General features: G+C 45.6%; 1 long non-coding RNA gene and 1 pseudogene across 1 annotated transcript; both read right to left on the reverse strand.

The window, feature by feature from the left end:
- Nucleotides 1-6470: 6470 nt before the first annotated feature.
- On the reverse strand, nucleotides 6471-6914 carry LOC114492024 (annotated as a pseudogene).
- Nucleotides 6915-27920: 21006 nt separating this feature from the next.
- Nucleotides 27921-31121, reverse strand: LOC118501039. The gene is made up of 3 exons (XR_004903606.1): nucleotides 31040-31121; nucleotides 30078-30178; nucleotides 27921-28936 (listed from the first exon to the last, which is right to left on the reverse strand). It is a non-coding gene; the product is annotated as an uncharacterized LOC118501039 (long non-coding RNA).
- Nucleotides 31122-72089: the final 40968 nt, after the last annotated feature.

Genomic DNA, 72089 nt, shown 5'->3' on the forward strand with positions numbered 1-72089 from the left:
TGAGGGCTGAGCCGTACCAGAGGCCAGCAGTGTGGACTCAGAGCATGTGGGTTGGATCAGACCAGGGGTGGGTCAGGGTCATGGGATCTGATCGGAGTGAGGTGAGCCACTTCCAAAGGTGTGCTGGCAAATCACACCTTCCTTCTGGAGGGAAGGCTGGGACACAGTAACCTGTTGCCTTGCTATAGTGAGCAGAGAGTAGAGTGCAGAGACCCCCACCTTACCTCCAGAGGAAATCAGTCTCTCAGAGGGGGTCCCAAAGGCAGAGAGAGGGAGATGAGCCTCCCTGGTGGATGGTGCCTGCCAGCCTACTGGCTACAGAAAAAAAGAACAAAAACAACAACAACAACAACAACAACAACAAAAAACCCTATGCAATAATTTGGGGACCTAACTACAAGGAAGGGGGGAGCTCTTTAATAAATTAACAGCCAGTATGGATTGCCTGCCCTTCCCATCTTTCTTCCCACCAAATATTGAGGACCCCCAGGCTTTATGCTGACAGTGAGTGGTCCCCAGCTGCTGTTTCCCAGCACAGTAAGAGAGGCAGATGGGACAGCCCAGGGCACTCTAGGGTGATATGTGCCTGTATGGGAATAGGGCTGCCACAGAAGTCTGAGGAATAGGGGCTGGGCCTTGAGTCAAGAGAGGGTCCCCATTCTGCCTGTGCCAAGAGCCCAGCCACTGAGAGGTAGGGCTTGGTTGGTACTAGAGGCAGTGGGAAACATTCCCTCCCTATTTCCAGGAGGTCTTTCCAATGTTCGTATGTGACCCTGTCACCCCACCCCCGGCTTGGAGCCTCCCAGGGCTCCTCAGTGCCCCACTGTGGCTTCTGCTTCTCTCCCTATTGCCACTGCTGTCCCCAGAGCCAGCCAAAGCTGGGTTGCACCTCTATGCTTTGGAATATGTTTGTCCAGCTCTTTCTTTGCTAACTTCCTTTGACCTTCAAGATTCAGCTTAGGCCCCTCCCTCCAGAAAGTCTTCCAGAGCTCCAGAATGCATTTAGTCATCTCTTCTGAGGCCTCATAGCATTGCGAACTCATCTCCATACTAAAATTACCTGACTAGAAGCCTAGCTCCCTACTCGGCTGTGGAGGGACCTCCTCCAAGGCAGAACCTGGGTCTGTCTGAGCGCTGAGACCCCAGTGTCCAGCCCAAGGCTGAGTCAGGCCGTGGTTATGGAGTGCAGGGTTCATGGCGAAGGATGAATCTGCACAATGGAAAGAAAAGAAAGCCAGGAAACCCTCCCCAGACCCAGTGATGAGTACCTGAAAGGAACCTCTGCTTCCCAAAGCTCACAACAGCCCCTGCACTCACCCTTTCAGTCTCTCAGGACCCACAGCACCAAAACTCAGAGCAGCAACAGCCTGCTGCCAGCCCCCATTTCAACATGGGAAAACTGAGGCCTAGACGGGGCAGCCGTGGTCTCCTGAAGGCCTGTCCAGCCTGTATACAAGTTTCCTTCTTGTTCTGATACTGCCTCTCCCTCCCCATCTCCTCCCTCCCCCCCAGCCTAGGATAGAAAAACACCTGGCTAAGCTCCACCTGCATGCCTCATGCTGCCTGCAAACCCATTCTTGGGGGTCCCCAGTCTGGGGCTGGGCTTGTGAGGAGAAGAGGAGAAGCCCCTATGGAAAGGGGAGAGGCTGATACATTTTCCCCTCAGTGTTGCCACAGGCTGCTCCCTCTACCCCAAGCCTGGACTTAGGTCAGCCTCCCTCATCATCTCTTTTCCTTTCCCATCCAGGGCCTCTCTCCGGGGCCTCCTCCCCCAGCCTCTGTGCCCTGGGCCAGCAGCCCAGCTATTCCCAGGATGGGAGTTTGGGCCTGAACAGCCTGTACCCGCAATCCTGACTCCTGCCTTGTATCTGTCTCGCTTTGGTTGGCCTTTGGCCTCCATTAGGAATTACCTTCCCCCAGTTTCCCAGTTCAAATGTTTTCGGGGAGCTGCAAATCCAGCTCCTCCTGGCCCTGTCCCAGCCTCTTCCACCAATTCTGGAGCACTCTGTCCTCCTCCCGTGGGTAGATGGGGTAGACTGTCCATGGAAGCCTTCCTAAGGCCAGTTGGATAGTGGGGTCTGGGCCAGGGGGTTGCTGCTGTCCCCTCAGAAGCAGCCCACTGCGGTTTCCAACACTTAGAGCTGATTACTGAGGACAGAATCAGAGGGCTCAGCTCTGACATGGGGCTGGCACAGCAGCTGCTGATGAGGGGGAGGTGTGCAGCCAGGCCAGCTGAGGCCAGGGTCAGGGCAGAGAGAAGCCTCATGCTCCCAGGAGGGGTGAGAGGCACTGCCTCAGATCCTTCTTTTCATTATCTCAGCTGAGACTCACAGCCCTGCCCAGGAAAGGGGTCTCCAGGGCCCTCCCACAAACACCCACATGCAGAACCCTCAGGCTTCTAGGAGGCTGAGTGGTAGCAGAGAGGGACACTTTGTCCTCATTAGGGGCTGGGCTGTGGCTCTGATGCCTTACTGACCGCCACCCTGTGGCTTGAGGTGCAGACCAGGAGAAGTCAGGTTTCCAGCGCATGGGGCTTAGGCTTTGGGTCTAATCCTGTTTTGCTTATCGATGGTTGTGTGACCCTGGACATGCCGGTCACCTGTCTAAGCCTGGGTTGCCTCACCTACAGAATGGGATGGTGATCCCTGTCCTGTAAGGCAGTGACAGTATAGAAAGTGCTTGGTAAATAGAAAAATGAATTTAAAAAAGGAAAGAAAAATAAACAAATTAAAAACAAATTTTTTTAAAAGTTCTGGCCAGGTAGTTCAGTTGGTTAGAGCATCCTCCCAATAAGCCAAGGCTACAAGTTGGATATCTAGTCAGGGCACATAAAAGAATCAACCAATGACTGCATAAATTGGTGGGAAACAAATCTCTCTCTCTCTCTCAGTCAATCAATAAAGTTTAGGGGAGAAAAAGTGCTTGGTGTAGCACCCGGCACAGCCTCCTCTCCCTGCCTGTCATTACTTCCTCGAGCCCTGCTGTGCACTCAGCCTCAAGCTCCCCGCATGGCCAGGGGGCGCGACTGCAAACTACACAGTGCCCACGGCCCCCACGTGGGCCACCCCACTGCCAGGTGACCCAGAAACATGCTGTCTTCATGTTCAAGAATAGCCTTGTGCCTCAGCCCTGCCTCTTGTGCCTCATCTCTGCTGATTTGATGGTTTTTTAATTTAACAATCATATAGCCCTTACCAGGCACTGTTCTCAGTACTTTACAAATATTACTGTGTTTAATTTATTCGATCCATTTCATGGATTAAATGAGAGAACGCTGAGGTGGACCCAGGGAGCTGTGGTGGGCAGGGGCCCAGGCGTACCTCCCTCCCGGGCTGGGGCGTCTGGGGCTGTGCCACTGGGTTGGGTGTCAGTCCTGCCGCCTGCCACAGAGCCGTCCTGGGGCTGGTGCAGCCCTGGGCAGGCCAGAGTTTCTGGAAGAGCAGTGATAGCTAATTAAAACTTCGGTTCAGTGACGCCCTCTTGGGATCATGATTGCCTCAGTCAGTTCCCTTGGGGAGAGTGCCTAATTGGACCCCTGGGCCCTAGTAATGATGCAAGCTCACCAGGCAGAGGATAACAGGCAAGGGGGGAGGGACAACAGGGGGAGGAAACAGGTTGGCAAAAAAATAATGGTAACTCTCCTCCCATTGTGAGAGTAGTGACTTGTGAGTCCCCAGATTGTCGCTTAATTGCTGTGTAACTTTGGATTAGTTGCTTGGCTTCTCTGAGCCTCCATCTCTACTGAAAAGTAGAGATAGTAAAAACTCTGGCCCTGGAGGGTTGCTGTGAAAAGTACCTAGCACACGGCCTGGCTCAGAAGTAGGGACTCATGAAATTGGAGCAATTGTTATCATGTTATTAAACAACAGTTACTACCAAAGGCTTTTTATGCCATAAGCTCATCTAGTTCTGAGAGTGTCCTGGGAAGGAGAGTGGGGACAAGTATTCGATCAAGGGAGGTGTTTAGCCTCCCAGCTTTCTCTCCTAAGGACCTGGGTCTGGGGCCTGGGCCCCATGAGCAGTGTGCAGGAGCAGGAACAGGAGCTGTGGCGCTATAGAAGGTCAGGCAGAAGGTCACGGAGCAGTCTGGGATGCAGATGGAACCAAAGCCTGCAGAGTGGAGAGGGCCTAACTAGTCAGAAAGGGGCAGAGATGCTTAGCGGGGTGGCAGCCTAAATAAAAACCTAGAGACCAGAGAGAGTACAGAGTGTGTCCAGAAGCCACAGGCAGCCAAAACGGCTAGAGCTGGGGTGGGCCAGTATGAGTGACAGCCATACTCTACCTTGCTGAGGCCTGGGATCTGGCCACAGGTGACCAAAGTCTCCCCTAGCTCCAGAGTAGACCGTGAATAGGGGAGTATGGAGGGGGGAAGAGGGTGCTGCTTGTTTCCTTTCTGGCTGCAGCAAAGTGGAACTCACTAACTCTGCTGCCCTCTGTCTGGGTGTCAGTCTCACCCCTGTCTGGGAGGCTTCTATCACCACACAGCACAGGTCCATCTCCCTGGGCTCTGCAGCCCCTTTGGGAGGTCACACAGGTCTGTTTTCAGAAGGACAGGGTCCAGGCCAAGGAACTGAATGGGGCTGGAATGAGGTGAGCCCCAGACAACCCCCCCCCTCATGACCCAGCAGCTCAGTGACATCACCCCTGTCCTCACAGGCTATCTCCAATGACACCCAGCTCATGTTTACCTGGCCTGCATCAGGCCAGGGGGCCCCAGGACATAGCAGCAGGCCTTTCTTCTCCTTGGTTCTCCCCCAGGGCAGAGCGCTCTGCCCCCCCAGCACTCAGCGAGCCCTCCCAACAAGTGTGGTCTCAGAACATAAGTCCTTTCAGGCCAGGGCCAGGGCCAAGGTGTGGAGGAGACCAGGATGCTTTGTTTTTTTTAAGTTAAAAATTCTTCATATATTACACAAAGCCAATTCAACTACTTCTAAGTTCAACTGTATGTACATCTCTTTATTGTTGAAAGTGTGCGTGCCTGTGATGTTAAAGGCAGACCCTTCCAAGTGTCACCAGGTAGCAGCTTTCCGCCGGTGTCAATATTTGTCACACCCGCTTCCCATTTCACATAGAGGTGACAAACTGCTCTAGGAAATTAAGAAGCTCTTCCGGGCCCAGGACAAACATATGCCTCATGTTCCTCCACACCCTGTTATGCCAGAAGCAACTAATTTCTGAAGAAGACACAGTTAAAGCTATCACAAGTGTCTCCCAGCTTATCAATATACTGTTTTATCATTTTCATTAACAAAGCGTATTATAATGAAGCCCTAATTTGCATTATAATTAGTTCTTACAAGACACTGCATATTCTCCTGAGGACACATCATGATTCCCCAAATGCAAGGTCACTCTCAGAACAGCCTCCCAACTAGGGAGTGGAGAGCTCACCACAGGCTCGGGGAGCAGTTTCCTGTCCCGCAACTGCGAGCTGGGAGCAGTGCCGTGTGAGGTCAGTGCTGACGGGAAGGCCCGACATTCTGGGACAGTCTCCATCACGCGCATGGCGGGATGAAAAGACTGCCAGGCTGAATCTTACTGTAGTGAGTATGTTAGTACTAGTGCATGTTGTGAGAATTATTTTCCATTGTTCAGTTTAGCTTGAGAGAGAATAAAGAATTTGGGCAAAAATTATTACCAGATTATGACGTTTTCTAAGCTAAAGAAATAAAGTAATTGCTGAGGTTAACAAAACACAGTAATTCGCTTCATATGACCTTGTACTGTTTTATGAACTGCATTACTAAAAATCATGAACTCAGTTGGTTGGGAGTCGTACTGCAAAGCGAAAGGTCGAAGGTTTGATTCCTGGTCAGGGCACATGCTTGGTTTGCAGGTTCGGTCCTCTGCCTGGGCACATAGGAGAGGCAACCAGTCGATGATTTTCTCTCACATGAATGTTTCTCTCTCTCTCTTTCTCTCTCCCTTCCCCCTTTCTAAAAAATAAATAAAAATCATGAGCTTAGCAAAATCTTTACAAGCCAACTCATCAAAACAGACATTTGGGCAATAAGAATTTAATTTTATATCAACACAACTTTAGATTTTAGACAGCCCCGGCTGGTGTGGCTCATTTGGTTGGAGTGTAGTCTCACACACACACACACACACACACACACACACACACACGAAGGCTGAGGGTTCAATTCCTAGTCAGGACATATACCTAGGTTATGGGTTCCATCCCCGGTTGGAGCATGTGGGAGTGAACCAGTTGATGTTTCTCTCTCTCTTTCTTCCTTCCTCTCCTCTAAAATCAATAAACATATTTTTAAATTAAAAAAAAACTTGAGACTTTATATTTATTTAGGGCTGTTTGCACATTTTTATAGAATGTTTAATTTGCTCTAATAGATGACAAGATAGCCCCACCTCAGTGAGACCCCAGCCTAAACAGATTTGCTTTACTTATATAGCTAAAGGGTAACATTAAACACAGAAGGTTTTGATTTGTGGCACTGAATGATAACCTATGCAGGGCATCCTTCAAAAGCTACAATTAAGGCCCTACCTAGCTGTTCAGCAATATAAGCCCAATTGAGGTCTTCTGGCCCATTTGCTTGACATTCATGTTTTATGCCTTGAAATTGATTTTTTGTTGCATCCTGGGAGCTCACATAGATCATTTCATTTTTCTGAATTTCTTGGGTTCAAAGCTTGCATTGTATAAAGCATAGCAACAATTTTTCTCAGGAAGCACTTCCAAAATGCCTGAAGGAATTGGTTACAGTTACACCTACATTTCCAACCAAGATCTCTTTGCCTTCTACTATGAGGCACATTTTGTCCACACTGAAACAAAAAACGACAGCCTTCTTTCTGTTCTTGGTTTCTTGTGGTGTGGAACACTTCCTAACTTCAATGATATAAAAAATGTGACATACTTCATCAGCAACGTGCACTCCTTAGGCCATCTTTGCCGCTGGGGGGGTGAAAGGGGCGCAGGGCATGGAGTCTGGGCACTGAGTCTGCTGAGCTTCCTGCATCAGCACTGAGCCAATGGGTGAGGAGATGACACGGGGCATGGGTTTACCAGGGGGCAGGCACGCCTCTGGGCCCGAACAGGACTGTGCATGTCACATGCTGCCACTCAGGATGCTTGTGAAGGCAGCTGGTCAGCCCTAGTAAATCAACCATTTATGAACAACCACTGCCTGCTCTGGACCCTCTGTCAGCCATCCCCTCCCCTCATGCAGTCCCTACCTCCTGTCAACCAGACCATCTGTAACTCACTTGGCTCCAATTAGCTGAGTAATTAGCACCTCGTAAGGCCTGCCTGCCTTTGCACAGCTCCCCTGGGAAGGGGTTTCAGGTGGTCTCCATGACTTCATGGCCTAGGGCTGGGCAAGTCCAGGCAGGCCAAGGGGCCAGGCTGCAAGGCCCCTGTACCCACAGGTGCCCCCCAGCATTCACTGATACGGGTTTTCCAGTATAGGGCAGTAGTGCCAACTGACAAATCCCTCAGGGACTGGGAAGCAGAGGAGCCCCACTCAGGACAGGGCTTCTCCTAGCAGTCACCAGGACCGCGTATGATCACCCACACACACCTCCTCAGCAGCTCTGCTTATCTGGGGACTCCTAGCTGGCTGGGACATCAGGGATATGGGCAGGGGAAGGGGAGGAGGACTGCCAAGTCCCCAAGGTCCCCTAGGTAAAGAAGCAGAAAATTTGGGGTCAGATTAGGGATCTGAGTGGGGAGAGGGGATGGGGGCAGCCTATGGCAAGTGGGGACAGAGAAGACCTCTTGCAAAAGACATGAGACACTGTCAAAGAGTGTGTGGAACCACAGCAAGTGGAGTGGCTCTGGAGTGAGGGGAAGGCCAACACATTCCCTGACTAGGCTTACTTTTCCCACCTTTAACAACAGGACAATAATTATAACAGCCCAGGTTCCAGAGGGGGTTACAGGGGGCTGGGTGTGGGGTGAGCAATAGTGCTAGAGGGGGAAACAGGAGGCAGTGGCACCCAGGCCATGGGGCAGGAAGTGAACATCAAGGGAAGCCACCTCTTGCCAAACCCCCTCTCCCACAACTCAGAGCTGCACTGGCCCAGGCAGAGGTCATAATGGGAGTGTGGGCCCCACCAAGGCCTGCTCAGACTTGGGGAGAAGGAGAGCATGTCAGGCCTGGGTAACCAGTAGTATGAAGGCGCAGGGTATCCAGATGGACAGGAAGTCAGCCTGCCCCCCAGCCAAGGCCCACACACTGGGGCAACCTGGGAATGTGGTCAGTCACAGGACTGAAACTCCAGCTGCAGGAGAAGCAAATAGCCTGCAGCTGGGGAAAGGCTTGGTGGGGGCAGGGTCTGCTTCCCGGGTGAGTCTACAGCTCAGTCCAGAATAGTCCCACTGCTGCCTCACTGTCGTGGCAACAAATCCCCTTAATGCCTCCTTCCTTGAGATAAGCACTGGCTTCTTAGGATGCTCTGGTGAAAAAAAACGGCATCAGATACTTAGTCCAGGCCCAAATCCCAACTTGCCACTCAGGGCAAGGCCCTTTACTTCTGTGAGCTCCAGGGTCCTTGACTGAGGGATGGTGATCCTGGCCCAAGTTCATGGTAAGCGTTAAGTGCCCAGTGTTCCAACGCACTTGAAGGGCCCTGACAGGCAGTATGCGTCCAGGGAGTCTGTGTTCCTCCTCCACCTTCCTCAGAAGCTCTTGAAACCCTGAGAAAGTGTAGGATTGAAGTCTGTTTTCCCTACTCTGGAAGAGAAATTCTGTGAGTCAGTTGGAATTCTGGGAATGCCAGAAAGCCAAAACCACCTCCCTAGTCATTCCTCCCTCCAAAGGCTCAATGCTGGGGGGCAAGCAAGTCCTGCTGATATAGGGGACTTAGAGTTGGAAAATTTTAGTTTAAGTAATAGCTAGTAAGCTTAGTAATCAATGCAAGTAAAAGCTTTTGTTCCAGGAACTAAAGGTATGACCCACCCTAACTCCAGGAGACCATAAGCAGTTCCACCTTTGTTCCTCAGAAGGACTGCAAGCAACTCAAGATGATATATCTGAGCCATTGTGCTCCAGGGTGGGATGGCCCAGGACACAGCTTACCACTGCCCAGGGGGAGAATGCTGAAGGTTTTTTTTTTTAATCCAATTAACTTGCCCTGAATCCAAAACCCTTCACCACACCTTGTTTATTCCCTGCTATGAAAACCTTGGCCTGGAAAGAAAAAACAAGATGGTCTGTTAAGATATGAACACGCCATCTTCTCAGATCGCCGGCCATCTGAATAAAGCGTCCATAAAGATTCCATCCCTGTCTCTGAGTGGCACCCTCCAGAAGTCTACAGGGGCTTCCTGTGATCCACACAGAGGGTGCTTTTTGCTGACCACAGCCTGAGCCTTGCCTGTGGCCATGGTCCCTGTTTGTTTCCAGAAGGAGCAGCATGAAGCCCTTGAGGGCAAAGGGCCTGTAAAAGCATTTTACAAACTGGGGAAACTGTGCCCACTGCTCAGCCATCTATGGGGTCGTGGGAGGTGGTAGGCAATGCTGGTGAACCCAAGAAGTGGACCAGGGCTTGGACATGAAAGGCCTGCCCTGCTCCCTGGGGCCCACTTGACCATAGTCGGTGTCTTCTGTTCAGGAACAGACCTCTTTATTTCTCAGAGAACTATGGCCTATTTGCATTTTCCAGTGTGGATGTAAAAAGGTTCCAGGGAAAGTAACTTCACAGGGTGATCCAGCTATAAATTCCTAACTGGGCCGGTCATGGTGAATACTCACACTCCAGGCCTATAAGAAGGTTTATGTTTGCCTTAGGCAAGCCCTGTCCATTGTTCCTGTGCCTCTAGGTTAAAATGCCTCTGAAATGCCAGGAGTAATCCTCTTTTTCAAACCCCTCAGTGGTGTAACCACCCTCCGGAAAGCACATGATCTTGTTAACTGTCTTGTACCCCGATCACAGAGATTTCCCCCTACCTTGCTTTCTCTCCCCTTCATGTAATATTCCTTACATTCCCTCCTTAATTCCAAATGTATAAAAAGAACCGCAAAACTGTCATTCACCTGAGTATTTGAGATCTTGTTTCCCAGCATGTCACCAGCTTGGCTCACATAAACTCTTATAAAAATTCTTTATAGGTTTAGACATTTTTAAGTCAATAGTATGTCATGAGACTAAATTAGAAAACCAATATATTGGGTGTCCATATCAGTGTAAAGAATAGAAATGAATGGGTAAACAAATGCACAAACCCTTCAGTCTGCTCTAACTTCTTTTTTTTTTTAAGATTTTATTTATTTATTTTTAGAGAGGAAGGGAGGGAGAAACATCCCACATGCAAGAGATACATTGATTGGTTGCCTCGCTCATGCCCCTAATTGGGGACCTGGCCCACAACCCAGGCATGTGCCCTGACTGGGAATCAAACTGACAACCTTTTGGTTCACAGGCCAGCACTCAATCCACTGAGCCACAGCAGCTAGGGCTGCTCTAACTTCTTTTAAAATAAACCCTAATTAGCAAACTCAGATGCTCTGTTGCTCATATCGTGTCACTTGGGACCCCAATTATGGGCCCCAGCTCCTTGTCTTTGAGGTCCCATCTATTCGACACATTTGCAGAGGCTGCATCGGACTCACGATGAGCCCTGCAGAGGCCCAGCGGGGCTTTCTCCGACTCAGGAAGATCTAGAGCAGCCACCCAGGCCTACACTATGGGTGGGACCCAAGTAGCTGATGCCCAAGGGATAGGGGAACTCCAAAGTGAAAGATTTTAGCTTCAGTTACAGTTGATAAGCTTAAGTGATTAATGCTGTGGAAGTCTGTTGTTCCAGGAACTGGAATAGTGACCTATAGGACTCCCGGAGGTCAATAAGCAATTCAACCTTTGTGCCCCAGGGGGTCTGCAAGGGACAGAGAGGGTATCTGAGCCACTGTGTTCCAGGGAGGGGACATCTATGATGCAGATAAGGAGTTGTTGATCAGTAGATAAAGAAATACCAGGAAATTGCAGCTGGACTTTGACTCTTATCTGATTAAACTTTTTCCAAACCCCTTACCCTTTTCTTCTCTTTATAAAAAGATCGGCTTGGGATGAGACATTAAGACGGTTTTTAGAGCACATAACCCGCCATCTGTCTTCTCAGATCACTGGCATCTGAAGGAAGTGCCCATAAACATTCAATCCTTGCCTCTACGTATTGGTTCTGGTAGGGATAGGCAGCATGAATGCCAACTGCTCCAGCTTCAAAAGGGCCTCAAGTCTTCAGCTTTCAGCAGAGGTTCCATGCATGGCAGCAGAGGCTGCCAGCCCACATGGACTGGGAAGAGGCCACACAGGGAGCCTGACTTGTGAGCAGAGCATGTGCTGGATTTCAGGAACTAGATGCCATTTTGGCTAGATACCTTGTGCATTGCCTAACCTGCAACTGGCAGGAACCCACTGACCACACCTTCCACCAGTAACACTGGGGATGGCTGAGTGACTTACGTTTCTCCAGGCAGACTTCCCACCCAGTAGTTTGCCCTGTGCTCATGGCCTCCAGGCCCACTCCTTCCCAAGCTAGAAACCCACTCCTCACCTCCTTAATCCCCAGCCCTTTAGCCCCTTAGCTGACTGGCACAAAGCAGTGTTGGTGTTAGGTTGTGGCCTAAGGTCAGGATGAAGGAGAACATCATTCCAGCTCAGCACAAACAATGCACAAAAGTAAACGCTGGCCATCAGCTGTTTCCTGTCCTGCCATACCTCACTCTTCTTCGTGGATTCCAGCCCCCACCCCCATCTGAAATGCTTGTTTCCCATTCGCATTTGTAGGAATTTTGCCCTCCACCCCACCCCTGCAGGCCAAATGTGTGTCCACATTTCTGAGCCTTCCCAGGCGCCTATCAACCCAGGCCACAAATACCTTCAGCAGCAGTTTATTTTTTTTTTAGAGTTTTTTTTTTTTAATAAATGCATTTTGGAATACATTTAATTTTTTTTAAAGATTTTATTTATTTATTTTTAGGGAGGGAAGGGGGGAGAGAGAGAGAGAGAGAGAGAGAGAGAGAGAGAGAGAGGGAGAGAGAGGGAGAAACATCAATGTGCGGTTGCTGGGGGTTATGGCCTGCAACCCAGGAATGTACCCTGGCTGGGAATCGAACCTGGGACACTTTGGTTCCCAGCCCGCGCTCCATCCACTGAGCTATGCCAGCCAGGTAGCAGTTTATTTTTTAACACGCTGTACCTACTCATAGATGTGCCCCCTTGCCCACCCACACAGAGAAATGGACAAAGAATGACTGGAAAATGTATTCTTCTGGGATTATTTTTCTTCTCCCCAAGCATTTGGTCATATCCTCACCTCACCATTTTTAATCTGTTAAAGCTAATCTCAGACATATTTTAGTTGTGAGCATAGGTCACAGTTTTATCATAAGCTGGTTAGCAAAGGAACCCGTCAAGGAAAACAACACAATAGCTTCCTTCAGAATCTTGGATGAAGCTGTGTAATGTAATGAAGTGATTTGGAGCATAAACACTAAAGCCAGGCTATCTGGTTTCATTCCCAGTTTTGCTCCTTTCTAGCTGTGTGACCTTGAGCAAGTTTACTTAACCTCTCTGTGCCTCTGTTTTCTCACCCATGGACAATGGATAGTAGTAGTACTTACCTCATAGGGTTGTTATTGTTGTGCCTGAAATCCAATTGAATTCATGTGAAATGAATGAATTAATGTAAGCTGCTAGTACAGTGTCTGGCATACAGTAAGCATAGTAAGAGTGTCAGATATTATTATGAGCAAGTTTATATAAGAGAAGGAAAAGGAATGTCACTTTTGTATCATCTGTGTGAGTTAAACCTGCATCATACCAACCAGGACCGTCCTTCCAAATTGCCAGGTATGGGTTCAGTTAATCAGAAACACCAGTTGCAGGAGATTTTTGTTGTTTTGCTTGGTTTAATTCTAAGCCTGGGATAGCTTTCTTTCCCAGACTCCAGCCTGTATCCCGAATGGTTTTAAGGAGCATCTTTTAATGAAACAGGTCCTAGGGAATGGGGGGTGGCACGGGATGAGCGGGTTGAGTGCGCAGAGTCATAGGAAGCTCCAGAAACCCCTGCCCAACCCTCTGCTGGCCTGAGTGTCCTGTGGAGGAGGGGAGGCAGGACTGCAGGAGAACTCAGCCAGGCTGAGCTGGAAGTCAAGAGGGGCTGGGCAGCTTCCCAAGGGCTGGCACAGTGCCTCCTCCTTCTCCACCCCCAAGTGGCCAAGCTGCTCGGGACCTGACACAGAGCATTCAGTTAATAAAGCTGTGTTGATGTTGCCTGGTAGAAACAAAGCCAAAGACACAAGGTCACCTGACATTTAGTAGTTCTAGCCAATAGAAATATAATACCAGGCACATTTTATTTTATTTTTTTATTTTTATTTTTTATTTTTCATTAATTTATTAGAAAAGAAAAATAATTCCCACAGACAAAATTGCTAAATCCTTTGCTGCTTTAAACTTTTTTAATTTATTGGTTTTGGACAGAGAAAGAGAGAAAAACATTAATTTGTTGTTCTACTTATTGATGCATTCATTGGATACTTCTTATATGTGCCCTGACCAGAGATCAAACCTGCAACCTAAGCATATCAGGATGATATTCTACAGCCAGGGCTAAAAGAAGTATGCCAAGTCATGAAAGGCAAGGACCTACATCCAAGATTGCTCTATCCAGCAAAGCTATCATTTAGAATGGAAGGGCAGATAAAGTGCTACCCAGAGAAGGTCAAGTTAAAGGAGTTCATCATCATCAAGTCCTTATTATGTGAAATGTTAAAGGGACTTATCTAAACAAAAGAAGATAAAAAATATGAACACTAAAATGATGACAATCTCACAACTATCAACAACCAAACCTAAAAAACAAACAAAGTAACCGACTAAGCAAACAACTAGAACAGGAACAGAATCACAGAAATTGAGATCACAATGGAGGGTTATCAGTGGGGATGAGTAAGGGAGAGAATGGGAGAGAAGGTACAGGGAATAAGAAGCATAAATGGTAGGCAAAAAATACACAGGAGAGGTTAAAGATAGTATGGGAGATGGAGCCAAAGAATTCATATATATGACCCATGGACATGAACTAAGGGGAGGGATGTTGGTCAGAGGGGGATACAGGGTGGAAGGGAATAAAGGGGAGAAAAGAATGGGACAACTGTAATAGCATAATCAATAAAATATATATATAAAAATTTTAGTAGACACAAAACAAGTGAAATTGTAGTAATATATTTCATTTAACCCAGTTTATTTAAAGTATTATTTCACATGTAATCAAATATGAAGTTATTATCTTTCATTTCATTTTAAGTCTCTGAAATCCTGTGTGTATTGTATGCTTCTTGCACATGTCAACTAAGACTAGCCTCTCTAGGGGAGGGAAAAAACTTTTCCTTTTAGATTCAGTTACTGGGGCCTGTGAATTAAACTGACAAAAGACTGATTAAGAGGAGAAAAAAAAGTGTGTTTCATATGTATACAAGAACCAACAAAGGAAGTAGCTGCCTCATTTAATGATTAAAGTTAAAGACTTACATTCCTAAATTAGGAAAAGGGAGGGGAAAGAAATGGCTTCTATGAGGAAAACAAATAGATTTCTTTAGGAAAACAAATGGCCTGTTGGGCGCACAGACTTAAGATAAGGCTTGTGATAATGTTTGTCTATAAAGGAGGAATGGTCTTTCATCTTCTTCAAAACATTAAAACTCCCCTGGAGAGGGCATTCATGGCAGCCTCATTTCCTAGGAGTTGCTGCCTTTTGTCAGATAAAAGAAGCTCCCAGGAGTCTTTTCTCTGCATTTGTTAAATCTTAAATGTCTCCAGCTTAAAATAATCTTTATGCCAACTCTGGAATTCGGAGGACGTCCTCACACCACATTTCGAGTGCCCAACAGTGGCTACCGTATTGGATTGCGCAGGTGCAGAATCACCAGATGCAGAATCACCAGATCGCGGAGTTGCAGGGCTGCATAGCCCTGGAGGTCCCAGCAAGCACCCCTCTGCTGCCTCTCTGACCAGCGTTGGCCTGCACTCTGAGGGTCTCCCAAGCGCAGGGTGCCCAGCCTCCTTCAAGCAAGCTGTGAAGTGGAAGCTGTCATCTTGAGCTGAAATTGCCCTCCTGGCTGTGCATCTCAGTATCTTTTCCAATCCGCTGGGGCAAGGGAGGGGCAGGCAGGAACTGTGTTTCATTTCACCCAGAGGGTCAGTGTCCTGCAGCGCGTGGGGGGAGGGGCTGTTCACGCACTACAAAGTCCTGCTTGCTCTGCAAGGCAGTGTCTTCTCCGAGGCCTTGGGAGGAAGAGCCAGCCTTTTGGGGAAAACCTTTGCGAACACTCACCACCCCTCCAGAGCAGAGAGCCCGGTCCGACTTCCAGCCCACCTCCGCCACCGGTCTGGGCTCTGGGGATCTCTCCTCCCCCAGTCGGGAGGGGCCTTTCCTGCGTGGCGGTGGCACAGCTCCCACTCTCGATCGAACTGGTTCCAACCAAGTCCCAGGGGCGTCCGGAGAAATCTTGGAGACCTTCCTGTCCAAGCCGCCTGGGGAGGGTGGTGCCTGGCCAGCCTCTGCTCCTTGGCCATAACATCAGGTGAAGACCGCGGGGACCTGGTGGCAAGGGCGGGAAGCTCCCGGGAACCCTGATGTAACTCGGCGCCAAGCTTGCAGGAGAAGCCCCCAGAGCCCCGCCTGTTTACCGTAGGGGAAAGGTGATAGAAGTGGAAGCCCCAGCCGCCTTCTTTCGGGCCGCGCCTGCGGAGCTTCCCACCTCTCGCTGTGGGCCTGCTGACAGGGTTCCCAGGATCCGAAGGTCAGGAGCCCTCCGGGGGTCCCTAGGCATGGCTGGTACTGGTCCCTTTTCAACCATAGACGTTTTATGACCCGAAGCAGTGGCAATGCCAAGGGGTGAGTCCGAAAGGACTTGAGCCCCCAAAGCAACTCAAAATACCATTTAGACCAGGGGTGTCAAACTCATTTTCCCCTGGGGGCCACATCAGCCTCCATGGTTGCCTTCAAAGGGCCAAATGTAATTTGAGGACTGTATAAATGTAACTACTCCTTAACTAGGGGCAAGGAGCTGGGTGCTGTGGTGAGGTAGAAACACAGTGCCAGGGCGATAAAACAAGGTAGAGGGCCAGATTCCACCCCAGGGCCTGGTGTTTGCCATCTGTGTTCTAGAGGGTTGAAGAGCAGAACTGCCTGGGGGCCAGGCCTCATGGTGACCTCCAGACTCTGCATCCAGTCAGCCCATCCAGGCCTCCCATGGGAGCCGGTGGAGGAGAGCTGGAGGCCTGTGCTCACCCTAGCTGAGCCCTCAGGCCAGACACAGGTCTCCCAACCCCAGGGGAGAGGCAGAAGTCAAGACAATGTGGGCAGATGACAACTGGTCTGAGTGGAGCACAGGGTTGGGACAATGCTGTGCCCTGTGCCCACTGTCAGAGGTTTTTTTTTCTAGACTCTCAGTACCCTGGTGAGGCAGTTGAGCTGAGTCCAGATAAGGGATCTGAGGCCAACAGAGATCAGGGTAGCCCCAGGTCACCCTGGGTGACAGAATTAGGACTCAAAGCCCTGCTTCCCAGTCCCTCATACTTTCGCTCCTGAGAGGGTAAGAGCCCTGTGAGCAAGAGCAGGTCAGGTCTGAGCTAGGCAAGGCCAGAGGGTCTAGATTTGGAGAGGGTATGGGGTGGGGAGGGCTACCTGAGCTGGAGGTAAAAAGATGGGAGGGTGCCTTGGGGAGACAACAGCCTGGGGAAGCTGTAAGAGGTGAGGGTACGGCAGGTCTCGCCAATAGATGACCCTGGCTGGTGTGGCTCCGTGGATTGAGTGCTGGCCTGTGAACTGAAAGCTGGCTTGATGGCCAGAACCCTGGTTGGGGGCTAGTGATATTTCTCTCCCTCTCTTTTTCCCTCCCTTCCCCTTTCTAAAAAAAAAAAAAAAAAAAAAAAAAAAAGCAGACCAGATGCTGGATCAAGTACTGTTGATGTTGAGACTAAGCTTTTTGGTCCTGCCTCCACTTCAGGCTCCCACTTGCCAGCCCTTGGGCCTGTTCTTTTTCTCTGTGGGGCTCAGTTTCCTCACGTGTAAAACGGGGTCAGCTCCCTGTTCTGTTTATAACTGAGAAGGTGCTTTGTGACTGGCTTTACATCTTGAGTGTGTGAGAGGCTCATATATAAATGTGACAAAGGGACTGGTGTCAGGGGAAACCTCTTGGAGGGGCTTCTCCCTCCCCTGATTCCCTGGCTCCAGAGGAAGAGACCCTAGGCACTGCTCCCCCACCAACCCTGCAGGCATGTCTGGGATACCCCTGGGCTTAGCAAATATTGGTGCTTCTGCTTTAGTCAGTGGCTGCTGGAATGTGCTGTCCTGCTGCCCATTTTCCCACCTTCTACCTCAGGCTGTGAAGATCCAGGAAGGAGACAAAAGTACAGGATTGGGGCTTCTGGGTTCTCTCCTCCAGTCCCCCCTACCCCCACCCTCTGCCTACTCCTCCTGCACCCCATTGCCCCAATTTGTTCCTGAAGTCCAGAGCCTTGTGCTAGGCACTGTGCAGCAACAAGAGACATGTGGCTCTAAAGAGCCTCTTCTGCCCTGGCTGGGTGGCTCAGTTGGTTAGAGGATCGTCCCAATAGGCCAGGGTTGTGGGTTTGATCAGGTCAGGGCACATACAAGAAGGAACCAGTGAATGCATAAGTGGAACAATAAATCAATGTTTTCTCTCTGTCCCCCTCTCCTCTCTCTAAAATCAATAAATCTAAAAAAAAAAAAAAAAAAAAAAAGCCTCTTCTAAGAGCCAAAACTGTGGGTCCAAATGTGAGCTCAGCAGATGTCCTGCTGTGTGGTCTTGGGTGAGTCCCATTACCTCTCTGAACTAGTTTCCTCATCCCTGAAATGATGGTGAAGTGTTTTGGTTCAGTGCCTGGGACTTTGTAACTGCTTCTTCCCTAGCCTTACTAACATGGCTCTGTACTGTACCCCCAGAAGTTTGGGCCTGCCCAGTTTAGCCAATAAAAATAACCAGAGTAAGAAGTTTCTGGTATTATTGAGTACTCTGCACAATAACATGCTGGCAAATGTTTAACAATTAGCCCTAAAAGAAAGTCTTATTTTGCAGCATTTGCATGATTTCTGTGTTGTTAAGATTACCACGTGGCCCTTTCAAGCTTTTGCCATGATGTAACTGAGTTCAGAGTCAAGAGCCAGTGAGCTGGCTGCAGCAGGACACTGCACATAGGACTGGCTACAGAATTGGCCAGGCCCAGTGCAAAATGAAATCACCGGGTCCCTTGTTCAAAGAGCAGGGGACAGCTGTTTCCTTTATTCTGGATTATTCTCTTAATCTGTGATGATGTTTTATCTATCTATCTATCTATCTATCTATCTATCTATTTAGAGGGGGTGTGATGAAGAAGGAAACTTTAAGTGCAAAACAGCTCACTGGTGATACAGCGTGGCTGTGGAACAGCTCAATTAGATACAACACAGCCATGAAAACAGCACCGAGTAAAGTGGCTCTGGGGTGAGGTGGCCCCAGGGCATGTTCCCCTCAGGCTGGCCAGCCAGACAGGTCTGCTCTGCCCTGAGCAGCTCCACTCTGCTCCAGTGGGACATCGTTGGTGTTTCACTTTGGTGTTTCAGCTCCAACCTGGGAAATGCAGTGTTCAGTCTTTGGTGGAAAGGGAAAGTGCCTCTTTATTTATTTCATGTCATACTCCTTCCTGCAAAGTGATCCCAAATACTCTCAGGGCAAGTGCAGAACCTGACATGTAGGGGTGGGGTAGGGGTGCACAAGCCCCGAGACTTGGCGTGCACATATGGGGCTCACTGTATTCCCACGGGCCTGCAGTCCCAACCTCCAAGCCAGGATATGCCAGCATCCAGATTGGAGTGGGAGAGGGGCTTGCTTTGTCAAAGTTGCCCCACTGAACATGCCACATTTGCTGCCAGTCAAGGGAAAGGTGGCCAGTGGTTGTGTTAAGGAAGAAACTCTGTTCTTCTTGCCAATGCAGTAAAGAATTACAGATCAGCAAATCTATTAGCATGCAAGCAGGGTCTCATAGAGCAGATCAGGTCTTGCCAAGGTCGGGGTGAAAGGCATAGGCTTGGGTGGCAAAAAGCAAGAGCTGCAAAAGCAGGGGCGGCAAGAGCATTAGGTCCTTTGTCTTGAAGACTTGTACGATTGGCAGGATGGGATGAGGGCGTTGCATATTGATTGGTGGGTGAAGGTGGTGCCAGCTTCCCCCAGGGTGGGCATGACTACCCAAACATAGGTATGTGTGGGGGTCTGTTAGCCCAGAATTCTTATCTTGCTCCAGACCATACTTCTCCATCTTGTAAAACAGATATGTGACAGGAGGCAGTTAATTAAAGTTGAGGCAGTTACCCAAAGTTATTAATGAGCTCTTTCTGTAAGCATTAGTAAAACAGATAATGACCGGAAACAGACAATTAACCAAAGCTGTTTTAACCACAGCACCTTCTTCTTGGGGAGCTGTGGACCCCCTCCTCTTCCCCTTCTAAACCTTGGGATGAATACACAGTTTCAAGGGCTTTCTTTCCCAGATGTTGGAAAAGATACATAGAACTTCAAGGGGCCCCTCCTCCAGGGCTAACATGGTGTTTCTAGTGAAGTTGGAACACCTGGCAATCTTATCAGACCAGGCTCAGGACTGCTGAGTTAGCGGGTGAGAATGTCTCCCTCCTCCTCCCTGCCTTGGCTTGTTATCTATTCAACCTAACAGTCTGCAGGGTGGGGAAGAGGAGGCCAGGTGAATCTGATGTAACAAGATGAGCGAGCTGGCAGCCAAGAACTTGTACCAAGGAAGCAGAGAGGTAAGACCAAGACCACACTGGGAGCAGGGGGCTCCAAGCCCACTGGACTTCACTTATAAGTCACAAGTTCAATGATGAAATTCTAATTCATCCCAGTGCATTAAACAAAACTCAGGGCCCTTCTGAGGATAGGACCCTGTGGGCTACCCTGTTTTCAGACCCAGGAAGCTGGCCCTGACAGTATGTGTCATCCAAGCCAGAGAAGAATGGCCCCATAACATCCTCCCTGAGGAACTTCAGTCTTCATGTCAGAGATACCTGAGGATCTCTGGGGGCAGGAAAGGTCAAAGAGACTCATTCCACAGCACTACCCTCCCCCCCATACCCTGAGAAATATTTAAATTAGGGGAAGCATTTACAGGGCATTGCAACTTAACAAAAACTTCTTAAACACCTACAAAATAGAGCCTCGTCATGGAACACTTATCATCAATCATCAGTATCATCTCTCAGGTTATATTTGCATTGTGCCACTTTTCTCTCTTTGAAAATACCACTGCCCTGGCTGGTGTGGCTCAGTGGATTGAGCAGCAGCCTACAAACCGGAAGGTCTATGGTTCGGTTCCAGATTCCCATTCAGGGCACATGCCTGGGTTGCAGGCCAGGTCCCCAGTTGGGGGTGTGCTAGAGGCAACCAATCGACATTTCCCTCCCTTCTTCTCTCTCTCTCTAAAAAACCCCAAGGAAATACTACCTAAAAAACGTGTTTCTTGCTTCTAAACAAGCAAGAGTTAACATTTTCAATTCCCCAATTCACTGCCCAGCTGCCCAGCATGTAATGGGTTGCATTCATTGCTCTACAGGGCATCTGCAACTGCAAGTGTTCTCCATACTGATATTTATGCTAGGAATTGAAGCCAAATGTTGACCCAGTTTTAGCAACTTTAGAACGGTAGCTTCTTGGCTTAAAAAACAATAATTCCACCTATCAAGAATGGTTGTTTCACCCTGGCTGGCATAGCTCAGTGGATTGAGCGCAGGCTGTGAACCAAAGTGTCGCAGGTTCGATTCCCAGACAGGGTACATGCCTGGGTTGCAGGCCATAACCCCCAGCAATCACACATTGATGTTTCTCTCTCTCTCTCTCCCTCCCTTCCCTCTCTAAAAATAAAATAAATAATTAAAAAAAAAAGAATGATTGTTCCCTTGAGAGGAATGACTGTGGTGTCCCAGGCAGCTACTTCCTGATGAAGAGAATCTGGAAAGGGCATTTGTCACACCACCCTGACCTAGGCCAGGCCAGGGTGAAATGGTTTTAATTTCCCAGGAGTGGCCGATGCTCTGGCAGCTGCTGAAGGGGTGTCTCACCAGGGAGGAGGCCATCAAGTACGGGCAAAGGACGGGAGGACCCCACTCTCCATTCCCCTGGGCTCTGTCCGGACAATGACCCACTGTGGGGGCCCAGGCTCAGCCCACGAGGCAGCAGGCTGTACTCACCAACAGGGGAGGGGCCTTGGTCCAGTGAGCACTCCCACACGCACACAGATATCTAGACAGGAAGCTGCCTGGGAACCTTAGCCTGGAGAGTGTGTGGGTGCACTGGCCACAAACCACTTTTATAAAAGATCGAGAAAACCTGCCTGATTAAGGAACAGTGAATGTCCCTCTAGCATGTTTGTTAATTGGCTTCCTCATAGAAATTCAGCTATAGTGTTTTGAGTCTAAACCAGGCCCGCCTTACTCTGGTGATCTTAGGCAAAGTCCCAGAGCATATCCAAACTCAATTTCTCCATCTGTAAAACGGGCAAATGATGCACAGCTTCAAGGTTGTAGTCAGAATTAAACAAAATGCATGTGTATGTTTTTATGTCAGACACAAAGCTGGTGCTACAATAAAAGATGGTAATAGGTGGCAATTACTATTATTAACAATGGCATAAAACAGGGCCCTGCATTTCTGGGTCCCTGGAGTATAGCAGGTGGTATGGGAGAATGCGAATTCACCTATTGGGCCTTGGCTGTGCTGTGCTGTGCTGTGCTGTGAGAATAGCTCATGGGGATGTGACCACAGGCAGCAGCAGTGGTGGTGTGACTGAGCAGCGGTGGGCCCCTGAGCCTTCCTCTCTGCGAGACAGTCAGAACCGGAGCAGGAGCCATGCGGGGCAGGGGGTGGGAGCCTTCAGCCAGCCCTCTCATTTCACAAATGCAGAAATTGTGTGTCGACCTGCTCTGAATGCATTACACTAATTCTATTGGCTTCAAAGTGATTTTGGAACGCAGCCAGAATAGCATCTGAGGACAGAAACCTTGGGGTTGATGAGCCCCAAAGCATGGGTAAGTTCATTTCCTGGAGTGAAACTTGTCAGTTGGAAACAGAAGATGGGAAGCCACTGGGCAGATAAATTCTCCCTCCTTTTTCTCTTCTTGGCCTGCTCCAAGGTGCGTTCCTCTATGCAGCCCTCTGGCCACACCCCCACCCAGAGCGACACTGAGGCTTGTAGCTGGCACATGAGATACATTACATTCCACCTTTTCTGGCCTTACTTCCTTTTTCTTTACCCCCAGTGACCTGCACTTGCACCTTGAGAATAAAGGACAGCAGTCATCCTTGATCTGAAGGGGATACATTCCAATGGATGCCTGAAACCAAGTGAGTAGTTCCACACAGGTCCAGCCAAGGCCCCGTGGGTGAATTCACATTCCCTCACACCACCCGCTATACACCAGGGACCCAGAAATGAATCAGACTACCGAGTTCCACACACCAGCATACTGTCTTTTTTCCTGTATACACATACCTATGATAAAGTTTAATTTATAAATTAGGCACAGTAAGAGATTAACAACAATAACTAATAATAAAATAAGAATATACTATAATAAAAGCTATATGTATGTGGTTTCTCTCTCAAACTACCTTCCTGTACTGTACTTACCTTTTCACTTAAAGGATGCACTTTCTGGCTTCTCTGTGGCATATCTAAATTGCCGGCATCACTATTTTTGTGCTCCGGGGCCATTTTTGAGTAAATAAGAGTGACTGGAATGCAGCACTGTGGTACCCCAGCAGCCGACCTGGGCACAGAGAAGGCCGCTGAGTGGCTGCGGGCAGGCAGTGCGTACAGTGTGGATGTGGGGTGATTTGCATCCTGGGAGGGGTGGAGCAGTGTGATGTGTTTCGTCCCACTACTCGGAACTGTGCACAGTTTTAAAAAATTGAATGTATTGGGGTGACTTTGGTTAATAAAACCATACAGGTTTCAAGTGTACAATTCTATAACACACCATCTGCACACTGCATCGCACACTCGCCACCCAAAGTCGAGTCTCCTTCCATTATCATTTATCTCCCCTTCCACAGCCCCCTGCCCTCCTCTCCCTCTGGTGATCACCATACTGTGATCTGCGTCTGTTTTCCATTTCTTTCTTTCTTTTTTTGCCTAATTCCTTTACCTTTCTCATCCAGCCTTCCAATCCCCCTTCCCTCTGACAGCTGTCAGTGTGTTCTCTGTATCTGTGAGTCTGTTTCTGTTTTGTTTGTTAGTTTATTTTGTTCATTAGATTCCACATACAAGTGAAATCATATGGTATTTGTCCTTCTTCAACTGGTTTATTTTACTTAGCATAATTCTAGGATACTTAAGAAAGAAATTTTGAAGAAGATACAAATCAGTGGATGCATATACCACGCTCATGGATAGGAAGAATTAACATCATTAAAATTTCCATATTACCCAAAGCAATCTATAGATTCAACACAATTCCTATTAAAACACCAATGGCATATCTCACAGAACTAGATCAAATATTCCACAAATTTTTATGGAACCACAAAAGACCCCACATAGCCTCAGCAATCATGAGAAAGAACAAAGTTGAAGGAATTGTGTGTGCATGGATATCAAACCATTACCACATGGCCATAGTGATCAAAACAGCACGGTACTGGCATAAAAACAGAATAGAGAGTCCAGAAATAAACCCATGCCTAAATGGTCAATTAATATTTGACACGAGGAGGCAAGAACATATGATGGGGTTTGGACAGCCTATTCAAAACAGTGGTGGGAAAACTGGACAGATACGTGCAAAACAATAAAACTAGACCACCTTTTTAAGAATAAACTCAGAATGGATTAAAGACTTAAATGTTAGAGTCAAACCCATAAAAATCCTAGAAGAAAACAGACAGTAAAATCTCAGACATTTCTCGTAGCAATATTTTTTCTGATATATCTCCTCAGACAAGGGAAACAAAAGAAAATAAATAAATAAATAAATGGGACTACATCAAAATAAAAAGCTTTTGCACTGCAAGGGAAATCATCAACAAAATGAAAATACAACCCGCTGTATGGGAGAACATATTCGCCAATGGTACATCTGATACATGGCTACTTTCCAAAATTTATAAAAAACTCATATAACTCAACACCAAGAAAATGGACAATCCAATTAAAAAATGGGTAAAGACTCTGACTGGTGTGGCTCAGTTGCTTGGGTATCACACTGCAAAGCAAATGTCAATGGTTTGATTCCCAGTCAGGGCACATCCCTGATTTCCAGGGATCAATGTTTCTCTCCTTCTTTTTCTCCCTCCCTTCCCCTCTCTCTAAAAATAAATACAATATTTTAAAAATTGGCAAAGGACCTGAACAGATACTTTTCCAAAGAGGACATACAGATGGTCAATAGACATGTGAAAAGATACTCAACATCACTAATCATCAGAGAAATACAAATGAAAACCATGATGAGATATCACCTCACAAATGTCATAATGGCTATCGTCAATAAATCAATGCATGACAAGTGCTGGTGAGGATGGGGAGAAAGAGGAACCCTTGTGCGCTGTTGGTGAGAATGTAGATTGGTACAGCCAGTATGGAGAACAGTATGGAGTTTCCTCAAAAAATAAAAAATGGAACTGCCTTATGACCCAACAATTCCACTTGGAGAATATATCCAAAGAAATTCTAAACAGTATATTCTTTTTAAAGAATATATGCACCCCTATGTTCATTGCAGCGTTATCTATAATTACAAAGATCTGGAAGCAGCCAAAGTGCCCATCAGTACATGAGTGGATAAAAAAGCTGTGGTACATTTACACAGTGGAATACTATGTGGCTGTAAAAAAAAAAAAGAAGGAAATCTTTTGCCACAGCATGGATGGAGCAAGAGGGCATTATGCTAAGTGAAATAAGAACTGTGTGCAATTTAAAACTCATGAATTATTTATTTTTAGACATTTTCATTTAACATTTTTAGATCTTGGTTGACCAAGGGTAACTAGGCTGCAGAAAGGGAAACCACAATAATGGGGACTACATTAATTCTTGTGTCAATCTCTTTTTCAGAAGACCCAGGATAAGGTAAGGTAACATTTCCAAATTATTCAAATTTATAACAGGATTTTCAATATAAAAGATCTCATATAGACTATTTCTATCCATTTAGACAACAGTTTCCAAATACATGACCACACATACGCATTCCTCTGGGGCAAGAGTCACAGCACCGGAAGCTGCAGGTGGATGCCTGGGGGATCCATTTTGCGGGTGTAGATGCTCTCTCACCTACAGTGCTACCACGAATATATGTTGTTCTGTCTCATATCTGACTTAAAGCTCTTTATTGCAATACTCAGAGCCTCCTGCCAGAGATTTGCCCTTTATTTCAAATTTATTGTGTATGTTGCTGAGAAAGTTGAGGGTTCTTGTACTCTGCAGTCAGGGATTCTTTCTATAATTCGTTCCTGTGAGGTTTGTTTTCCACACCAACAACTAACTTTCCAACACCAGCTGGGTGTCCAAAAACTTAACTCAGTTCTGACACAATCTACCTGGAAGTAGTGTCAGATCCTGTAAGTTAAAGGACTCTGCCCCACCGGACTGCTCCCACTTCAGGCACCAGTTTAAAAGGGAGTGTCTGGGCTACTACCCGCACTTCTGCTGGACTGACTACAGATTCAGGGATTCCCACACCCCCTCCCCCAAGTTCAGTAATTTTCTAGAATGAATCATAGACCTAAGAAAAATACTTGACTTATGTTTACTGGTTTGTCATACAAAATACACACAGACAGCCTAATGGAAGAGATGCACGGGGCAAGACCTGGGGCGGGGGAGGGCGCAGAGCTTGCCTGTCCCAGTGCCCTGCCCTCCCAGCACCGGGATGTGTTCTCCAACTTGGAAGGTCTGAGTCTCACTGCTGAAGAGTTTTTATAATCCAACTGTTAGGTCTTCCACTCTCAATGCTACAGGTTAGGGTGGTTTGTGGGGATGGAGTTGAAAATCCCCACCCTTTAATCAAGTCTTTGGTCTCTCTGGTGTCCAGCCTCATCCTGAAATTATCTAGGGGTTCTACCCTGAGCCACCTCATTAGCATAAACTCAGGTATAATCAAAGGAATTTGACATGCATAACAGTAGACACTTTTTTTTCTATTTTGTTTTTTATTTTGTTCATTAGATTCTACATATAAGTGAGATCGTATGGTATTTGTCTTTCTCTTGACTGGCTTCACTTAGCATAATACTCCCTAGGTCCATCCATGCTGTCACATGTGCTAAAATTTCCTTCTTTCTTACAACCAAGTAGTGTTTCATCGTGTAAATATCCCACAGCCTTTTACCCACTCATCCACTGATGAGCACTTCAGCTTTTCTAAATCTTGGCTACTAAAGAATGAACTGATGGGCTCAATTACTCTCAGATATATTCCCAGAATTAGAATCACTGGGTCATAAGGTAGTTGCATCGTTTTCCACAGAGGCTGCGCCAGTCTGCATTCCTACCAGCAGTACACAAGGGTTTCCTTTTCTCCACATTGTCAGCACTTGTTGTTTGTTCATTTTTTGGTAAATATTTTATTTATTTTTAGAGACGGGGGAAGGGAAGGAGAAAGAGAGGGAGAGAAACATCAATGTGTGGTTGCCTCTCGCGCACCTCGCACTGGGGTCTGGCCTGCCACCCAGGCCTGTGCCCTGACTGGGAATCGAACCAGTGACCCTTTGATTCTCAGGCCAGTGCTCAATACACTGAGCCACAACAGCCAGGGCTGCATGAGTTTTTAAAATATTTTGAATATTTACCCCTTATCATATATTATATACCGTCTTAATAGGGAAAGGAGGAAAAGGACACTGATGGGAAAACAAATGACCCTGAGGAAAGATAAATAAGCCCTCAGGAGAACAGATGGGAGACACGTTAGTTCGCTACAACATCAGTTTAGGTGATTTCTCATCCTGGACTCACGTGAAGGGAGTCAAACGTCTCTGGTTGTGAAACTCCTAGGGAGAGGATTTATGACATTTGAATTCTTTTTGGAGGGTCTGTTTTTAGGCAGATAAGGGGAAGTTCAACAAAAACCTCTTCCTGCATCTGTTAATTCTCAAATATCTTCAGCTCAAAATAATCCTTATAACACAGTGGTATATTTTGAACCTCTCCAATCATTACAGGGGAAGGTTGGGGTTGGACAGGAGCTGTTGGTTCCCAGCCGGAGGACAGCTGTTGGTTTTCTAGACATTCTTCCAGGTTGTCCTCCTTGGCTGAGGTTGGGGCCTGTGGGGCCTCTGCTCCTTATCAGCCTTGCTCAGGGCTAAGCTGGAATTAGTCCACCACCTCCCTGCAGCCCCTCCCGTTTGGTGCTGATGGCTTGACTGCAGGCTGCAGTGGGAGCCTCCTGCACAGGGGAAGTAAGCTGGGAAGGGGGAGGGGAGCCATGGCTAGGCTGATCTGGAAAGCTTCTCTCTTCTACCCACATGACTACGCTGTAGAGTTCGTGAAATGAAATAAATGTTTTGTAATGAAATAAACTTTGTATTTATCAAATAAAAATATTACACCTCCTATTTTGCGCTGTTCAACTATTTTAAGTTTTAAACACAAATGAAACCTCTAAGTTGTCACACAGGGTGGCAGAATTGAAGTGTTCAAGTTCCATTTGTCGTTACAATCACTGCGCTATCCGTGCTTATGTGGAACCCACTGTGTAAACAGAGGAACACGTGCCATAAGGACAGGGACGGGAGTGGCCCTGAGAGCGCAGAGGGACAGTTGGGAACTACGAACAAAACCCACACTGTGGCTTTCTCTGCACATGTGTAACAGCATTATCTGAATGAAAGTTCATGTAGAATATGATATTTCCTAATGAATAAGCCATAAAAGGGTGCTAATTTGAAGCTTATTTTATTTATCATAAAAATTCAACAATAATTGTGCAATTGTTTAGAACTTGAGCCAATAAAAGACTTTTTCAGAGAGCAGTATTTTATCACTGACATGGGTTAGAACTGCCAGCAAGTGGTGAGAATAAAAAGCTGATAGGCTTTATTGTATTTGATTATTGTTTTTAAATTCTTTGCATATCATACCCACCATCCTGACCTTCATATGCCATTAGCACAAGCTGTCCCCAACCTCACATCCACCCCAGGCCCATCACCTGTCACCCTTGACTCAGAAGGTGGCTGGCACATTGCTGGGACACCAGCCCTAAGGCAGAGACTGCTTCCTGCTTTCTCTGGCCTTCAAGACTTCCCCACCCCCACTCCACCCCTTGGCCTAGCCAACAGTTGACTTGAGATAAGCTCTTGGAGATGGTTCAGGTGGGGAAACTAAGGCTGCTAGAGAGAAGGGACTTCTCCTGGGGACGAAGCTGGGGCAGGAACCTGACCAGCTCTAAGCCCCTGTGACTGCTGAGATCCAGCCAGCAGTCAGACAGGAGGAGAGGGGAGGCCAGGGAGTAGGGGCTGGGGCAGGCAGGGTTGACTTGCCACCTATATGAAGAGGCCCCTGCTGCGTTAAGCCTAGAGTGGCCTCACCTATAGGACAGGACACAGGAAGATCTCTTCCGGTACTCACAAGCTCTGCTGTACAGCGTCACAGAACCCCGTTCCCAGTCAGTGCCTGTGGACGAAGCAGCTGTGCCCTTCTGGAGCCTGGCAGTGAAGCGGTTCTCCCAGGGGGAGGTGAGGCCGGCAGCACAAGAGGGGCAAGGTCTGTTGTTCAGACCCCAGACACCTCACCTGAGTGGCAGGTGTGGGTTTTGAAAATGTAGGCTCTTTACTCACCTCGGTCCAGGAGGCACTAGATGGAGGTGAGGCTCAGCCCAGAAGAGTCTGAAGGGACTGGAGAGACCAGTCCTGCTTTCACCTGGTTGTAAGAATGAGAAGTCAGATGACAGGAGCTGAAATAGAAATGGAGCTGGGGGAAGGACAAGCCAAGGGCCAACTGCTGATGGCCAGATGAGCGGCCTGACCTGAGAGTGGGATGTCCGGGCCATGCCCCGGATCCCGGCCCCACCCCTCCGGTCCCTAGCCCTCTGTCAGACAGGCCAGCTAGCATTTGAGGAAGTGATATCCTTCCTGGCCATCCTCCCAGCGTAAGGTCCTGTCTCATCAGCTGGGGCCCCTCTGGGCCCTTCCAAAAACTCACAGCCCTGCCCTGTCGATGGGTTAGTCTACTTGCACTCCCTCGCTGGCAGAAAACTCATTAGCTCCCAAAAGCATATCACTGGCCCCTAGCTCTGCTGAGAGAAGGTCTTTCTTCTTTTTGAGCCGGAACCTCTCTCCCTGGAACTCACTCCATTGGCCAGCACGGCCCCAGATACTGTTGCAGAGGCAGAAAACTTTTCCTTTCTTCCCTTTTAGGGTTTCGGCTGATCTAGTAATTAGATTGGCATTAATGCAGATTAACAGGAGAAAAACAAGTTTGGTACTATGGGAGCCCAATAAAAATACGAGAACCCCACAGTCAGGTAGTTGAGGCTTTTGTACCATCCTGAGCTAAGGAGAAGGGGGTCAGAGCCTGGGGCTTCAGAGGGGAGGAAGACAAGTCACAGGAAGATGAAAAGAGCAGATGTTTGGTAAATAAATGTCTGCCCTGCCATACAGATAAGTCTTTCTGATATAAGAAATTATCTCTGCCAATAGCTCTCTTCCTGGTACTGGCCCCCTAACTAAATTCTTTTAGGCAGTTAAAGGGATTTTAAAAGCTCTTCTTGAGTCTGTTGGGCCCCAGTTATCTTCGGTTCAAAATAATCCACATGCCAAAGTGGTACATTCTGCCCTGGCCAGTGTGGCTCAATTGGTTAAGCATTGTCCTGTAGACCAAAGGGTTTGATTCCCAGTCAGAGCACATACCTAGGTTGCAGGTTTGATCCCTGGCAGGGGCACATGTGAGGGGCAACCTGTCGATGTTTCTCTCCCTCTCTTCCTCCCTTCCCCGCTCTCTAAAACAAACAAATAAAAACTACATTCTGGGGTGGCGTATTCTGCTATTCCCTCACCATCAAAGCTATGGGGCCGGTGATGTGGGGTCTGCCCTACCAGTTCTGGGTTATGTCAGGTCCTCCCAGCCTCCCCAGTCTCCAAAGTCAGTCAGTTCTGGTTTTTCATCGCCTCATATTGGTTGGAGGTAAATAAGCTCCCTGTCACCAGGGGGACACAGGCCAAGGCTAGAGGCTAGACTATCAGAGGTCTGACAAGTGTCAGGTGGTAACTGGGTATAGATCCTCCTGGGAGTTCCTGAGCCCTGGGAGAGCCCTGTCAGGAGGAGAGACAGAGGGGACAGGAGTTTGGGATCACATTCTGGAAGGTAAGGCTCAGGACCAACAGCCAACTAAGTTGTTCTTACCTTTTCCTAATGGAAGGAGAAAACACCTCCTGAAAACAACGCCCTGCCTGCCAGCTGCCCTGGGGGTGTTTGGCCTTTGAGCTCAGGCCCCCCCAGACAGGCAGGGAATGCAGAAGGCCCAGCCTGGAGTAATCCAGGACCATCTCCTCCCACACACATGCACACACACATGCCCACACCCAGCTTTGGCCCTGCTCTCCCTACACATAGGAGGATGCTCACCTGCCTTGGTTTACCTCTGTCCTGCCTACAGGGGCCTGCAATCACCCCACCCAAACACTAGAAGATGCCAGTGCGCAGGGGTACACACTCCTTCAGCTGGACTCAAGAAAACACTCCCAAGGCCACAAACAATGACTCAGGCAGAGTGGGTTCCAGGTTTGGGATGAGCTTTGGGTGCAGGACTGAAGCCTCAGGGGTCAAGCACTACAAAGCTATCTGCAAAGTGAAGAATGAGTAGGGCTGAGGGGCATGGTTGCGGCAGTGCCCACCCTGGTACTGAGACCTATGCATGGAGATGGGGACTCACGCCCACCTCACCCCGCCTCACCCACATGCATGCAGAGAGAACCCTTTACTGCCTTGTCACTTCTGGTCTCACAACAATGCTAATTTTCACAGTTAATTCCTATCAGGCAGCTGAAGTTTAACCCACCTGCTTCTGCCTGGCCTTTCCCAGAGTCCTTTAGATCTCTCTGGAAAACGCAAGGTAATCCCCTGGATAGGCCATGGTGGGGCTGCACATACACATACAAGCATGTGGACTGACCCCATATCATCACTTTCTCATGCCTGAGATCCAGTTTGAGTTTCTCATGACCCAGCAGGACCTCCAGGCCTCCTGAGATCAGATTTTGGTTCTAACCCCAACTCCACCCGTACCAGTCCTGGATAGGTGAAGATGCTCTGATGTTCTGGGTTAGTTGGCTTTAACTTCTCTAGAAAATGGTAGAGTACCTTTGGGAAAAACAAAATATATTCACTCGGGTCCTTGGTAAGAAAAACAAATTTGAGACTTCCAGCCAAGATGGAGGTATAGGTAGACACACTGTGCCTCCTCCCACAACCAAAATAAGGACAACAAAAATTTAGAAACAAAATAACAACATAACTGACAGAAAATTGAACTATATGGAAGTCCAACAACCAAGGAGTTAAAGAAGATACATTCATCCAGACCAGTAGGAGGGGTGGAGTTGGGCGGCCAGGTGGAGAGGGGTCGCAGCAAAAAAAAAAAAAAGCGGTGGCTGGTGGACCTTGGGCTCATGAAGCAGCAGCTGGCAGACCCAGTGAGGGGGCGAATTGTGGAGGGGCATGGCATGCAAGGTGGCTGGCGGAACCGGGTGGTCCCACATTTGTGCACAGATAAACCAGGCAAGGCTGGGGAGCGAGACAGACCCCACAACCCAGGGCTCCAGCGTGGGGGAATAGAGCCTCAAAACACCAATTGAAAACACCCGTGGAGGTTTAGGTGCCGGGAGAGACTCCCAGCCTCACAGGAGAGTTCGTTGGAGAGACACACAGGGTCCTAAAATGTACACAAACCCACCCACATGGGAATCAGCACCAGAAAGGCCTAGTTTGCTTGGGGGAAGTGGTGGAAGGGATTGAAATCCAACAGAGAGCAGAGCAAGCGCCATTGTTCCCTCTCAGATCCCTCCCCCACATACAGCATCACAACACAGCAACTGGGTTGCCCTGCCCTGGTGAACACCTAAGGTTCTGCCCCTCATAAGTAACGGGTGCAACAAGACAAGAAAAAAAAATGCCCCAAATGAAAGAACAGATCAAAGCTCCAGAAAAAAATACAACTGAGCAACCAAGAGATAGCCAACCTATCACATGCACAGTTCAAAGCACTGGTGATCAGGATGCTCACAGAATTGGTTGAATTTGGTCACAAATTAGATGAAAAAATGAAGGCTACACTAAGTGAAATACAGGAAAATGTACAGGGAACCAACAGTGATGGGAAGGAAACTGGGACTCAAATCAACGGAGTGAACCAGAAGGAAGAAAGAAACAACCAAACAGAAAAGAACGAAGAAATAAGAATACAAAAAAAAAAAAAGAGTGGCTTAGGAACCTCCAGGACATCTTTAAACGTTCCGAATTATAGGGGTACCAGAAGGGGAAGAGGAAGAGCAACAAGTGGAAAAGTTATTTGAACAAATAATAAAGGAGAACTTCCCCAACCTGGCAAAGGAAATAGGCTTCCAGGAAGCTCAGAGAGTCCCAAAGAAGTTGGACCCAAGGAGGAACACACCAAGGCACATCTTAATGAAGTTACCCAAGATTAAAGATAAGGAGACAATCTTAGAAGCATCAGAGATAAGGAGACAGTTACCTACAAAGGAGTTCCCATAAGACTGTCAGCTGATTTCTCAAAAGAGACCTTACAGTCAGGAAGGGTCTGGAAAGAAGTATTCCAAGTCATGAAAGGCAAGGAACTACATCCCAGATTACCCTATCCAGCAAAGCTTTCATTTAGAATGGAAGGGCAGATAAAGTGCTTCTCAGATAAGGTCAAGTTAAAGGAGTTCAGCATCACCAAGCCCTTATTATATGAAATGTTAAAGGGACTTATCTAAGAAAAAGAAGATAAAAAAGCATGCACAGTCAAATGACAGCAAACTCACAATTATTAACAAACACACCTAAAACCAAAACAAAAACAAGTTAAGCAAACAACTAGAACAGGAACAGAACCACAGAAATGGAAATCACATGGAGGGTTAGCAACAGGGGTGTGGGAGGGGGAGAGAGGGGGAAAAGGTACAGAGAATAAGTAGCATAGATGGTACATAGAAAATAGGGGAGGGCAAGAATAGAATGGGAAATGTAGAAGCTAAAGAACCTATGACACATGGACATGAACTAAAGGGGGGGAATGTGGGTGGGAGAGGGTGTGCAGGGTGGAGGGGAATGAAGCAGGGGAAATGGGACAACTGTAATAGCATAATCAATAAAATATTTTAAAAAGAAGAAGAAGAAGGCCACAGCAGAAGAGGTTTGGACAGGGGAGTTACAGTTGTGGGCCAGTGCCTAGAAGAAGCTGTATAGACACAGGCCTGAGACCACTTAAACTGCCCCAGGCTATAAAGTCAGGTGCAAGAAACATGTTGTTGGGCACTGGTCTGGGGAAATAGCAGGGATCAAAACCAGTACAGGTCTGCCCCTATGGAGGCAGGGATGGTATATTCTGAAAGGGTGATGCATTCTTCTATGGAAGGAGTGCTTGAGGCTGGTATGAGGCCATGTGGTCACTGTTGCTGAGTGTGGAGGAGTGAGTGAGCAGAGGTTTTAGGGCCAGCCCTAGTCCCAACCCACCAATTCGCAGCTGAAGAGTGAGTGGGGCCCAGAAGAAAGGTGAGTTGCTCAAGGTCGCACAGTGAGTGGGTCAGGCCTAGAACCCAGGCATCTGGGCTCTCAGTCAGCATAGGAGGCTTCCTGGCCATGTGACAGACTCCTTCTGTTCCTGGAGGGAAGAGTGGGACTTCCTGGTGAGTCCAGTGCCAGAAAGAACTCCAGGGCAGCTAATTCAAATATCCCTTTCTTCAGAGCCAGTGACCCTTGCTGCTGCTGTTGCATTCACAAGGTCATTGCTCAAAGACTGGCTGTGGGGTCTGGCTGGATGCCTACTGGTTTAAATAGACCAGTTTCCCACAGGTGTGGGCACCCAGATCAGAGGGAGCTGGGAGGCACCAGGCTGCCACCACCTTGTCACGTGTGGGCCTGGGGACAGAGTCCATATGGAGGCTGCTCCCCATGGCTGGAGCCCCTTCCCTTTGTGGCATATTGTATATTTCAAAGCAATATATCCCAGTCCCTGTGCTCTTCTTACAGTGTACTTTGGCACTTTTCCCTTTGAGAGGTGGAACCCATGTACCCTGCCCTCTCATTTGAGCAGCCTATGACTACAGCAGAAATGATGCTGTTTGATTTCTGCTTGACCCTTCTGGGGGCTCCTGTTACTGGACCCCAGCTGCCTGAGGTTAGAACATCCAGGTCTGCACCAGCCAGCACGCAAATGAGCAACTGCTGAACTGACTTTTGCCCAGTCGCTGTCTGACTGCCACAACATGAAACCCCAAGAGAAACTCATCCTGCTGACCCTGGTTAAACTCCAGAACCATGAGAGATCGTAAAATGACTGTTCTTGTTTTAGGCCACTAAGTTTTGGAATGGTTTGCTGCACAACAGTGACTGAAATGTATCCCAGCATAGGCTGCATCCTGAGCTATGAGTGCTCTCAGGGTCGTGTGTCTGGGCACCCCGGAAGTTCTGTCCAAATTCTCTGTACTCTCCCCATGTCCTCCTGCACAAATAGCCACCACTGACCACTCCTTGGGCCTACAAGTACATATCTTTGCTGCTCTCAAGAACACAAGGTTGGACAGAGGCTTGCTCAGGTCTGAAAAGTGGGCCAGGGGCCTTGTATGAAGGGAACCCAGAACACAGTCTAGAAGGGGGTGTGGCTCCAAATGGGTTCTATCCCTGGTGTTAAGCAGGCAGGGAGCAGGCAGGAGAGGACCAGAGTGAGACCTGTAAAGTACAGGGTCCAGGCCACTGCCACGGTCAGGGACGTGCCGGCCAAGCACTTTCTATCCACCATCTCTTTGTCCTCCCCAGCCCTACCCTGCTGTGCTCACTGTCTTCTCACAGAAGTCAGTCACAGGGCACAGGTGCATCATCTGCTGCCAAGGCCAGGCCCTCCCCCTTATACCACACTGCTGCCAAGGCCTTGGCTTGGAGACACTCGATTGAGCATTTCTTAGAAATATAATCTGTATACCTTCATTTCAAAACAAAACTGTAACAGCTTTAGACTAAAAGGGGAGTCCTAGGGAACCAGAACTAGAAGGATCCAGCCTTGACTCAGCCTTGATGTGTGAAGTCAGAACTCAGTGGGCTGCAGGCCAGCCAGGAGCCCAGTCCTGCTGGAGGTCACCAAACCAGCTGCCAGAGGCTCACTTATCTCCTTAGCTCCCCACCACTCTTCATGGGAGCCCAGTCGTTAACCCCATGTCCACCCCAAAGGGGGTCTTTTATAACCAGCTGGGCTTGAGAGAGGTGGTCTGCCCCTTACTGCTCTCTTTTGTTCTGTGTTGGTTTCCTGGCCAGTTATCAGGGGAGCCTTTGGTTTCTCTCTCTCCCATTATCTCCCTTCTGCGTTTCAAAGCTGCCCTACCAGCAGCTCTTGGCCTGAGCTGGTACCTTACCCTGCAGAGACCAGGCAGTGGGAGCAGGGAGCTTTCCCTCCTGTTAGTTTCCTGATTGCAAATTCTAAACTCCTGGAATTGCCTGTCCCTTGCCCACCAGCCTTGGCTCTCAGTAGTAAGACTGGCTGGGTTTCACCTGTGGCTTCTCCAGACACAGACATAGGAATGACAAGAGGGAGGGCCCCACAGAGTCTGCCTAGATTTGGGGATTTCACAGAGTAGCCACTATTTTTTTTAATTAGGAAAACCAACATTGTCTTCTCTCTTCACTTCTGTGTGTTTACTTATTTGCCAAAAATGTTACAAAAAAAAACAACTTATTTTATTTCTGAAGAAAGGATGTTTTGAATGCTCTCCCTCCCAGGAGCATGCCCATGCCTTTCCCTTTCCCCAACAGGCATGCATCTCCTAAACTCTAAGGGTTCCCATGGGACTTGCAACAAGAGGAGCAGAGGGCAGTGGCCCTGGTCCCTGGCTAACACCCTGAAGTTGTCTCCAAGGTCCTCCTTCTCTGACTTTCCAGCGAGCTGATAGAAGCCCTGACTTGGCTCACTTCTTTCCCTTACTTTATTCTAGAGAGCTGGAGCACAGCACCACCTGGGCTGTTTCCTGTCGCTTCCTCTGTTTTAGGCCTTTCCTTGTTTCACTGCCCTCAGCTTTAATAAACGTAATCTCAAAACCAAACTGAAGAAGGAGGGAGGAAGAAATAAAGGATGTTTTATCTCCCAGTGAGTGGGAAGGCTCTCAGTCAGAGTAAAATGATGCGACCCCACTCCCAGCCCTGCCTCCTGCCCGAAAGCACAGCCAGCAGCCTGACGTGGTCCCTAGGGTCTGGGGGAACTTTGTCTGGGCTGCTGCAGCCCCTGGACAGGTATTAAGACCCAGATCTGAGGAACGGAGGCTCTGGGAATTCCACAGGGCTGCCAGATCCCAGCATGCCCTGGGCTGTGTGACAGCCGCCACCATTACTCATGATGCTCACACCCATCCTCCATACAAGCTCTGGGGTCCCCTCCTGTGAGCAAGGCGGTCTTCATGGGTATGTGTGATCTGCACAGACACACAGGGCCCCAGCTGGGGGTAGGGGAGAAGGGCCCGGTGCTTGCTTCAGTGCTCTACTACTTCCTCCTGCCGTCTGGAAATCTGAACAAGGGGCCTGCATTTCCATTTTGCACTGGGCCATATACATTATGTAGCCGGTCCTGCCTCCATGACATCCTTCTGCTGTCCCCCTCACCCTAAGCTGAGTCTGATACCTCCCCCAGGCTCATGCTGCCCCTATGCCTACTCCCCTCCCGTCGCTCTACACTGAGGGCCATTCCTCACTCACCTGTCTCCCCACTAGATCCTGAACCCCTGAGGGCTGGGTCAGAGTGTACGTGTGCCCTGCCTTATACTTAGCACGCAGGAGGGGTGTTGAAATGAGTAGCCCAGTGGGTGAAAGCCTGGCCCAGCTCCCTACCTCGTTCTGGCCAGAGCTGGGCTTCAACCTACTTCTCTTGCTTTGGGGCCAAGACAATCCTCCCTGCCTTCTTGCTCTCCTGATCAGTGGCTAGAGGCGAAAACCAACCTGGACTAAAGCCAAACATAAATTTGTTTTGCTTTCTTTCTTTTTCTTATTTCTTTTTTAAAATATATTTTGTTAGCTCAGGCTGCGAACCAAAGCATCGCAGGTTCAATTCCCAGTCAGGGCACATGCCTGGGTTGCAGGCCACGGCCCCCAGCAACCACACATTGATGTTTCTCTCTCTCTCTTTTTCCCTCCCTTCCCTCTCTAAAAATAAATAAATAAAATCTTTAAATATATATATATATATATATATATATATATATATTATTGATTATGCTATTACAGTTGTCTCATTTTCCCTTCATTCCCCTCCACCCTGCACACCCTCTCCCACCCACATTCCCCCCCCTTTAGTTCATGTCCATGTGTCATAGGTTCTTTAGCTTCTACATTTCCCATTCTATTCTTGCCCTCCCCCTGTCTATTTTTACCTACCATCTATGCTACTTATTCTCTGTACCTTTTCCCCCTCTCTCCCCCTCCCACACCCCTGTTGCTAACCCTCCATGTGATTTCCATTTCTGTGGTTCTGTTCCTGTTCTAGTTGTTTGCTTAACTTGTTTTTGTTTTGGTTTTAGGTGTGTTTGTTAATAATTGTGAGTTTGCTGTCATTTGACTGTGCATGCTTTTTTATCTTCTTTTTCTTAGATAAGTCCCTTTAACATTTCATATAATAAGGGCTTGGTGATGCTGAACTCCTTTAACTTGACCTTATCTGAGAAGCACTTTATCTGCCCTTCCATTCTAAATGAAAGCTTTGCTGGATAGGGTAATCTGGGATGTAGTTCCTTGCCTTTCATGACTTGGAATACTTCTTTCCAGACCCTTCCTGACTGTAAGGTCTCTTTTGAGAAATCAGCTGACAGTCTTATGGGAACTCCTTTGTAGGTAACTGTCTCCTTATCTCTGATGCTTCTAAGATTGTCTCCTTATCTTTAATCTTGGGTAACTTCATTAAGATGTGCCTTGGTGTGTTCCTCCTTGGGTCCAACTTCTTTGGGACTCTCTGAGCTTCCTGGAAGCCTATTTCCTTTGCCAGGTTGGGGAAGTTCTCCTTTATTATTTGTTCAAATAACTTTTCCACTTGTTGCTCTTCCTCTTCCCCTTCTGGTACCCCTATAATTCGGAACGTTTAAAGATGTCCTGGAGGTTCCTAAGCCACTCTTTTTTTTTTTTTTTGTATTCTTATTTCTTCATTCTTTTCTGTTTGGTTGTTTCTTTCTTCCTTCTGGTTCACTCCGTTGATTTGAGTCCCAGTTTCCTTCCCATCACTGTTGGTTCCCTGTACATTTTCCTGTATTTCACTTAGTGTAGCCTTCATTTTTTCATCTAATTTGTGACCAAATTCAACCAATTCTGTGAGCATCCTGATCACCAGTGCTTTGAACTGTGCATGTGATAGGTTGGCTATCTCTTGGTTGCTCAGTTGTATTTTTTTCTGGAGCTTTGATCTGTTCTTTCATTTGGGGCATTTTTTTTTCTTGTCTTGTTGCACCCGTTACTTATGAGGGGCAGAACCTTAGGTGTTCACCAGGGCAGGGCAACCCAGTTGCTGTGTTGTGATGCTGTATGTGGGGGAGAGATCTGAGAGGGAACAATGGCGCTTGCTCTGCTCTCTGTTGGATTTCAATCCCTTCCACCACTTCCCCCAAGCAAACTAGGCCTTTCTGGTGCTGATTCCCATGTGGATGGGTTTGTGTATGTTTTAGGACCCTATGGGTCTCTCCAGTGAATTCTCCTGTGAGGCTGAGAGCCTCTCCCTGAGCCTCAACCCCCACAGGTGTCCCCAGTCGGTGCCTTGAAGCTTTATTACCTGGTGCTAGGACCCTAGGTTGCGCAGTCTGTCTCGCTCCCCAGCCTTGCCTGGTTTATCTGCACGAGAATGTGGGACTGCCTGGTCAGCCAGTCACCTTGCACGCCGTGCCTTGCTTCATGATCGCCACCTTGCTGGGTCTTCCCATAGCCACCATGTACCCAGGGTCTGCCAGCTGCCACCTGCGCGCGCAGGGTCCACCCGCTTCTCTCTTGCGCACCTGGGGTGACTCGCGTGCCCGGTGTCGGTGCTGTGGCTCTTCCACACTGGAACCCCTCTCTGCCCACCGCCCGACTCCGCCCCACCTGTAGGTCTGGATGAATGTGTCTATTTTAACCTCTTGGTTGTCGGACTCCCATACAGATCAATTTTCTGTCAGTTATGGTTGTTATTTTGTTTTTAAGTTGTTGTTCTTATTTTGGTTGTTTGAGGAGGCACAGTGTGTCTACCTACACCTCCATCTTGGCTGCTGTGGCCTTCTTCTCAGAGAGAAGCCTGGGCTAGAAGAGAGGGAAGATTTGCATCATTCAATCAAATGTTTCAGCAGTAGGCATTTTCAGTTTCTGTGGAGATACTGGGAATGCCAGCCCGAAGGAGGGAGAGGCATCTTCAGCATAATGTGGTGGGTGCTGTTCTTTCCACAGGGAAGGGGGTCAAGGTCATGTTAATAGAAGGAAAATCAGGGTCTCAAGCGAGTTGGAGAGTATACTCCCCAGCTCCACTCTGGGATCTTTGGAAGAAAGAAAGGCCTCCTATAGGGAGAAGAGTTTGCCTTGGGTTCTTAAAAGGAGAAAACCTGAGACAGCTCTGGCTGGTGGAAAGTGAACTCCCAACCTCAGGTCAAAGACCACCACATCAGGGGATACCGGACACCCAGGGGTCCTCCGGGAGGCTAGTGCTGGGTTTCGGTGCTCTCCGGGGAGTGATGGCCAGTCCTGGGGGGCTGAGTTTGCAGAGACACCAGCCCTGAAAGTTAGAGAGAGGACTGAGAAGAGGGTGGGGAGAAGAAATGTGTTAAGGAAAGGGGTTGTATCCCTGTAGGCACACCAAGAAGGCCCAAGCTGTAAGGGAGAACCCCCTTTTGCAGGAAGAGTTATCCAAAGGCATTGCCTTACCAGGCAAGTCCAGCCTAGAGTTTGCCTCTGTCTCCTGGTTCTGGGCAGCTTTGGGACTGAAACGATTCATTTCATTAAGCTCTTTAAGCTTCCTATAGAGGCAACAAGGACTGTGTCCAGGAAAGACAGAGGACATGGTGTATAAATTGGGCTTATTTTGCTTGGGGCACTGAATAGTAATAGCCAGCCTGGGGTTGCCAAATTTAGCAAATAAAAATACAGGACTCCCACTTAAACATGAATTTCAGAAAAACACTTAATAGATTTTTTTAGCCTAAGTACAGGGTCTGGCACGATAACACCCCTTCTTTTTACAAAATCTTTTATTACAGAATCATAAGCATGTAACTCTGTAACATAACAATATCACACTCAAGCACACCATAGACACTTAAATGAAATATTCAAATTAAACTATAAATTATTACACCCATATTATTACCGTACCAAGCACACATGGAACATACAGGGTTCCGCTGGAACCCACACAGGGCACTCCATCCTACCCCACTTGGGCATCCACAGCCATTCACTGGCCACTGTGGCACCAGCCTTATCTTAGAGGAATTGGGGGATGATTGTGGAACTGCAGCTTAAAGAATGCTTGGGAGAAAAAAATAGCCCTGGCTGGTGTAGCTCAGTGGATTGAGTGCAGACTGGGAACCAAAGTGTCCCAGGTTCCATTCCCAGCCAGGGTACATTCCTGGGTTGCAGGCCATAACCACCAGCAACCACACAGTGATCTCTCTCTCTCTCTCTCTCTCTCTCTCTCTCTCTCTCTCTCTCTCTCTCTCTCTCTCTCTCTCCTCCCTTCCCTCACTAAAAATAGATAAATAAAATCTTTAAAAAAAAAGATTAAAAAAAAAAAGAAGAATGCTTGGGAGAAAATGGAGCTGGACAGGAGGAAAGCAGCACATTCCAAAACATTCCAGGAATTCCAAGAAATTCCTTTAGCAAGGCTGTGTTCTGATATGAGTGGGGATCTGCAGGAGCCTACAAGTCAGAGGCCAGTCACACAGGGCTTTAGATCATATGCCAAAGTGTTTATACAGGGTGGGGCAAAGGTAGGATTACAGTTGTTGGTATGGAAAATAACACGCTTGTTAATAAATAATAAGACAAGCATAAACTCTGTTTTTCGTACTCACACCTGTAAACCTACTTTTGCCCCACCCTGTGCGTTATCCTCACAGTGGGAGCCATGGAAGGGATGCTTTAAAATAACAACTGGCCAAGATAGAGGTGCAGGTAGATATGCTTTGCCGCCTTGCACAACCAAAGGAAGAATAACAACAAATTTAAAAACAAAAAATAACCAGAATTGACAGAAAATCTAATTGTATGGAAGTCCAACAACTAAGGAGTTAAAGAAGAAACATTCATTCAGACTGTTAGGAGGGGCAGAGACAGGCAGCCAGGGCGGAGAGGACCTGCAGTGAGGTAGCAGCTGCTGGACTGTGTGGCCCCACCTTTGCATGAAGATAAACTGGAAAGAATGACTGCGGTGCAAGACAGACTGCACAACCCAGGGCTTTAGCACAGGGAAAAGAAAGCCTCAAAACTCTGGCTGAAAAAAACCTGTGGGGGTTGTGGCAGTGGGAGAAACTCCCAGCCTCACAGGAGAGTTCACTAGAGAGACCCACAAGGTTATAAAATGTACATAAACCCACCCATCAGGGAATCAGCACCAGAAAGGCCCAATATGCTTGTGGGTAGTGGGGGAAGTGACTGAAAGCCAGCAGAGAGCCAAGCAAGTGGCATTGTTCCCTCTCAGACCCCTTCCCCACATACAGCACCACAATGCGGCGATCTGGGTTGTCCTGCCCTAGCAAATACCTAACACTCCACCCCTTACTGTATAACAGGTAAGCTGAGACAGAAAAACATGTCCCAACTGAAAGAAAAGATCGAAGCTCAAAAAATAGAACTACGCAATGGAGAGATGCCAACCTATCAGGTGCAGAGTTCAAAACAGTGGTAATCAGAATGCTGGCAGAAATGGTTGAGTATGGTTGCAAAATAGAGGAAGAAGTGAAGGCTACCCAAAGTGAAATAAAGAAAAATATACAGGGAACCAACAGAGAAGGGAAGGAAACCAAATCAAAGATTTGGTGCAGAAGGAAGAAATAAATATTCAACAGAATGAAGAAACAAGAATTCAAAAAAAGAGGAGAGGCTTAGGAACCTCCAGGACAGCTTTAAATGTTTGAATCATAAGGGTGCCAGAAGGAGAAGAGGAAGAGCGAGAAATTGAAAACTTATTTGAAAAAATAATGAAGGAGAAATAGAGTCCCAAAGAACTTGGACACACCAAGGAAGCACACACCAAGGCATATCATAATTATATTACCCAAGATTAAAGATAAGGAGAGAATCTTAAAAGCAGCAAGAGAGGGTCCTGATGGTATAGCTCAGTGGATTGAGCACAGGCCTGAGAAGCAAATGGTCACCAGTTTGATTCCCAGTCAGGGCACATGCCTGGGTTGCAGGCCAGGTCCCCAGAAGGGGACACATGAGAGGAAACCACACATTGCTCTTTCTCTCCCTCTCTTTTTCCCTCCCTTCCCTTCTCTCTAAAAATAAATAAAATCTTTTTTTTTTTAAAGCAGCAAAAGAAAAGGAAACAGTTACCTACAAAGGAGTGCCCATAAGACTAGCAGCTGATTTCTCCAAAGAAACTTTGCAGGCAAGAAGGGGCTGGAAAGAAGTATTCCAAGTCATGAAAGGCAAGGACCTACATCAAAGATTGCTCTATCCAGCAAAGCTATCATTTAGAATGGAAGGGCAGATAAAGTGCTTCCCAGACAGGTCAAGTTAAAGGATCTCATCATCACCAAGCCCTCATTAAATAAAATGTTAAAGGGACTTATCTAAGAAAAAGAAGATGATCAAAACTATGAAGAGTAAAATGACAACAAACTCACAACTATCAACAACTGAACCTAAAAACAAAACCAAACCAAGCGAACAACTAGAACAGGAAAAGAATCCTAGAAATTGGATTTGTGTATATTCTAGGACCCTGTGGGTCTCTCCATGAACTCTCCTGTGAGGCTGTGAGTTTCTCCGTGGCTGCAACCTTCACAGATTTTTTGAAGCCAGAGGTTTTGAGGCTTTATTTCCCTGTGCTGGAAACCCTGGGTTGTGCCATCTGTCCTGCTCCCCAGTTGTTCCTCCCTGTTTATCCACAGTCAAATGTGGTACCACTGATCACCTTCCTGCATAGCCTTTCTGCTCTGGCTGCCTGTCTCTGCCCCTCCCACCAACCTGGATGAATATTTCTTCTTTAACTCCTTTGTTGTCAGGCTTCCATACAGGTTGATTTTCTGGTAGTTCTGGTTATTTTTGCTTTTGAATTTGTTGTTGTCCTTCTTTGTGTGAGGAGGCAAAGTGTATCTACATACACCTCCATCTTGGAAGTCCTCTTTATTTTAATTTTTAAAATAATTTTATTTTTCACCATGGCTGTGTGGAGCATTGTCCTGTATACTGAAAAGTTCAGGGTTCTATTCCTGGTCAGTGCACACACCTAGGTTTCAGGTTTGATCCCCAGTGAGAGGCATATGGGAGACAAGCAATTGAGGTTTCTCTCACATCAATGTTTTTTTTCTCTTTCTCTTCCCTTTCACTCTCTCTCAAATCAATGGAAATATGTTGTCAGGTGAGAATTAAAATTTTTTCTTCTTTTTTAATCACAGTTTATATTTTATATTATTTTGTATTTGTTTCAGGTGTACAGCATAGTGGTTAGACAGTCATATACTTTGTAAAGTGGTCCTCCCAAATTTCAAGTACCCACCTGGCACTGCACATATTGACTACATTCTCTATACTGTAACTTACATTCCTGTGAGTACTTTGTAAGTACCAATTTGTACTTATTGATGCCTTCACATTTTTCACTCATCCCTCAACCTCTGGCAACAATCAGTGTGATCTCTGTACATATGAGATCTCTCTATTTTGTTTCTTGATTTATTTTGCTCTTTAGACTCCACATGTAAATGAAATCCTATGTTTTCTTCATTTTTTAAATCTTATTTTATCGATTATGCTATTACAGTTGTCCCAATTTTTCCCCTTTTACGCTGCTCCACTCAGCACCCTCATGCCCCCAGGTAGTCCCCACACCATTGTTAATGTCCACAAGTCACGCATATAAGTTCTTTGGCTACTCCATTACCAATACTGTACTTTACATCCCCATGGCTATTCTGTAACTATCTATTTGTACTACTTAATCCCCTCACCTCTTTACCCATTCCTCCACAACCCACTCCCACATGACAACCACCAAAATGCTTTATGTATCCATGATTCTGTCTTTGTTTGTCTGGCATGCTTAGTTTTGTGTGTGTGTGTGTGTGTGTGTGCGTGTGTGTGTGATTCAATTGTTGATAGATACGTATTTATTGCCATTTTAGTATTCATAGTTTTGATCTTTTTTTCTTAAATAAATAAATAAATGCTTCTTGATGTTCCAAATCATTGGTTTGATTCTCAGCTTCATCCACTTTATTGTTGTTTTCCCGAAAATTGTTCTTTATTTCAATTAGTGAATCCATCATTTCTGTCTGGATCTTTTTTTTTTTCAATGCTGTTGAGGTCCTCACTAAGTTCCTTGGGCATCCTTATAACCAGTATTTTCTGTTCTGCCTCTGATAGATTGTTCATCTCCCTTTTGTTTAGTTCTTTTTCTGTAGTTTTGATCTGTTCACTCATTTGGGCCATGTTTCTTTGTCTCCTCATTTTGGCAGCCTCCCTGTTTTTGTTTCTATGTACTAGGTAGAGCTGCTATGTCTCAGTCCTTGGTAGTGTGGCCTACCTCCTTGGTAGTGTGGACCCCTGCAGGGTCCAGTGGCACAGCCTCCCCTATCACCCAAGCTGGGTACTTGAGGTGTACCTTCTTGTGAGCTGAGTACACTCTCCTCTTGTAGATGAAATGGGAAGAATTTACCCAAGCCAGTCAACTGCAAGGACTGTCTGTGACCCCTGACCATTATCCTCTGTCCTCTAAGCAGGGTCAGCTGTGGAGGGGCAGGGTGGTGGTGCTTCAGTGTAGTTAGTAGCAGTTCACTGGGTGCACAGGCTCTGAAGTTTCCTGGGTGGTATAGTCCAAGGTTAGCTACCCCCCCATACCGTGTTTTGCTCAGAGCACCCTGCCTGCACTATAAAGCAATCTGAGATGGCTGTTGTTTGTGCTGGGCTTGGAGGTTCCCAGGTGAAACCAAGCTGTGAATGTAGGCTGCCTGCTGCTAGTGCCAGGCCTGTGTCCACTTATCAACAGCCTCTTGATAGATACGTATTTATTGCCATTTTAGTATTCATAGTTTTGAATATGGGGCTGAGAGCTTGCTGAGGCTGGCTTATTTGGGAGGATTCAGGAAGTTGTGAAGCATGAGCCAAGACTAGCCATTCATATAGAAAAGTCTCTGTTAACAGTTTGGGTAGGCCAGTACATTGGTTGAGATGGAGTCTCAGGGGATCTCCAGGGCTGGGCAAACAGTGTTAGCCAGAGCGATGGAATCTCAAATGTTACACCTGTCTGCCAGTGCTGTTGCTCCATGTATGGTAGGGTTCAGAAAAGGGGCAATGGTCTCTGCCCACCTTTCTGTCTGGAATAAAGCTGTCCCCCAGCTCTCACCTTGATGTCAGACCCTTCAGTTTTTCCCCATATGCCACTGGTGCTTTTCCAGCTGCCACCTCAGTGCTGGAGCTCAGAAGGAGTGAATATAAGTCAGTGCGTGGGTTAAGAGTAACTGCTTGGGACACTGGAACTTTCTTCCAATTTAGTCCCCACTGGTTTTTGCAGCCAGAAGTTATGGAAACTTATCTTCCTGGACACTGGAACCCTGGGCTCCAGGGCTGGGGGTCCTGGTGTGGGTCTTGGACTCATTGCTCCTGAGATTTCCCTCCCAAATTTTTATCCGGCACCCGTGAATGTGGGACCAGCCCATTTTGCATCTTTGCCCTTCCTACCAGTCTGGATGGATGTAGTTTCTGTAATTCTGTAGTTGTGAGAATTCCATTCAACTCAATTTCTGATGGTTCTGAGTGATGGTTGTTCTATAATTTAGTTGTAATATTGATGTCAAAATTACGTTTCTCTGTCTGACTCAGCATAATATCATCTGAGTCCATTGATGTTGTTGCAAAGGTAAGATTCCATTCTTTTTCTTTTTTATGACTGAGTCATATTGCATTGTATGTATGTACCACCTATTCTTTATTGATGAGCACTTGGGATGCTTTCATATCTTGGCCATTAAGAGCACTGCAATGAACATAGGGGTACATAGATTCTTGAGATATATACCCAGAAGTGATGAATCTCTGAGTCATAAGGCAGTTCCATTTTTAATCTTTTGAGGACCTATTTTATTGTTCATATTATGTTCTTTTTTTCTCCTTCTTCTTAAACAAGTTCCTTTAATGTTTCTTGTAATATTGGTTTGGTGATAATGAGCTCCTTCAGGTTTTTCTTGTCAGGGAAGCTCTTTATCTGTCCTCAATTTTAAATGTTAGCCTTGCTAAGTAGGCTAGTCTTGGTTGGATGTTCTTGTTTTTCATCACTTTATTTTTTAAAAGATTTATTTATTTTCAGAGAGAAGGGAAGGGAAGGAGAAAGAGAGAGAGAGAGAAACACTGATGAATAAGAGAAACACTGATTAGTTGCCTCCCACATGCCCCCAGCAGGCAACCTGGCCTGCAACCCAGGCATATGCCCTGACTGGGTATCGTACTGGCAACTTTTTGGTTCTCAGGCTGGCGCTCAATTCACTTTGCCACACCAGCCAGGACATTGTTTTTCATCACTTTAAATAATTTCATGTCAATTCCTTCTGGCCTGCAAAGCTTCTGTTGAAAAATTAGGTGACAGTCTTTTGAGAGCTCCCTTGTAGGTAACTGGCTGGCTTTTCATTGCTGATTTTAAGATTCCTTTTCTTTAACATTTACCATTTAAATTGTGATGTGTCTTCATGTGGGCCTCTTTGTGTTCATCTTGTTTGGGACTCTCTGTGCTTCCTGGATTTTTATGTTTATTTCCCTCACAAGATTAGAGAAGTTTTCAATTACTATTTCTTCAAATGGGTTCTCAATGCCTTGCTCTCTTTCCTCTCCTTCTGGTACCACAATGATATGAATGTTGTTATGCTTGATGTTGCTCCAGATCATTAAACTATCCTATTTTTTTCAAAATTCTTTTTGAACTTCCATCCAAGGTGGTGGCATAATTAAACATATCTCACCTCTTCATACAACCACATCAAAATTACAACTAAACTACAGAACAACCATTATTCTGAACCACAAGAAATGGAGCTGAATGGAAGTCCAATGACTATAGAATTCAAGAAGAAATCACATCAAGACCAGTAAGAGGGGTGGAGACAAAAATGGGCTAGTCCCACACTCATGTGTAGCAGATAAAAATCAGGACACATATCTTGGGGTTGAGGGGTCCCAGCCCCACACTCTGACCCCCAGGCCACAGTTCTAATGTCAGGAAGTTAAGTCCCCATTACTTTTGACTGTAAAAATCAGCGGGGATTGAGGCTGTGGAAGATAAACTGCTTGAGTCCCAGGCAGTTCTTCCTCAAGGGCCCATGCACAGACTTTCTTGGACTCACTCCCTCTGAGGTCCAGTGTGGGGGCGGTAGATTGAAAGGCATCAGAGACTTATGGGAGGAACTAAAGTGTCTGGCATCAGGGAGAGAGCTGCCACCCAGACAGAAGTGCTGGCAGAAGCCATTGTTTTTTTGTTGAGCCATTCCCCAATAGAGCCAACAGGGTGAGGTGTCATATCTGAGACTTCATCAACATGGCTAACACTGTTTGCCTCATGCTGTTGATTCTATGAGGCTCTGCTCCACCCAACTTTTGGGCCCTCTCAACCTGTTTCCAGTGGCTTTTCCATATGAATGGCTTGTCTTGGCTCATGCTTCAGATTTTCCTAAATTCTCTCTAACAAGCATCATTTGGCCTCAGCGTGCAATATGTTAAGTGGCCACAGGTCAGGCACTAACAGCAGCTGACCTCTGTTCACAGCTTGGACTCACTTGGGCACCTACAAGCCCAGCACAAGTATCAGACTACTGCAGATCATTTTATAGCTTATAGTGGGTGGCCCTGGATGGAACACAGGTGGTGGCTGACCTTGGTAAGCACCTCTTGGGAGGACACAGAGCCTGTTCACAGTGGACAGCTACATAGCATGTTGGAGGACCACCACCAAACTACCTCCACACGTGATACACAAGGGGTGACTCAGTGGGCACCACAGCTCTGCTGAAGTAAGTCCTGCTGTATGGAGTAAGCCATGAATAGCTGATCCTTCAGGGTGGTTGCAGTCAGTTCTTGCAGCCAACTACCCTGGGTAAATCCCATTGAGTTGACCAAGAGAAATCAAGGGTCAACTATGAAAGCAAGGTATACACAGCCCACATAGTGGGTGCACCTCGTGTACTCAGTTTGGGTGATAGGGGAGGCTGTGCTACTGGGCCCTGCAGGGCACCTACTACATTAGGCCACTCTTCTAAGCCAGGGAGTCATAGCAGCTCTACCTAATACATAGAAACAAAGACAGGGAGGCTTCCAAAATGAGGAGACAAAGAAATATGGCCCAAGTGAAAGAATACAACAAAACTCCAGAAAAAAAAAAACCTAAACAAAAGGAAGACAAGCAATCTGCTAGATCCAGAGTTTAAAACACTGGTTATGAGGGTGTTCAGTGAACTTAATGAGAACTTCAACAACATTATAAAAAGGACATGGAAACCATAAAAAACAGTCAGAAATTAAGGATACACTAACTGAAATGAAGGACAATTTACAGGGAATCCACAGTAGAATAGATGAAGCCAATAATCAAATCAGTGATTTAGAATATAAAGAAGCAAAAACACCCAATCAGAACAATAAGAAAAAAGAATTAAAAAAAATGAGGATAGTGTAAGGAGCCTCTGTGACTACTTCAAGCATACCAACATTCACATCAGGGTTGTGCAAGAAGAAGAAGAAGAAGAGGAAGAAGGGAAAGAAGAAGGAGAAGGAGAAGAGGAAGGGGAAGAATAAGAATAAAAGAGTAAGAATAAAATAAGAATAAGAATAAGGGGAGGAAGAGGAGGAAGAGGAAGAAGAAGAAAGAAGAAGAAGAAGAGGAGGAGGGGGAGGGGAGGAAGAAAAGGAGGAGGAGAAGAAAGAGAGAGAGAGGGAGAGAAATTGAAATCTACTTGAAAAAATATTGAAAGAAAACTTTAACTTGGTGAAGGAAATAGATATACACATGCAGGAAGCTCAGGGAGTCCCAAACAATATGAACCCAAAGAGGCACACACAAAGACACATCACAATTAAAATGCCAAAGGTTAATGATGAAGAGAGAATCTTGAAAGCAGCAAGAGAAAAGCAGTTAGTTACCTACAAGAGAGCTCCCATAAGACTGTCAGCTGATTTCTCAAAAGAAACTTTGCGGGCTAGAAGAGAATGGCTCTAAATATTCAAAGCAATGGAAAGAAAGGGCCTATAACCAAAGTTACTCCACCCAGCAAAGCTATCATTTTGAATTGAAGGTCAGATAAAGAGCTTTCCAGACAAGAAAATGCTAAAGGAGTTCATCATCACCAAATGGTATTATATGAAATGTTAAAGGGTCTTCTTTAAGAAAAAGAAGATCAATGATATGAACAATAAAATGGCAATAAATACATATCTATCAATAATTAAATCTAAAAAACAAACTAAGCATACTAGAAGAACAGAGACAGAATCATGGGTCCAGAGAGCATTTTGATGGTTGCCAGATGAGAAGGAGTTGGGGTCATACACAAAAAGGTGAAGGTATTGAGAAGTGCAAATTGGTTGTTACAGAATAGTCATGGAGATGTAAAGTTCAGCATAGGGATTATAGTAGCCAAAGAACATGTAAGTATGACCCATGAACACGGGCAATAGGATTCTCTGAGGGAGTGGGGGCATTTGGGTGGAGGGAGGCAAAGGGGGGGCTTGGGACAACTGTAATAGCATAAAAAATAAAATATAATTTTAATTTTAAAAATTCTTTTTACCTTTTGCTGTTTTAATTGGGTATTCTTTAAGAACTATTTTGTCTTCTAAATTACTGATTCAATCCTTTCCTTCATTTAATCTGCTGTTGTTTCCTCCTATTGTATTCTTCATTTCAGTAATTGTATTTTTCATTTCTGAATGGTATTTTTTATGTTTTTTTTTTAAAATGCAGATCCTGGCCAGCGGGATCTGTATGTTGTAGTGGCTATAAACAAATACATATGGACTACAGAAGTCCTGTGGAGAAAAAGGGATGGCATGGCCACTCTCTCAGTGAGAGAGAGGGTCCAGCCCCTGCCTGGACAGGCTTTTATTGCTTTTCTGGGTACATTACATAGAGGATGGTCCTCATTTACTACGCTCAGGTTCACTGTAGGTGATTACCTTTTACAGATAACAAAGGAAAGAATGTTGCTAATTACTTCAGAGAAGGATGTTGCAGATCAAGGAGGAAACGTGGTTGAACTGGTTATACTCCATACTTGGGAGGTTTAGCACAGATTTTAGGAAGTTACAGTAAGCACTTGCTGCCTCAATTGGGGGTGAAGGAGTTTTTAGCAAAAACAAGCCTCATAGCAGCCTAGGTACAATGCAGGCCTGATTCCCCATGGGAGAACCTATCCATAGGCATGGTTCCTGTGTGCTGACTCGCTCCCCACTGGCCTTTCTGAGGGGGAACTGAGCTATATTCCCACACCACGTGGAATGGCTCCCTACAGTTTTTATCTCTTTGTTGATAGAGATATCTTTGTTCCTTGAGCATCCTTATTACCATTGTTTTGAACTTTGTATCCAATAGATTGCTTGCCTCCATTTCATTTAGTTCTTTTTGTTCTTTCAGAGTTTTCCTATTCTTTCATTAAGGACATATTTTTTTGTCTCCTCATTTTGGCTACCTGTGTTTGCTTCTGTGTATTAGGTTAATCTGCTGTGTCTCCCAGTTTTTTTTCAGGGTGGTTGTATGTAGTAGGTGTTCTGTGGGGTCCAGTGGTACAGTCTCCTTGATCACCTGAGCCATGTGCACGCACCAGGATTGTCCCTTGTGTGCATTGTGTGTGCCCTTCTGTTGCCTTGATTGCTATTGTTATGTTAGTGGGTGGGATTGACCCTCAAGCTGAATGGCTTTGAGGACTGGTTATGACCAAAGTGAATGAGCTGCTGTGTGGGAGCTGATCTCATAGAGTGGGATTTGCCCTAGTTGGGTCTCAGTACCTGCCAAGGCCATCCTTTTGCATGTGCCATTTGTGGAGCTTATCGAATGGTGCTCTGTTGTGGTCTGAAGATGGCCACTAAGTGTACTGGTTGTGGGGCATCTTGGGAGGGAGTCTTGTACAGGCCAATGTCAGATACTATCTGTGACCAGACCCTTATTAGGGGCTATAAAGCAATCTGCAGTTTGTATCTCCCTGTGCCAAACATGGAATATGCAGGAAAGACTACACTGCAAACTGAAGCCAGCCACCACCAGTACTGGCCCTTGGACAAAGTAGCAAGAGGTAGGCAACCTGAGACCTTCCCCCAGCCTGCCAGCTTCCCATAAGGCTCATCTGCTGCAAGAGCCCCAGGTGGTACTTGAGTTAGGTGAGGCAGGGTCTCAGAGAGTCACCAGGGTGGCACAAGTGGTGTTTACTAGGTTAATGCAGATTCAGATTTGGCTCCAGTGTGGAGTCTGAGACTCATCAAGTCTCAGAGTACACAGAGGTCAGCCACCACCCACTTGGGGCCTGCAAAACTTTGTGGTAGCTCAGAGTCTCAGGGAGTCATAAGGGTGGAGCTAGTGACATTCACCTGGCTAATGTAGATTCAGATTTGGCCATATGCAGGGAAGGCTCAACACAGGAAAATGGTGCCTATTTGCTCTGCTGGAGGAGGACTCAACACAGGGCCAATGGTGGCCATCCCTTCATCCCTCAGCCTGAAGTCACACAACTCAGTTTCTCCCTGTATGTCTCTGGTGTGTCACAATCTGCTCTCCCTCCACTAGAACTCAGGATGAGTACCTGTGAGTGAGGCTGTGCATGGGCCCTTTAAGAGGACACCTGTGTTTTCAGCAGCCTTCTGTCTCATCCAGACGGGTGGAATCCTTACTGATTTCCACAGCCAGATATTGTAGAGGCTCCTCTTCCTGGCACTGGCAGTCCAGGTTGGGGAACCCTCTATGGGACTGAGACTCCTCACTCTTCAGGGGGCATCTCTGCAGCTGAGATATTCCTTCCAACTCTCAACTGCCACATGTGGGTATGGAGCCAGACCATTTTATATCTCCACCTCTCTGCCCCTCTGCCCCTCCTACCAGTCTGGATGTGACTTCTTCTGTATATCCTTAGTAATAGGACATCTGTTCAGCTAGTGTTCAGATGGTTCACCATATTGATTGTTCTAAAATCTAGTTGTAATTTTGATGTTGTCATGGGAGGAAGTGAGCACAGTGTGTATCTACTAGGCCATCGTTACCAGATCCTCTTTTTTAAGTTTTTATAGGTTCAAAATTTCTGTTTAAATGTTCAGTCTTTTTATCCATTTTGTCCATCTTTTGTTCTATTTCCTTTAACATATTACCCTTGTTTTTTTGTTTGTTTTGTTTTGTTGCCAGAAGCCTATATCTTTAATAGCTTTGAATCCCATTTATTTCTTGGGTCCATTTTTAATGAGAAAGAAGGAATATAAAATTGCATTTTTTCTTTTCCTCACATGTTTCTTATTTTTAGTCATACTTATTTGTGTTGTCCTCAAAGCATTCTAAGTGCTATGCACTACATATAAATGTGTTTCCTTATAAATGTATTACCAGTAGGCCCCTTGAAGCACATGCCTAGAATTAAAGGAGTTAAATAGTCTAATTAGAACCCTTTAAATTAGTGCATTGGAGGGAAAAAAAAGATAGCATTTCTTCTCAACATTAATTGAAACTCAAGTCTTTGCATGAAATATGTATTTTTAGGAACTGTTTGATTCTAAAAATCAAAGGGGATACCTGGCCTTCTAAATCCTTTCACTAGTCTTACTCAAACGTAGTCTCCAGCATGGAAGTGGAATCCACCCTCAACCTTTGCAAGCTCTTCACGATTCCTCAGCTCTAATTGAAAGGGACCTATAAACACTGGGACACAGGAGAGAAGGGTTGCTGCTGAGAGCTGGCATGTTCATAGAGCTGAGTCAACATGCATGAGACTTGTTTGCATGCTCTCACTGCCTCTGCCTCCTTTCTCTCCCTGTTTGCTAAACCCAATATCTGGATCATCTCTCCATCTGTTTCTATTACATTTTACCTTTTAATTCTGTGTTACTTTTTCTGATTCTTCACATAATCTAGTAATTCTTTTTCTTCTTTTTTTTAATCCTCACCTGAGGACACTGAGGACATTTTTTTTTCATTGTTTTTAGAGAGGGAGAAAGGGAGACAGAGAAAGAGAGAGAGAGAGAGAAACAGAGAGAGAACATGGGTGTGAGAGAGAAACATTGATTGGTTGCCCTCTCATATGCACCTCAACCGGGGATTGAACCTGCAACCCCTGTATGTTCCTTGACCGGAATTGACCCCAAAACCCTTTGGTCTATGGGATGACACTCCAACCAACTGAGCCACACCAGCCAGGGCTAATTTATTAATTCTTGATGGCAGTTGCTACATTTAGAAATTGTGAATCTATTATCTTCTAAAGAGCATTAGGTTGTGTTTTGACAAGCATTTAACTGACAAGTGAGTCACCTTCATCTGCAGAGGCTTGGTCATAAGTGTTTGAGTGAGTCATTTCAGTTTTGCACTTTTCCTAGAGCCTTTGCTCCTAGTGAGTAGCTTTTCTAGATACCTAATGGGAGCTCTGAGGTAGCCACCAAGTTCTCTCTCTCCTGTCCCCTCTGCTGGGGCCTGAATTCCAAAGTCTTCCCAGGACTGTTTGGCCTCTGAATTCTTCCCAGTTCTCTAACTCCTTAAAGGCTGTTCTCTCTGGATATTTCAGTCTCATCTTGAACACGTGCAGGTTAGGAGTTGGCCAAGAAACCAAGAGGATTTTTTACAAATATTTTTGTATCCTACACTCCAAGCCCAATTGCAGGTATCTATTTTCTGGATCTAGTGAGACTGACATTTCATGCTTGGTCCAGCTCCCTGTACCTCAGTGTATAAAATAACCTCAGGGAGAAAGCTGGGTAAATGCGGGATTCACCTTGTGTTCTCTCCATTTGTTGAAGATCACAGCCCTAAATTGGCTGCTGTCCAGTGCCTGAAAACTGTTGTATATACTTTGCTCAGTATTTATAACTGTTTATTGTGGAAGGCTCAATTTAAAACCAACAGTTCTGCCATGGCTGGAAGCTCCTCCCCCAGGATTTGAGAGGTGGAAGCTGAGTACGTTGAAAGGGTGGGTGTCAGAGAGCCCAGCAAGCTAAAAGATGAAGTAGAAACCATGAGTTTGCAGAAGCTGTAAGGAACAGAAAAGGTGAACATATGGTTGGGGGTGAGAGAAGAGGAGAGACCCTGAAGGAGGTCAGGAAGTGCCACAGGACCATCCACCATGCCCTGTTGTCTCGACACTGCAGTGTCCCACACTCAGTGCTGCACTCCTCGGTGCTGGACTAGGGTCCACACAGTAGGGAAAACAGGGGCATGGGGCCTGGATTGTCAAATCTGAGGACTGCAGTGAGCCACAGAGGCCTGCTTGGGTAGCTGAAAGAGGGAGGAAGAAAACAAAAACAGCCTTTGGTCCTGGTTCTCCCCACCAGAGGGGCCGTGCAGGAGACCCTGGGAAGAAGACAGGGCAGCTTTCTTGGAACTACCCTTCCCCCAGTACCTCATATCTACCAGGAGTACCAGGGTTATCACTGCTGTTCTCATTTATGTTTATTTGCATCTTTTTGCATGTCAGTTGTCATTTGCATGGAGTTTCATTTTATGTTAAATTCACATACTACTTATTTCCCCTTATTTGGGTGCAGGGAGAGGTGAAGCTTCAGCAACATCCCCCTTGTGGAACTGCATTTTAACTCTCATGTATATCATTGTGCATTAGACCCAATTTTAATTTTTAAGTTTATTTTCTGAGCAGTTATAACTAATGTAAGGATTGATATTTTATGACTTATTCCTCCACAGGGGTCTTCTAAAAACCAAAGAGAAATTTCACTTTTCTAAAAAATAAAATGAAGCTTATTCTATCCTATAATTACCTATGGATCCATTGGACCCTTTGGATATAAAAGTCTAAAATATACTATAGGACCCTAGTGATCTTATTTTTCTTTATCTTAAAACATTTGCTATCTCATTGTCCTAGGAACTATTTTATCATTACTCATCAATTATTACCAACCATGTTTTAGAAAAAAGGCTAAAATAATAACAAAACAAAATAATGATGGAATTGCCTGGAAGGATGAATCAGTAGTGACATAAGTTGTTACTATTCTACCAACCCTTAGCTCTCTTATTGCTTTGTCCAAAGCATCAGACCATCTTTCAAAAAGGTGTAAAAGAAGTGTGGAAACATCATTTTTATATTTTTCTTTTATTACATACAGGTGAGAATTCAGAACTTTTCACTTTTCTACAAAGAGGAAAGAGGAAAACCGACACTGGAAGACATTTACTAGAGAAATCAGTAGATGAAGGCAATGCAAGAGATAGCAGCGCTGTAGACCGTGGTGATGATGGTAGAGTGATTGTACAAGCCCATTTACCAGGAGTCTTCAGATGAGGATATCCAAGATGAAATTTTTTCAAATTCAAGAATTGTTCCTATTTCCCTGAGGAGCAGGGAAGAGGAGGCCAGACAGGGATGGTTCTTTTCCCAGGGCCACCCAGTTCTTGCTCTGTCCTGTTGCACAAACATCTGTGACTGTGTAGCATTTCTCATGGTATACAGTAGGTGCTGCCCTGCAAGATGGTCTTTCAGGTTTTTGTTCAACTGCCTGCTCCTAAGTGCTGGCAGTTGTCCAGCTCACTTGTCACCTTTTCTTGGGCATTGGACCTCTTGAAGCTGTGGTTTTCCTCTGGGAGGTGCCTCAGTGCCTGTGGCCTGCCCTGATGTGATTGTCCCCTCCCTCGAGCCTCACTGATTACCCTGAGCAAAAGGCAGGTGTAGTTTCCCCTGAAGCAGAAACCACAAACTGTCAAGCCCACCCTACCTACCATCCACTCCCACCCAGCCCTCAGAGCCCTAGCCTCAACCTTGAGGAGTTTGGGAGTCAACTGAAGAGAACAGCAGAGGTTTCATATATCCATGGGACATGGTGTTTATAATGAGCTTTTCCTTTCTCAACCTGGATGTAGAAAATATTATCCCTACTTAGTAGATGGGGAAAGTGAGGCCAAAATGTTTTAGGGAATTCTTTGAAGGTAATCCATTCATTCATTCATTCACTCACTCATTCATTCAACAAGCATTCCTCAAAAGCCCACTAAAAACAGAGGACACTAGACAGAGATGAGATGCCCACATCCCCCTTTAGGGAAGGACTTGTTGCCCAGTGGGAAGAAGGTCATGGGCTGTCAGCCCCTTGGAAGATTGTCTCAGCTGCAGAAACTTGCCACATCTACGGTCATACCCTTCTCTAGGCAATCTATGTCCAGAGACTAATCCAGTTGGGGTATACAGGCCCACTATACCAACCCAGTGCAGATTTGTGCCAGACCATTCCCACTGCAGCACACCAAAGGAAGCAAGCAAGGCTGACACAGGGCCTACATGGCAGCTCAGCGTCCCCCTCTACCCAGTCCTGACTCCTCCCCTCTTTTTACGGCCATTAATCCCAAGAGCTGTCCCTAAGAAATACCCTACACAGTTTGAGAGGTAAGTCATGGTCTGCCTCTCAAACTCGGCTTTCAAATAAAGGCCAGTCAGTGCCAGAGACGCATGTAAACTACCAAAGTGGGAAGGAATGGGCCCAGGGTGATATGGCCACTGCAGGCCCCCAAAATGCATAAGCAGGGAGGATATGGGGGAAACTTGGGAATGGTTCTGAGCCCAAGCACCTCTTTCCACACTAAAGCTGCAGCCCAGGCCCCTAGGCTTGGAGGAGGGGCAAGTTTCCCATCTGTCTAGAATCATTTTCTCAGATCCAGTCTGCTCCCGTAAGCAGCCCCAACAAGGGTGGCTATCTCCCAAAATTCCCTCATCAAATACATACATGGGTCCAGATGCCTCTTACATGCCGAGTGACATGTGGCAGCTGCAGAGCCCCAGTACTTCTCAAGGAAGATGTTCTGGGTCTTAAGGGCTCAGAATGGAGAGAAGACCCTTAGTCCAAGCATGGAAACCCCAGGATTGTGGGGAACGAGGTTGGTACCAAACCCACAAATAGAAACATGGCCAAGAGGACAAGCAAGTCACCCAACTGCAGGGCTGGACACATCCCCATACTATGGTTCATCCTGGGTTTGCTGTGCCTTGGTAATGAGGAACTATTACCCTATACTCCTTCCAATCAGAGATCCCATGGCTGGACAATTCAGATAATTAGGAAGGCTTCCTTCCCTATAGCCCCTCCCTCTGTCTCCCTGTGCCATCCCCAGTGATCCTCTTCCAGGCTAGAAGCCATGAGATCTGCTCCCTCTGTCCAAGGCAGATCTGCACCAAAAAAAAAAAAAAAAAATCATAATTTGGGCCTTCATTCTGATCTTGAGTCACTGAAAAGGAGGTATTTCAGCTCCTTAATATTCTTTGAGACCCCACACTACCCAATTCACATGCCTGGTTGGAAATTATTTCAGAGGTTAATCCACACAAGCAGGTGGTCTGGGCAAAACTTCAGACTTTTCTAAAACCTGTCCAAGGTCTACAAACTGCCAACAAACAGTGGCTGGCCCCAACATGTCCTGCACCTCTTGCTAAGTGGTCCCAAGCCTGACACACATGTCAGCTGGCCTTGGTTCACAACATAACCAATCACAGGTGCTTCTAGCCCAGCAATGGCTACCTACCACAGATCACTTTGTAGCTCCTATCATGTGGCCCCAACCTGGACACAGGTAGTGGCTGATCTTGGCCTGCACCAAAACCCCAAGAGGACCCAGAACCAGTACTCCTGGTAACCAGACCGCAACATCCAACAGCACCAAAAATGACACATCCAAACCATGGACTCAGCAGGCACCAGAGCTCTGCTAAAGTGAATCCTGCTCCATGGTCAGCCCCTGCACAACAGTTGATCTTCACAGCCAGTCAGCCTCAGGGTCAATCCCATCTGCTGATGTGCTGACAGCAATCAAGGCTCAACTATTAAAGGAAAGCATACACAACCAATACAGGAACACCCCTGGAACACCCAGCTCAGGTTAACAGGGAGAATGCACACAAGGACCCACAGGACACCTACTACATAAGGCCACTCTGCCAAGACTGGGAGGCATAACAGATCTACCTAGTATATAGAAGGAAACATCAGGAGGCAGACAAAATGAGGAGGCAAAGAAACATGTCCCAAGTGGAAAAAAAAAAAGGAAAAAACTCCAGAAAAAGAACTAAACAAAATGGAGGCAAACAATCTACCAGATGAAGAGTTCAAAACACTGGTTGTAAGAATGCTCACCAAACTTACAGGAAAAATAGATGATCTCAGTGAGAACTTTAACAAAGAGATAGGAAACATAAAAAAGGAGAGGGAAACCATAAAAAAGAACCAGAGATGAAGAGTACAATAGCTGAAATGAAGAATACATTAAATGGAATCAGTAGTAGATTAGATGAAACACAAGACCAAATAGCAATTTGGAAGATAAGGTAGAGGAAACCTCCCAATCAGAACACCAAAAAAGGAAAAAAAAATTAAATGAGGGTAGTTTAAGGGACCACTGGGGAAACATCAAATGTAACAGCATTTGCATCATAGAAGTACCAGAAGAAGAGAGAGAGCAAGAAATTGAAAATCTAAAGAGATGATAACTAAAACTTCTCTAACCTGGCAAAGGAAATAAATACACAAGTCCAAGAAGTGCAAAGATTCCCAAACAAAATGAACCTAAAGAGCCCACACCAAGACACTAATTAAAGTGGCAAAGGTTAAAGACAAGGAGAGAATCTTAAAAGCAGCAAGAGAAAAGCAGTTAGTTACCTGCAAGGGAGCTGCCATGACTGTCAGCTGATTTCTCAACAGAAACATTTCAGGACAGAAGGGAGTGGCATAAAATATTTAAAGTGATGTAAAGCAAGCACCTACAACCAAGATCACTCTATCTAGCAAGGCTATTATTTAAAATTGAAGGTGAAATAAAGATCTTCCCAGACAAGAAAAATTAAAGGAGTTCATTGGCACCAAACCAGTATTATAAGAAATGTTAAAGGAGGGATCCAAGATGGTGGTGGAGTAGATGGATATTACTCTCACCTCCTCCCAGGGCTAAACTGGAATTACAACAAAAATATAGAACAGTCATCCCGAGTAACCAACTGAAGACTAGATAAAGAGAAGTCTTATAACCAAGGATTTACAGAAAAATCCACATCAAGACTGGTAGGAAGGGTGGAGCTGTGAAAAGGGCTGGTCCCACTTTCATAGGGATTCTGGAGGTATATCTCAGCTGCCAAGGTTCTATCTGAAAATCATCCCAAGGCAAGCTCCTCAGCCCAAAGCACCAAAGTTGGGAAGTGGTGTCCACATAATATTGGGCTATGAAAATCAGCAGGGATTCTGTCTGCCAGGGAAGATGGGGTCTACTAGAGACACAGCTGCCCTCTTAAAGGGCCAATGAACAGTATCTGATTCACAGCCACTCACCCTGGGCTCCAGCAGAGGGAGAACAAGATTAGAGTCCCTGAGAAGAGATGGGTTTGTGGCTCTGGGGAAAGAGCTGAAGGGAGAGTCAGCCCCAGAATCCCTGAGCTGAGGTTTTTGCCTGCACCACAGATACCATCTTTCTTGAGTGGAGCACTCCCCTTCATACGGCATCAACCTGGGGAAATGCAATAGCTCTGCCCTCTGGACTCCTTGTCAGCACACCCTGTAAAGCTTGTGCCCTGCTGAGGAATCAGCTGCTTGGGCCAAGGTATAGCAATCTGGGCACAGATTGCTGTCACTGACTCGGCTGTATGGCTTTGGGGCAGGGGAGCATTACTCCCACTCTCCTGTGAACCTGAATGGTGCCTCTCCCTCACAGGAGATCCACTAATCCTGCTTTCTGGGTTCCCAGCAGCCACAACCTTCTGATTCCTCGTGACTCTGCCCTGTCAAAATCTGGGCAGAATACAGGACAGACTGAGTTGTGTGGCTCTGGGGCAGGGGCTACTTCCTTCACCTTCCCCAGACATGACCAACACCTCCCCCTCACAAGAGATCCACTAGCCTCACCCTCCCAACTTCTGGTGGCCCGACCCTCCCACCTTGCTGAGGTTGGGCTCAGGGCAGAATTTGGGACAGACTGAGTTCTGTGGCTCCATGATGGGTGAAATTTTCCCTCACATGTCCAACTTGTGCAAAGCCCTCCCTTCACACTACCAAATCTTTGTCTTTGGGGCTGATAAACTCTGCTGGCCTCACCCTGAAAACTCTCTGAGACCTGACACCACCTCAAATATTTGCAAGCACCCAGTGGGTGGCAGCTAGACTTGGTATACCCTGGGAAATTTGATGAGTAGCCTCAGAGCAAGCGCTGGCACTGACCTTGAAACTGTTTTGATCTAGTGAACACTGCTCATCCATGGGTGACTCACTGAGAACCTACTTCATGCATTCAAGTAATGCCAGAGGCTCTTCTAGTGTCTGAGCCTAACAGACAGACAGCAAGTGGAAGGAGGTGGAGGCAGATCTCAGAGTTCCTTGGGACTTTTGCTGACCTGTCCCTGGGTCCTGTGCTGGTGGAAGGCAGCCTTGGTGTGCAGCTTGGTCCCACCCACATACACCCAGGCCCAGCAGAGGCAGCCACAAACTGTGGATTGCTTTGTAGCTCCAAACAGGTTGCCCAGGGACAGTCATATGCAGTGTATGACACTGGTCTGCACCAGAGTCCCTCTGAAGAGGCTCCAGAACAAATTCACCCAGAAGCTAGATTTAGTCAACATCATAATAGGGTCTAATTAGCTTCACAAGTGGCATATCCAAAGGAAGATCTGGGCAGGCACCAGACCCTGGCTGAGGTGAATTCTGCTTTGTGTGGTTCTCACCTGCATAGCAGCTTGTACACTGTGGTCAAGGTTTAGTCTCACAGTCAGCAAGCCTGAGGGTTGACCTCATTGCACAAAAAGGACAATAACTATCAAAACTCAATTACAACAGGAGGGACCACAAAACCCACACAAGGGACATTCCTAGAGCACCCATCTCAGGTGAAAAAGGAGACAGCCCCACTGGGCCCCACAGAACACCTACTACATAAGACCACCATATCAAGACTGGGAGTTATGGCAGATCTACCTAATACATAGAAATAAAAACAAAGAGGCTGCCAAAATGCAAAGACAAAAAAGTATGCCCCAAATGAAAAACAAAGAAAGCTCCAGAAAAAGAGCTGAATAAAATTGGGCAAGCAAATGATCAGATACAGAGTTAAAAATATGATTATAAGTCTTCTATAGCTTAGTGAGAACTACAAGGAACTTAGTGAAAACTACAACAGCATAGAATAGGACATTGAAACCATAAAAAAGAAGCAGTCAGAAGTGAAGAATACAATATCTGAAGTGCAGAATACACTGGAAGAAATAAATAGTAGGTTGAATAAAGCAGAGGACTGAGTCAGTCATTTGAGGACAAGGTAGCAGAAAACACCTAATCAGAGTAACAAAAATTAAAAATAATTTTAAAAATGAGGATAGTTGAAGGTACCTTTGGGACAACATGAAGCACAACAACATCTGCATCATAGGGTTACCAGAAGAAGAGAGAGTACAAGGGATTGAGAACTTATTTGAAGAAATAATGACCAAAAACTCCCCTAACCTGGTAAAAAAAAAAAAAAAAAAAAAGGACACACAAGTCCAGAAAGCAGAGAGAGTCCCAAACAAGATAAACTCAAAGAGGCAAACACCAAGACACTAATTAAAATGACAAAGGTTAAAGACAATGAGACAATCTTAAAAGCAGTAAGACAAAGCCAGTTAGTTTCCTACTAGGGAGCTCGAATAAGACTGTCAGCTGATTTCTCTACAGAAACATTTCAGGCCAGAATGAACTGGCATAAGATATTCAAAGTGATGAAAAGCAGAGACCTACAAACAAGACTACTTTATACAGCAAGGCTATCATTTAAAGTTGAAGGAGAAATAGGGAGCTTCCCAGACCAAATAAAGCTAATGGAGTTTGTTACCACCAAGCCAATCTTACAAAGGATGTTAAAGGGCCTTCTAGAAGAAGGAGGAGAAGGACAACAACAACAACAACAACAAAACAGATAAACACAGTTAAAAAATAAAATGGCAATAAATATGTATCTATCAAAAATCACTTTATTATTTAAAAAAATATTAAACACCTATTATGTAGGCACTTAGAATACATGGTTCTTTTTTAATTTTTAAAATATGTTTATTAATTTTAGAGAGAAAGAGAGATAGAAACACTGATGTGAGAGACAGGAACATTGATTGGTTGCCTCCCACATGCTCCCTGATCAGGGATCAAAACCACAACCTAGTTGTGTGCCCTGACCAGGATTCAAACCTTCAACCAATTGAGCCACACCATCCAGGTCTCAATAATCACTTTAAATGCAAATGGATTAAATGTTCAAAAGACATAAGATAGATAAATGGATAAGAAAACAAGACCCCATACTTACGTCATCTACAAGAGACCCACATCAGAATGAAAGAATAACATAAACTAAAAGTAAAGGGATGGAGAGAATATTTCATGCAAATGCAAATGAAAAGAAGCTGAGGTAGCAATACTTACATCTGACAAAACAGACTTTAAAACAAAGGCTATAGTAAGAGACAAAGAAGAATACTACATAATGATAAAGAAAGCAATCCAGAAAGAGGATATAACCCTTGTAAACATTTATGTGCTCAACACAGAAGAACCTAAATATGTAAAGCAAATCTTGATGGACATAAAGGGAGAGATTGACAACAATATAGTCATAGTTAGAGGATTTTCACACCCCATTGACATCAATGAATAGATCTTCGAGACAGAAAATCAATAAGAAAATGGTAACTTAAAATGACACAGTAGGTCAGATAGTTTAATTGACATTTTCAGAGCTTTTCACTTCAAAACAGCAGAATATACATTCTTTTCAAGTACACATGGAACATTTTCTAGCAAGGCCTCATGTTAGGACACAAAACAAGTCTCAATAAAATTAAGAAGACTGAAATCATATAAAGCATCTTTTCTGACCACAATGCTATGAAACTAGAAATTAAAAAAAACAACAACCCTGAAAAACAGACTTTTGGCCAAGAAGGGAAGGAAGCCAGGACTCAAATCAACTATTTGTAACAGAAGGAAGAAACAAACATCCAACTGGAATAGAATGAAGAAACAATAATTCAGGAAGATGAGGAGAGGCTTAGGGAACTCTGGGACAACTTTAAATGCTCCAACATCCAAATCATAGGGGTGCCAGAAGAAGAGGAAGATCAAGACATTGGAAACTTATTTGAAAAATAATGAAGAAGAAACTCCCCAATCTGGCATAGGAAATAGACTTCCAGGCAGTCCAGGGAACTCAGAGAGTCCTAAAGAAGTTGGATCCAAGGAAGCACACACCAAAGCTCATCATAATTACATTACCCAAGATTAAAGATAAGGAAGGACAGAATCTTAAAGGCAGCAAGAGGAAAGAGACAGTTATCTATGAAGAAGTTCCCATAAAGCTATCAGCTGATTTCTCAAAAGAAACCTTGCAGGCAAGAAGGAGCTGGAAAGAAGTATTCCAAGTCATGAAAGGCAAGGATCTACATCCAAGATTGCTCTATCCAGCAAAGCTATCATTTAGAATGGAAGGGGAGATAAAGTGCTTCCCAGAGAAGGTCAAGTTAAAGGAGTTCATCATCACCATGCCTTCATTATATGAAATATTAAAGGGACTTATTTAAGGAAAAGATTATCAAAACTATGAACAGTAAAATGACAACAAACTCACAACTATCAACAACTGAACCTAAAGATAAACAAAAATAAAAACAAACTAAGCAAACAACTAGAACAGGAAGAGAATCACAGAAATTGAGATTACGTGGAGGGTTATCTGTGGGGAGGGGGAAGAAGGGAGAGAATGGGGGGAAAGGTACAGGGAATAAGAAGCATAAATGTTAGGTACAAAATAAACAGGGGGAGGTTAAGAATAGCACAGGAAATGGGGAAGCAAAAAAGCTTATATATATGACCATGGACATGAACTAAGGGTGGGGGAATGTTGGTGGGAGGGTGCGGGGGAGCTTTGTCCACAGAGCCCCCCATCCGCCACGGATGAGAATAAATCTACCAAGACATGATCTGCTTGGGGAGGAAAGGTGGCCGATTCCTCGAAGGAGAAGGACCAAGAGCCTTTTCCTCAATGGCTTTTATTGCGTTTGTTTACACAGGAATTCAGGTAAAGCTCATTACTCATTGCTGGGAAGTAAGGGTCAAATAACAAGGAACTCTGAGGGCCTATTTTGAGTCAGGGTCAGATAGCTAAAGAACTGTAAAAAACTTTAAGGAACAAACTTACTTCTTCCTTGGACCCTTATCCTTTAATTGAGAGCATTCTAAACAAAGCAGGTTTCACAGGATTTCACATATTCCTTCTTAGGCCTGATCACCAGGGGAACCTGCCCTTTCCAGCACAGAGCTGCACCACGCTGTCATTGTTTCAGGCTCAGGTGGAGCAAGGGAAGGAAGGCAGCCAAGAGATTAGGAGATTTTCTCACAGACAATGAGGACTCAGGCTATGTCAAAGCTGAGGGGCGAGGGTCCATCACCCCCTTTTACTGTAGCCCCCAAAATCCTTCCTTGGGGGCCTCCCACATGATCCTGCCTGTCTTAGATCATTTCCCCCTTGGGGAATCTTACCCGTCACTAGCTAACTGACCAAGCATTGGGGACCAGGCAGGGTGAAGTAAAAGGAGCAGAAGCGGTGCTCCTGCCAGGGAGATAAGCTTTTGTCTCCTTGGTGGCTTATGGTCCAAGGTCATTCCCTCAGCCTTGGCCTTGGCAGGGGTTACAGCTTCTGATTCCAGGCAGGGCGGTTCCCAATAGGAGGGGATGTGCATGTTAGAGATGAATAAAGGGGGAGAAAAAATGGAACAACTGTAATAGCATAATCAATAAAATATATTTAAAAAGAGAAAAAGAAGATATTCAAAAATATAAACAGTAAAATGACAACAAACTCAGAACTATCAGCAATGGAACCTAAAAAACAAAACAAAACAAAACCCTAACTAAGCAAACAACTAGAACAGGAACAGAATTACAGAAATGGAGATCACATGGAGGGTTATCAGTGGAGAGCACATGAAGGAGGAAGGAAGACAATGGAGGAAAAGGTACAGGGAATAAGGAGCATAACTGGTAGGTACAAAATAGACAGGGGGATGGTAAGAATAGTATAGTAAATGGAGAAGCCAAAGAACTTATGTGCATGTCCCATGGACATGAACTAAGGGTGTGGGGGTGGGGGTGCCAGGCAGAGGGGAATAAAGGGGAGAAAAAAATGGGGCAACTGCAATAGCATAATCAATAAAATATATTTAAAAATAAATAAATAAATAATTTTTAAAAGCCTGGAAAACAAACAAAGACATGGAGGCTACATAATATGTTACTAAACAATGATTGGCTTAACAATGAGATTAAGGAAGAAACAAAAGATTCCTTGAAACAAACAAAAATGAAAAACAACCACCCAAAATTGATGGACACAGTAAAAGCAGTCCTAAGAGGGAAATTCATAATATTACAGGAGTATCTCAAGAAACAAGAAAAATCTCAAATAAATAATCTAACTTTACACTTAAAGGAAGTTGAAAAAGAACAACAAAGCACAAAGTGTGTAGAAGGAAGGAAATTATAAAGGTCAGAGTAGAAGTCATAAAATAGAGTCTAAAACACAATATAAAAGATCCATTAATCCAAGAACTGTTTCTTTAAAAAGATAAGTAAGATTGACAAACCTTTAAGAAGACTCATCAAGAAAAAAAGAAAAAAGAGTGAACCCAAATAAATGAGATTAGAAATGAAAGAGAAGTAATAACTGACACCAAAGAAATACAAAGTATTGTAAGAAAATATTATAAACAACTATATGCCAACAAATTGGACAATCTGGATGAAATGGATAAATTCCTAGAAACACAAAATCTTCCAAAAAACTGAATCAGAAAGAATCAGAAAATTTGAATAGACAGGTTACAGCTAATGAAATTGAAGCAGTAATCAAAAACTCTTGACAAACAGAAGTTCTGGACCAGATGGCTTCACAGGTGAATTTTACCAAACATTCTTTAATTATCAAAGAATAATTAACATCTATCCTTTTCAAACTATTTCAAAAAATTCAAGAGCAGGGAAGACTCCCAATCTTGTTTATGAGGCCAGCATTATCCTAATTCCAAAACCAGATAAAGACACTACAAAATAGAAAATTAAAGGATAATATCCCTGATGAGCAGAGATGCTAAAATCCTCAACAAAATATTAGAAACTGGATCCAGCAATACATTAAAGAGATCATACACCATGATCAAGTGAAATTTATTCCAGGATTGCAAGGTTGGTACAAAACCTGCAAATCAATTAATGTAACCACATAAACAGAATAAAGGATAAAAATCACATAATCATATCAATAGATGCAGAATAACCATTTCATAAAATCTGGCACTGATTTATAATAAAAACTCTTAGCAAAGTGGCAATAAAGGGAATATACCTCAATGTAAAAAGTCTATATATGATAAACCCACAGCTAGCATCATATTCAATGCGCAAAAACTCAAGCATCCCTCCTCAGACTGGGAACAAGACAAGCACATCTGCTTTCACCACTCTTATTTAACGTAGTACTGGAAGTCTTAGTCACAGCAATCAGACTGGAAGAAGAAATAACAGGAATCCAAAATCAGTTGCATTTTTATACAGCAATAATGAATTATCAGAAACAAAAACTTAAAAAACATTCCCATTTACAATGGCATCAAAAATATAATTAAATACCTAAGAATAAATTTTACTAAGGATGTAAAAGACTGGTACTCAGAAAATTACAAGACATTGAAGAAGATACAAATAAGTGAAAGCATATACAGTGTTTATGGATAGGAAGAATTAACATCATTAAAATGTCCACACTACCCCAAGTAATCTATACATTCAGTGCAATTCCTATCAAGATAGCAATGGTGTAGTTCACAGAGCTAGAACAAATATTCCAAAAATTTATATGGAACCACAAAAGACCCAAAATAGCCTCAGCAATCTTGAGAAATGTTGGGAACCGCCCTGACTGGTATCAGAAGCTGAAACCCCCACCTAGGCTAAGGCTAAGGGAACGCCCTTGGAACCGTAAGCCAGCAAGGAGACAAAAGCTTATCTCCCTGGCAGGAATGCTGCTTCTGCTGCTGAACCCCAAAAAGCTTGGTCGGTTAGCCAAAGACGGGTAAGATTCCCCACGGGGGGAATGACCTAAGCCAGGCACGATCACTTTGGGAGGCCCCCCAAAAGAAGGACTTGGGGGGCTGCAGCAAAAGAGGGTGACAGACCCTCACTCCTCGGCTTTGACATAGCCTGAGTTCTCATCATCTGGGAGAAAATCTCCTTATTGCCTTAGTTCCCATGCTAAGCCTGAAACAATGACAGGGTGGTGCAGCTCTGTGCTGAAAAGAGCGGATTCCCGGGTGATCAGGCCTAAGAAAGAACATGTAAATTACTGTGAAACCTTCTTTGTTTAGAATGCTCTCAGTTGAATGAGAGGGGTCCAAGGAGGAAGTTTGTTCCTCAAAGTCTTACAGCTCTTTGACCCCGACTCAATAGACCCGCAGAGTTCCTTGTTTTCTATAGTTCCTTAATTCCCCCTGATAAATACTGTACTTTACCTGAATTATTATGCAAAATGAGCCCAATAAAAGCAGGTATGGATGGTAAATCGACGCGCTCCCCACTAGGGGGGGTGGCCATTTCGTCCCTACTTCCCCACAGAAACTAGTTTGTCTCTGTGCATGTTTGTTTCTCGCGTGTTTTTCAACGAGCCATCCACAGCGTTCCGTGGTCACTGCTGGCCGGTGACCCATGCGCAACAGAGAAAGAATAAGTTGGAGTAATCACGGTACCTCCAACTGTACCTTGTGGTTTTAATTTGCATTTTTCTGTTGATTTGTGACTTTGAGCATCTTTTCATGTGTCTATTGACCATCTTTATGTCCTCTTTGGAGAAGTGTCTATTCAGGTCCTTTGCCCATTTTTAATTGGATTGTTTGTTTTCTTGGTGAACTAATACAGTTCAGTACCTTGAACTGTTTTATAAGGCCATAGTAATGAAAACACCATGGTATAGGCATTAAAAACAGACACGTAGCTCAATGGAACAAAAGAGAGAGCCCATAAGTAAACCCACACTTATAGTCAATTAACACTTGACAAAGGGGGCAGAACATATAATGGGGTAGGATGGTCTATTCAATAAATGGTGTTAGGAAAACTGGACAGATACATGCAAAACAATGAAACTAGGCCATCTTCCTACACCATATACAAGAATAAACTCAAAATGAATTAAAGACTTAAATGTAAGACTTGAAACCATAAAAATCCTAGAAAAAAAAACATACAGTAAAATCTCAGACATTTCTCATAGCAATATTTTTTCTGGTAAATCTCAGACAAGGTAAACAAAAGAATAAATAAACAAATGAGACTCCATCAAACTAAAAAGCTTATGTACAGCAAAGGAAACCATCAACAAAATGAAAACTCAGCCCACTGAATAGGAGAACATATTCACCAATGACACATGATAAGCAGTTAATATACAAAATTTACAAAGAACTTATAAAACTCAACACCAAGAAAACAAACAATCCAATTAAAAATGGGCAAAGGACCTGAACAGACACTTCTCCCAAGAGGACATAAAGATGGCCAATAGACATACGAAAAGATGCTCAAAGTCACAAATCAACAGAAAAATGCAAATTAAAACCACAAGTATCGCCCTGGCTGGCGTAGCTCAGTGGATGGAGCGCGGGCTGTGAACCAAAGGGTCGCAGGTTCAATTCCCGGCCAGGGCACATGCCTGGGTTGCAGGCCACAGCCCCCAGCAACCGCACATTGATGTTTCTCTCTCTCTCTCTCCCTCCCTTCCCTCTCTAAACATAAATAAATAAAATAATTAAAAAAAAAACACAAGTATCACCTCACACATGTCAGAATGGCTATCATCAATAAATGAACAAGCCACAAGTGTTGGTGAAAATGTGGAGAAAAAGAACTCTCGTGCACTGTTGGTAGAAATGCAGACTGGTATGGCCACTGTGGAAAGCAGTATGGAATTTCCTCAAAAAAATTAAAAATGGAACTGCCTTATGACCAGTGATTCCACTTCTGGGAATATATCTGAAGAGACTCAAAAAAACTTATTTGAAAAAAATATACGCATCTCTATGTTCACTGCAGCCTTATTTACAGTAGCTAAGATTTGGAAGCAGCCCAAGTGTTTATCAGTAGATGGTGGATTAAAAAGCTATGGTACATTTATACAATAGAATACTCCTCATTCATAAAAAAGAGGGGAATCTTACCCATTGCAACTGTAAGGATGGACCTGGAAAGTATTAAGCCAAATGAAATAATCCAGTCAGAGAAAGACAAGAACCATAGGATTTCACTTATATGTGGATTCTAATGAATGAAATTAACAAATAAAATAGAAACACTTTAGAGACAGGGAAGGGACTGACAACTGTCAGAAGAGAGTGGCATTGGGAGGCTGCCTAAAAAAGGTGAAAGGATTAAGCAAAGAAAAAAAACTTATAGACACAGACAACAGTATGGTGATTACAAGAGAGAAAGGGGTGTGGGGGGAGGTATAAGGGGGTAAACGGGGAATAAATGGTGATGGAAGGAGACTTGACTTAGGGTGGTGAACACAATATAATACACAGATGATGTGTTATATAATTGTACACCTGAAACCTATATAATTTTATTAACCAATCTTACCCAAATAAATTCAATAACAAGTTTTTAGAAAAAAAAATGTTAAAGGGCCTTCTTTAAGAAAAAGAAGAAAACTAAAACTATGAATAAGAAAATATCAGTTCCCGCCAAGAGGAATAGGTAGAAATCCTTCGCTTCCTTGCACAACCAAAGGGAGGATAACAACCAACCTAAAATCAATAAACAGCCAAAAGTGCCAGAAAATCAACTGCATGGAACTCCAGCAACCACAGAATTAAAGAAACAGTCAACCAGACAGGTAAGGCAGTGGATGGAGAGAAACTGCCATGAGGTGATGGACTGCGCAGGTGGGGCTGGCTGCAGTGAGGGGGCAGGCTCCACAGACAAGTCTGACTTAAGGAGAAACTGAGACTTGGAGTTGACTGTGGACTACAGCAGTTGCCATGGCAGGAGAAACTCCCACTCTCACAGAGTCCGTTGGAAAGTGCACTCAAGAGGGAGCAAGCAAGCTGCATTGTTCCCTCTCTGGCCCCTCCCCCACAGGCAGTGCAGCAGCGCTTCAAGGGGGGTTGCCCTGCCCTGGTGAGTACCTAAGGCTCCTCCCCCTTACAACTTATCAGGTGCACCCAGACAAAGAAATGCGGCCCAAATAGAAGAACAGAAAAATTCAGGAAGAGAGTTAAACGATGAGAATATAGCCAACCTATCTGATGGAGAGTTTAAAGCCCTATGTGTTGCCACCTTTCAAGGCCAGACAGGTTCATGGTATTTGTGTAGACAGAAAAATATTCACAGAGCCGTTGGGATGTCTGGCAAGCCTTTATTCATGGGTGGGAGAGCCACGCTGTCCCCTTGTGTGTCTCTCATCATCATCGTCCCCAGCAGGGAGTCCCTACCTGTTTAAGTACTAGAGGGGAACAAAGCCAGCAAGATGCCAGCAATTATATAATATAACATAACATAATTCTGTGCATGCAAGCCCACCTTGTTACAGGGTGCAGCCAAGAGGGGGGGCCCAAATGGGCATTTGAAATGGGGTCCAGAACTTAAGGTATCCAGGAGATTTTAAGATGTCTCCATCCCCCACCCCAGGGTGTGGGTTGGGGGAAGGGACAAATGGAGTAGGGCCATTGAGAGCTGTTTTGCATAGCAACAGCCTTGCAGCTAACCTCTGGGTTGGTCATTTAACATATCTATAGCCTTTGGCTGGTCGCTTAGATATGTTAAATAGCTGTGATCAGCTCTAAGCCAGGGGAATGGAAGTAACTTCCCCACCCAGATGTAACTGGGGGGGGGGCAGGTCCCCTGAGTTATAGCGCCTGCGTGGGAGCTCAGAGAGGATTGGCTCCAGGATATGGGGCCACACTGGCCTAGACTCAGGATGGCAGCCCAGTAAAGCTGGAAGGATAGGAGTTCTGGCATGTGAAGCCGAGTGTGAGAGGAGAACCATGCTGCTTTAGGGAGGGGAGAGCCTTGCGCAGACCTGAGAAGGAGAACCGTGCTGCTTTAGGAAGGAGAACCACGCGGACTTGACGGAGTGGAGACTCCTGCAGCCCTGAGAGAGGGAACCACGTGGCCTGGCAGAGTGGGGACCCCCACAGCTTTAGAAGGGGGAACCACCACCTGGTTTTAGCAGAGATCCCGGCGACTCAGCTGAGGGTGCCAGGAACCCAGGGAGGTCTCCCAGTCAAGATGGAGTACTAACTGGGAAGAACCAGAGGACTGCCTAAGCCATGGACTTCTATTTCCTTTCCTGAGATACGGTACTCTGGACTGGGCAAAGGGGGAAGGAAGAAAGGACTGTGTCTGTTTGTGGGTGTTTTAAGGGACTTTGGGATTTTTGATAAAGACATTAGGTCACTACTTTAAGTTAGTATAGC

Source organism: Phyllostomus discolor, chromosome 1 (genome assembly GCF_004126475.2).
Source record: "Phyllostomus discolor isolate MPI-MPIP mPhyDis1 chromosome 1, mPhyDis1.pri.v3, whole genome shotgun sequence".
NCBI lineage: Eukaryota > Metazoa > Chordata > Mammalia > Chiroptera > Phyllostomidae > Phyllostomus > Phyllostomus discolor.